The sequence below is a fragment of the Aedes albopictus genome, chromosome 3, assembly GCF_035046485.1.
Source record: "Aedes albopictus strain Foshan chromosome 3, AalbF5, whole genome shotgun sequence".
Lineage (NCBI taxonomy): Eukaryota > Metazoa > Arthropoda > Insecta > Diptera > Culicidae > Aedes > Aedes albopictus.
This window is the reverse complement of record NC_085138.1, coordinates 172721097-172778749: the sequence shown is the minus strand read 5'-3', so window position 1 is coordinate 172778749 and position 57653 is coordinate 172721097. Positions and strand designations below refer to the sequence as shown.

Sequence of the window (57653 nt, the reverse complement as noted above, 5' to 3'; positions counted from 1 at the left end):
CTCGATTTGAATAGGTCGTATGTGCTTTTGTCGATATAAAACTCGATCAGTTTATTTTAGTTATTGTAGCAATATGGGAGATATTTTGAAGACTTTTGATGTTGGAACGGAATGTTTGTTTTGTGAGGATTCTGCTGTATGTATCAACTTTGATCAACTTTAATGATTCGCGCTGTTATAAGCGAATCCAACTGATCGAATTTTTAATCGACAAAAGCACATACGACCTATTCAAATCGAGCTCCAGAATTTGATGCTGATTGAGCAAAAGCTTGGGTAACTGTATTGTTGTATTATTTATTGTCGGGCCGCCACCAAACCGGACGTCGCACAATCAAGTCGCGACCTGACCCAACTCGCAACGTTGTTGAATCATGTAAAAAGTAGTGCGCATCCTTCCCGTTGTTATCAACAACACAGCGCACTAGATGCGAAACAGTTGCGAAACTTGTGGACCAATAAAATCTAGATTGAGTTTAAATAAGGGCGAAAGTAACATGAGAGAATTCTCTTCGTCGACTCTCTCTTCTGCAAATTAAAGTGACAAGATGCAAATTCAATTGAACTTTTTTACACTTAGACGCTAGATTGCATCGCAATCTAGCGATTTATGACCAAAAAGTGCAACCATACTTGCATCTTGTCACTTTAATTTGAAGAAGAGAGAGTCGATGAAGAGAACTCTCTCATGTTACTTTCGCCCTTATTTAAACTCAATCTAGAAATGACAATTTTTGATTGAATGGCTGTCTTGATTCCAACCGGATAGACAATATTTCATGCAACGTCAACAACACAGTTACCCAAGCTTTTGCTCAATAAGCATCAAATTAGTCAATAAATCATATCGACAATGATTTTCCTTAAGGGCCTAACTGACTTGATCGATTTCTCTTCGTCGACTCTCTCTTTCGCTAATAACTTAATTAAACCAAACAAAATTATTATTCTTTTTGTTGCTAGTGCAAGATGTAGTCGTCGTCTTCGCATTTCAATCAAAAAATATTTGGAAAACTTAATATACTTTCCGTAATAACACAAAGAGAGGATCGATGAAGAGAAATTGAAAATGTCAGTTAGGGCCTTATGAGGAATCAGTGTCGATATAACCCACGCTGTTTGCACCATTTCATTGCAGAAATGGTGAATCGATCATCTCACCATACAAAAATCCAGCTCACTACTTTCAATCTAGTACTTCACTGATTTCTTCCTATAGAAAGAAATCGATGAATTACTAGAAAACATGGTTCATGCTCGTGTAGGGTAGGGATCGTTTGAACATTTCAAGCGTTTTCTTTGATAGGAAGTAATAGGTGAAGTACTAGATCGAAAGTAGTGAGCTGGATTTTTGTATGGTGAGATGATCAATTCTCCATTTGTGCAATAAGATGGTGCAAACAGCATGTGAATTATGATTATTATGACTAATTTGATGCTGTTTGAGAAAAAAGTTTGGGTAACTGTGTTGTTGAAGTTGCTAGAAATAAATAAATAATACAACAACATAGTTACCCTAACTTTTCCTGTAGTAGTAGATTTATAGAAATGAGTTGATTTTTTGTATGGTGAGAAGGTCAGTTCTCCGTTTCTGCAATGAAATGGTGCAAAAAGCGTGGGTTTTATGATTACTTGCCTAATAGGGTCCTAAAATTAAAGACGAAATCTTGCTTATATTAAATAATACGATCAAGCATGGTATTCTAATCGGAATTGTACTTTACTCGAACTTGAAAAACAAAGGAATAATGAGAAAATTCGAAATAAGTAAAATGGTAAATAATTCTACTTTGACATTTGAGGTCAACCTTGTGTGACTGAGCTCGACATTTTTCGCACTGGGATTTCAAAAATGTTCCTATCTGACATACACGGTGAATAAAAAAATCACTCAAAGTATGTGTTATAGCTATAGGGACGAGACAAAAGGCTAAAAAAATAAAAATTATATATTTTCAACTACGGTTAATAAAAACGTCAAAAATTGAGTAAATATGTACTCTTGAACCATATATTGTGGTTTAAAACAAGAATCCCGATAGGACTTTAGGAGCCTATTTGATGCTGTTTGAGAAAAACTTTGGGTAACTGTGTTGTTTGTCGCAAGAAATTTAAAAAAAAAACAACAACACTGTTGCCCAAAGTTTTGCTCAAACAGCATCAAATTAGGCAAAAAACCCACGCTTTTGGCACCATTTTATTGCAGAAACGGAAAATTGACCTTCTCACCATACAAAAATTCAGCTCATTATTTCAATTCTAGTACTTCACCGATCTGTCCTATATAGGACAGTGTATTATGATTCCTTGCCTAATTTGATGCTGTTTGAGCAAAACTTTGGGTAACGGTCTTGTTGTTTTTCTCCATTTCTTCCAAGTTATACGACACAGTTACCCAAAATTTTTCTCAAACAGCATTAAATTAGACAAGGAATCACAATACCCACGCTTTTGAACCATTTCGTTGCAAACACGGAGAACTGACCTTCTCATCATGCAAAAATTCAGAGCATTACTTCAATTCTAGTACTTCACCGATTGTGTCCTATGGGGCACGTTCGGTGTAGTACTAGATTTGTAGTAATGAGCTGAATTTTAGTATGGTGAGAAGGTCAATTCTCCGTTTCTGCAATAAAATGGTGCGAAAAACGTGGGTATTATTTATGATTCCTTGCCTAATTTGATGCTGTTTGAGCGAAACTTTGGATAACTTTGTAGTTTATGCTGCAAGAAATGTAGAAAATAAAAACACTGTTGCCCAAAGTTTTGCTCAAACAGCATCAAATTAGGAATGGTGCAGGAAAAGTGCTACACTGGTGTAGCATGAAAATCAAAAACGAACATTTTCGGTTCAAAAGTGCTGAACCGGTAGTAGCACCGCCTCAAAAACGAAAACGACATAAGATAGCCTCAGAAGACCACATTATCAAGAAGACTTGCAGCAATGCTGAAAATCGGGAGTCTCTGCTAGCAGCGCCACCCCGGATGGAGGTGGCACTATTCATGATAGTGTGTATAAATTTTCATACTCACACCAATACACTCTTTCACTTTTACACTGAGGTACCACCTTAGCTCACCAGGCGGTGGTGCCGTCGGTGACGCTTGTCGTTAGTGTGGGAAAATAACAGAGTCAGTGGCGTAGCCAGAAATTGTGTCTGGGAGGGGTTTTCAACGGTTAAATGATACCTTTTTTGATTTGACACTTACATTTTGTAAACAGTAATGAGCAATTGTATCCGTAGTTTGAAAATAGCGGCGCAGCCGAAAATTTTTTTCGTCGCTAAGCGCTCTATACTGGAAATTTGTTCCAAAAATTTTGTCTCTGGGGGGGTTTAACACTAACCCCCCCGTGGCTACGCCAGTGAACAGAGTTGTATGTCTTCTTGATAAAGTAGTCTTCGCTTATTCGGTACATAACAAGCTGAAACCCCCTTAAAGGTGCCCATCGTAATAGTTATGCAAAATACAAATATTATTTTATGTATAGGTCATCACAGTGAACGTAACACATTTCAGTTTCGCGCTAACTTGACAAAATTATCCAATTTATTGTTTTCTTTCGAATGTTACCCACCCAACTAGTCGGAAAACGATTACTCACTTCGCTCTACAATGTCCGAAAGTTGATGCATCGGTGAACATCCCACATCACACATTTACTTGGCGCGGGCGGCAATGGCTCCCAGGTCGGCAATGCATCGGCTCAAAGTTTCCTTCTCCTGTTCCGGAGTGATCGACTTCACCACGTTCTTCACGATCCAATCGACCATATGCTTTTGCGAGATGCGGCGGTCGACATTCTGGCGCTCGACCTGGTAGTCCAGGCGCTTCTTGACTTCGCGGTAAACGGTCATTGCACGTTCACGGTAAGCAGCCTCCAACTGGAGGGCAACATTCTCTTTCTTGGCCTGCATCAGCAGAGTCTGGCCCTCGGCACGCCACTGTTCCTTCTTTTCGTCTTCCATGGCCTGGGCCAGCTGTTGGATATTGTTTTCGCGGTCGGCCTTCCATTCGCCTTCGATTCTCTGAAAACATATACAAATGAGACGGGTGAGAAATCCGATAAAATGTGAAACATCTGGAGCTTTTTATGGATGTTGCAATTTTAACGTACCCAGACAATTTTAAAATTTTGGTCGAAATTTAAAAAAATACCTGGGCAGTTTATATCCTTTAATTTTGTCAAATATCTTCAAGTTTGTGAGACTTTTAGACGGTTTTAGCCGTTTTAGCAGCATGGAAACATCATCCTGTGGTAAAATTTACATGAATCCGTACAACAATCCGTAGAGCTTCTTTAGCTCTGGTGAAACGCCGTCCAGTTCGTAAAAAATCATATCTTTATCCCCATCCGCTTGATTGAAGTATTCATATCTCAAGATCTCAGGTACTCAACTTTTCATGAAACGTAAAATATTGATTAGAAAGCAGCTTTCCCACAAACTCAACTGGTAGGTATTCAACTTCTGTACGTTTTCCTGCACTTGTGGTTTTTATATTCGTCAAAAGAAGAATACCGTGGGATGCCCTAATTTCACGCGGGTCCAAATTTCGCTCACTGATCATATTTAGACATCATAATCATAATCATAAAAACAATTGTGCAATTGTCCCAATTTCACATTAACTATACTATCTTAAGGACAGACTTGTTAGAATCCCAACATGGCCGCCACAATGGCCGACTTTGCCACCTACTCACGATTTCGAGGGCACAAATCTCTTCGTAAACAAAACCAGCGCACCTGATCTTCTTATTTTAGACTTATTACAAGTGAGCAAGAACAGAATAATAGAATACTTTATTGTGTGAAGCTTGCTTCTTGAGATTTGTGCGTTTGAAGTTTTGATGCACTGTTAAAGCGGGATGTTAAGAAGTTTGTCCTTAAGTGAAATTTGGACAATGCAACCATCATAAGTTCTATGATTATGTTCTCTAAATATTATCAGTGAGCGAAATTTGGACCCGCGTGAAATTAGGGCACCCACGGTAATAAAGATGTTGACAAGTCCAAGGCCAAACGATATGGTGGATGAATTTTGAGTTTTATAAATGCCCTGATAAGACATATGAATGCTAGTGGCTGGTATTCGCTAAAAAAGAGAACACAATCCACCGCAGGAAAGGTAGCACGAAGAGAGTGAGGTTGCTGAAATGAAGTGTGGAGACGTTTTATGTAACTGTCATCTCAAGTAACATGTTGATGATCAATTAGTCTCGTAGAGGTTGTTAGAACCGGCAGAAAACCTTCTACCCTCTTTTTTGGTTTTATGATGGTTTTAAGAACATCTACTCTATTCGACTAAAAATATTACTTGGTAAGTGCGAAGACTGCGCCAGTTCCTGAGATCCCTTACGGAGTCATTCGTCGGCGACTACCATGATCTTGGAGAATTTCGGGAGAATAATTAGCGGACTCACTATCTGATTATTGATTTTAAAGCAGCGTACGATTCAGTGAAAAGAAATTACCTCTAGCAGATAATGTCAGAAACTGATTTTCCAACGAAACTAATGAGACTGATACGCGAAACGCTGGATGGATCATGATTAAATGTGCGGATCGCAAACGAAATGTCTATCTTGTTTGGACCTTGGCTGGATTTAAACAGGGTGATGGTCTTTCAAATACACTGAAGAAGTGATTGGGATGTCTGGCGTGCGGAGGAATGACACGATCATCACACGGTCGCACATGATCCTCGGCTTTGCGGGCGTTATTGATCTAATCGTGCATAAAGATTTTGCACTTCTGAAGAGGGAGACAGCGAGGATAGGCTTGACAATTAACTCTACCATAACAAAGTACATCATTGCGGGTAGAAATTGTCGGTTTCCTGCAATAGGACCGACGATATAGAGTCAGACCTAATTAGTACTGAGGTAGTGATTGATGCGAATGTGTTTGAATTTGTGTTTGAATGTGGCGAATTTATTAATCTTAAAACACTTGTGCCATGCGAGTATACAAAAGAGCAAATATTGTGAAAAGAATCAAATACGGTAGGCTTTAGTAGGCTGGAATGTCGAATGTCGAAAGAATGCATAGTCAGCAGGGACCCAGGCAGAAGTCGAATACTTTGCATGCTGCTGAAGAAGACCTGGAACCCTACATATTCGAGGAAACTGGATGAACATCGTCCAAGACCGATGAACATGATGCTCTACTATACGATTAGCCTTATGTTGAAACTAACAAGGTAAGAAATATGAGCGATTATGTTCCAGGTCTATGACTAGCATTATAGTGAAAAGCAATGAGCTTTGAAAAATAACTTCAGAACATGGTTTTCCGGTGAAACTACACAGCAAAAAAATAAATGCTTCCCGCCCGATGTAATTCATTCCGATGTACTAAATAATCGATGTAATCACGATTCCTATATACGATTATATCGTTTTGATTTAAAATCTTTTGTTCTTATGTGTACATCGTCCTGTGTAATATTCATGCAACCGACGTATTGATCGGGTTGCAGCAGTTCAGATGTAATATAACACAACAGTTTTTTTTCTGTGTAATCAGGCTGGTATGTGAGAACGCTGTATACCGTCAAGGCGCCATTCACCGTGGGGGCTCCATTCACCGTGTACCTTCGAATATTTTTTCATTATTTCCATATTATGATTGAATGATATGACAATTTCCCTTCAATTTCACCAATACAACACTAATGTATTGTTAACATGTCAAAACGCTCATTAGAAACATTTAAAAGTATCATTTTGACACTAAAGTGTGTTTACATGAAGCGGGTTTCTGCTCGTTCACTGCATTCATAGTGAAAAAACGAAAACTGCGCTAAGGTGATTTAAGCGATGAACTAAATGTAGTAACGTTTTTATTCCACCAAGAAGCAATTAAATTCACATATCAGGTACCGTGAGGTCGCCATTCACCGCTCATTTAACGGCATTTTCGTAAAGTACATGACATTAAAAATCGACGATTGCGAATATTGCACTTTAATTTACGTTAACAACTCAACAATTATGTTGTTTTTATAGAAAAAATATAAAACGATTGTAAAATATGTTTACAACCGAAAAAATAAAAATTCAACTGTGTTATCTCTTGGCTCCTATTACCGCTCATGCATCCATTCGCCGCTCATGATGGATCCATTCACCGCTCACTGGATTATTTTTTCATGGAATCACAGAAACTATTCATTTATAAAAACCAAATAACTTTTATTTACCAAAGTATTGATGATTCATGACGTTCAGTTCAACCTGTTTTGCCAAAATGGAATCTTTAACGAGTTTTACCTATTGGATATTTCTTCCGCTGTTTGCCCTGAACAGTTCCCATGTTGTCCTGCAGCGCAGTGTGAGAAATATTTTTTGAGAACGTGATTTCAGGTATACCCATATAAAAACTTGATGAAATGAAAGTTTTTTAATGTGGCAGCATGTTACATTCACTTTTGTTACGATACTTTACTATCATTTGACTATTTTTGTATGATTGACCCAAAATGAGCGGTGAATGGGGCATGAGCGGTGAATGGCGACCTCACGGTATGTATTTTGCATTACCGAAGTAAGTTTAACAAGAAAGTATGATTACTCGTACTTTTTAATTGAATCAAAAAGGCACGGTGAATGGGTACCCTAAAAATCAATGGTCTCCATTCTCCGTGCCCCATATTGTCCCATATATCTAGAAAAAATCGAAAACTTGAGCATTCGTTTTTCTAATAAAATCCTGCAAATTATTACTTGAAATGAAATTAAACGAAGAAAATTCCCTTGGCTGGGTTGTTTTGATCATTTTTAAACAAAGTAGAATAAAATTTCTCATACACGGTGAATGGGTCCCTACTACCACGGTGAATGGTGACCTACCACGGAATTAGGCGACCCTACTACCCTTTACTAATTGTACTATATCACCAAATTTTGTGAAAAATTTTCTACTTCTGTGGATATTGCTTTAATTTTAACCTATAATGAAGGCAATTAAAAGCGGCACCAACAATGTTTATAAGACTGGTGTCAAATGACAGCCCTTATTTGCCCCCAATCCTCTTAGATCCACGGTGAATGGTGCCTTGACGGTAGATCGAAATGTGTTCGTATCGCGGACGATGATGACACGACCCCCAAGGTTACTTCCTCGTACGCCACAACCCCGAAAGCCATCATCCCGAATAACCACAACCTCGATAGACCTACTTAACCGAAGGGAATGTACCTATAATAGGACACTATTACGATAATATATTGAAGAAATCAGTATTCGGGGCTATTTGGGTTCGCAAAAATGACATTCGGGGTAATGTTATAGAATCAGCTACACTGTAACCGGCGTGATACCTCGATAGTAAGGAAGGTGAGCTTGGATTAATTTAAGAAGCCGTCCGTAAATCATTATTACAATTACTACAGCTTTTCCTACTTTTCTCCTGTAGTTTCGAGAATATACTGTCCTTGACCTGATTTATGGCTTTGTTGGCAGGTTGCCGTATTATTTGAACAATAAATGTAAATGTATATACCCCCGATTTTCCAAAACATTCCCAACTGGAAGGCTACCCTAAACAATCAAGTATTACGAAACAAAATAACAATAGTCAACTCACATCGATTTCCTTGTCGCAATAAGCAGCCACAGCTGGTCCGAACTTCTTGACGGCGTAGATGACCATGATGGCCAACGACAGACCGTTGTAGTATTCGTGCTCCATGACGTAGATTTCCTTGGAGCACAGGTAGGTCAACAAACCAGCTCCGAACACGTACGGACCGGTAACGCCGGTTTTATTGTAGAAGAAGGTAAACCATTCCTCTGGCAGGAAGCCCATGCGAACTTTTCCGGGGTGTTCCGCGCGGACGGGTCGGTTGCTGTCGGTGGCAGATGCGGATCCGCGGGCCATGACCAGACCGACTGGCTTCTTGGCGGCTGGAAAAGAAACCCATTAGTAGAGGTTATGTGACTAACAATCAAATTAGAATATTTTGCTGGAAAACTATGGTTCTCAAGGTCAGAATTATTGAAATATTGCACAGCTCAGCTATTCCTGAACAGGAAACTAGACATTCCAACGAATTGAAAAAGATTTTGTGCAAATTACACCTGACATTTGCAAAATGATTACATAAACCTTTCCGTCAGCTCCAGTGATATCAACATTTTTGTTCTTCAAAAATTCCACTAGATCCTAAGTTCAACAGCATAATAATTCACTTTTTCAACTTACCGGCCAAAAGTGCTGCTCTCGAAAGCATTTTGAAGCAATTTAATCGTTAAAATCGAACTTTTTCGTGCCCAAAATCTACCTTCACCACACGCACTTAATTCCGTACCGAAGGAGAAAGATGGTCGTTCTGTTAGCAGTTGTCAAAATTTGACGCAGAGTCGCACTCAGGACAGAAGTTGCACGCAAAAAGAGTATGGTTTGCGCAACACCCACTGTGTCAAACTCAAGTATCAAAACAGAACATCATCGGTGCTGGAGTAAAAAAGTGTACCCATAAAAGTGTTCGTCTAAAAGTTTAATTATTCGTTAGTTCCTTGTAAAAATATCTGTTTCTGTGCAAAATGGGACTGTGCTCGTCCTGTTTCAAAGGATCAAGTGAAGAGCTTATCACCCCAGATGCGGTACGCTTAAATTTAAGGAATCTTTCGTTTTGTTTTGTGTGTTCATAGCACTTGTTGCGCCGTAGGAAAGTGAAGCAACTTCTAGCGTAACATACGAAAACAGGACATTTTCTGAATTGCTGTTATAGTTAAATATTTTTGTTCTTATTTTCAACTTTTACTGTTTAAAACGACATTACAAATTATTGAATCAACCAAGAAAACTCAAGACACCGGTTGTCGTTTTAATAAACTTGTAAAACGGTCACCTTTCCCTTTTTGCAGACGGTAAGACGACAGCAGCAACTGGAGGCCGCCGAACGACGACGTGTCGAAAACGAAACCAGAGGCATCAAGGATCCCGAAAAAGTGCGCCGAATGCAGCAAAAAGCCGAAGAAACTGCCAGACGGGAAGAGGAAGCCGCCAGGATGGGCGGAGGACAGTCGGCATTGAGGGTATCTAGCAAACTATCGATGTTATGTTACGTTGATGCTAATGGTTGTTCATTTCTTTGCAGTGGACGCAAGACTAACGGGTTCTTAAGCGATTGAGATCAACTATATTTGTATTTTCGCGTGGTTTGCTTCAACACAACTGGAGAGCGATAACATTGCATATATTTGTATTTATGTCTATCTATGCATAGTTGAATAATCATTCTGAAAAATGTGGATATCTTTGCAACTAATCTGGATTCGTTCGATCCCATTAGCCCTCCTCTATACTTAGGGCAGCTTAGATCACTTTTACTAGAAATGAATGTTACAACGATTATGCAATTATTAGTTATTCTATTTATAATATTTTCAAAGATTCGTTTATTTTGCGAAGTTATTCAACTTCTCCATTATGACGAGTCATTATTTAATTATATGGTGTTGAAACGATATGCTCGAGTTCCATAAGTATGGCGCTTAATTTTCAGCCGATTTGTTCATCCGTTATTGCGAACTGAAGCATATCTTTATAAGCACATTACACTTTGATTTTATTGTATGAATATAAATAATGCGTCATTTGTAACGGGTTTTTGCTTACGTTGTATCTATTATATGTTTATGCTTGGAAATACAGCAACAATCGAGGCAACAATATATAAGTAATAACAATTTTTCAACTTGCCCACAAGCCGTGTTCAATAAGTGAAGGTCATTTGATAGCGAGTTTAATTTCAACGCGTTTTAACTGGAGATCAATGAAAATTTAAAAAACTTCATTGAATATTGTTCACTCCAACGATAACAATATGTTATTGTCAAGTCTGACTTCCAGTTATATGAAATCAGCTCAATTTTCATGGTTTTACTATGGCGCCAGCACCAAACCGAATAAATAGCGACGTTTTGATTATCGACACTTTGTACAGTGCCGGGAGTGGCGCGCTGTTTCCGTTTAGTGAACACAGACAAACAGACGTAACACTTCAAACACAAGTAAACAGACGTAACACTTTGATAATTCCTATCGTACACCGATTTAACGGTCTTCTTAAAAAAAAAACAGGCGTTCAATTTGAATAGGTCGTAAGTTTGCTGTGATTCCTATGTAGATTCGACCTATTCAAATCGAACGCCAGAAATGATAGTTGGCCAAACGACCATCCGTGGCGCTCGTACTGGTATTGTTCGTGTTCAACGTTTGCCCACTACCGTTAATCGATATCTAGGAGATAGTTGGCCAAACTCAGTCTTTTTAGCATTGACTGTTAAATCAATGTATTTACGATGGGAACTATCAGAGTGTTATACGCCTGTCTGAGCTAACACACTCGCAAAAGATAAGCGGATCCCCTGATAGAGTCAAACAACTTGTAAAAATTTATCGATTTATCTGTCAAAAGTGGTCAACTATTTGACGTCTGGACAAAAATTGTACGAGCACCTTTTAAGTTAATATTATTGAGCATTGCAAGGTGTGGTATTTTAATAACAAAAATAATGTAACACATTCTATAGAGGTAATCACGTTCAAATGTATGCGTGCCTTTTTTGTAGATGTAGTTGTGAAACTGCGAGGAAAATATTTACACTCTTGCCCCGGACGTTAATTTTATCATTATTTACCCGTTTTACCCAATTCGATTGGGTAATATTTGCATATGCAATCTGAATAGCCTTTCAATCGGCGTGCACTTTTGTGTGAGGAAAAATTTGCGCTAGTTTTCGTGTGTTGAAATGTCACTTATCTCTATTGAGTTGTCCAAAAAATGTCTCACGAAACCTAAAGCCTATCCATATACGTGAGAACAAAAGATGTTTACAAAGTTCTTACAGATAGATTAACACGGGAAATCTGAACACAAACCACTACCACACAGGAATTTGGATTGGTCAATACATTTTATTATTATTGTTTATTATGAGCATAATCAATATGACATTTTCATAGACAAGTAAACAACCAATGCGTCACAGACAACAGACATACAATTGACAAATATAATACAAATATCATTACCACACAAGGATTTCGCGGTGATCGTGCAAATGTTCAATCTTTGAAATCACAATGTTCACACAACCAACCAGCATAGGCGCCAACTAAGGGGGGGCAAGCATGGTTTTGCCCCCCCCCAATATTTGACGATTTTTCCATACAAAAAATCAGAAAAACCAGGCTTTGCCCCCCCCCCCCCCCCATTAATTTGACCAAGTTGGCGCGTCTTCCAACCAGGGTTGCATTTGAACTGAACGCGAGCCAAAAACTAACTGAACGCGTTCAATTTTTGAACGTGAATGCAGTAAACATTGAACTTGGGTGTCAGAGCTTTTCACTGCTCAAGAACGCCCGTTCAGATCCCAATTCGGCTCAATGTTCTAATGCACTATTCCATCAATATGTAAAGCTAATGAATCGGTCCAGTCGTCCAGAGTTCCGTAGAAATAAGACTTCATGGAACATGGCCCTTTACTGTACCACATAATACAGTACAGTCCGGATTCGCTGGTTGGGTCACGACTGCGCCCCGATTAGCGATTCGTGTTCGTTCGTTGGGGCAACTGACAACTGATCAAAATGCTCTAGACACATGCAAGTGACGAGAAATACGTCACGGAACACTCACATACTTGCGCAAAAGTTCTGTATACAGGAGCTGTGATGCGACGGCGGTCAGACGTCAAACTCGTTTTGACATCTATTTTGACATTGACAGTGCTTTTTAGTTGGGTTTTGCCCCAACCAGTGAACATTCAACCATCGAGACAGCCCATCTAACGAGCTCTCAACGAACGAATTGTCACTGTATTAGTAATACGTACATACATTGCATTGTGGGGTTGGGAAGGGAGCGGATCGAATCGTCCGGGGTGACAATGCCTCGGTCCTTATGACGCGTTTTTATGCGAAATAACGTCCAAATCCAAAAGCTTGGCTGCGTCATCATATCCTATATGCCTTAAGGGCTTTGTGACGCATTTGTATACACTCGTTGTTGCACGGAAAATGCGCCATACGACCTAGGACATTGTTGCATCGGGCATTAAGATTCTGCACCGAAATACGGATTATCCGCAATCCACGGTGACCGGACCGGTTCCCCCTCACAATAGAAGGTCAGATTCTAAATCCAATGAGCCTGATTGCTAGAATTGGCAAAAAAATGGCATAACTTTGACCATTTCAGTTTAGCGGGTACCAGGGTATCATGTTAGCATGTTGGCATTATACTAGTGCAGTTCTTGCTCATTGTCAAAAGTGCGTTCAATTTCGAGCTCGCTCGCGTTCTAAATTTTGAACTGAACAATGTTCAAATCGTTTTGATCGCAGCGTGCCGAATTTGAACATGAACGCAAATTGATCGCGTTCAAATGCAACACTGCAACCAACAACAAATGAAACTGTGTGTAAACAAACAGAATAGTCGAAAAACCACCCAAAAAACGCACCCGCTGCCTTAAAACTGTAGTGGTGACTTTAACAAACTTTCTAAAGTGACTGCCATTTGAATTGTCATTTCTTCGCAACTGCGTATTTCTTGATGAACAATTTAGGCAAGGAATTTCCCAAGCATCAAGATAGGTCGAGAAATTCTTCCTGATCTGCAAACAGCCCTTTAGCCAGGCGGTACGACCATGTACGACGTTTGCAGGGCCAACAACCATGAAGTCACCATTCACCGCTCATGCTGCATACATTGCTCGTTTCATAATATTTGAATATATATAAATTAAATGAAACGAGCGGTGAATGGAGAATAAGCGGTGAATGGCGACCTCACAGCAAAATAGTTTTAAAATTTTCATCGTGTTGCATATTTATATTTAGATCTCCTGATAGGGGAAATTACCTATTCTCGGCCGTTTTGTTCTCTTCGTCTTGGGGGGTTTTTGAACCCTATTGAACTCAAAGTTGGCCTCAAATCCTTCCCAACTAAGCTGAAGGATATGGCCAAGTTTCAGGCAATTTGGTTGACAAAAACTCCCCATGACGAAGAGAACAAACCTGCCGATAATACCCAATGTCACCCTATTTAAAATTTCCAAAACATTTTACTGCATACGGACCTTTACCTGCGCTGGCGCACTGACAACAGAAAGTTGCATGCGCTCTTGTTTTGATACATTCAACGCATATCGTAGTCATGCGACAAAAATCCAAAAATAAAAAAACGTCAGATCGATAAACAAAAGTAAACATCGGTGCGGTGCGATGAAACAAGAGCCACACATTTTTTTACCCATAAATAAGTGGTGCTATTGTTCTATTGCTTTATTGTTGGAATTCATTGTTAAGTGTTCTCGTGATTGAACTCTTGTGCACAAACTTAATAGTGATAAATTGCCGATTCAATAGTGATAAATTTTAAAAACTGTCGAGTTTCATTATTTTTTGTTACCATCTTGCGGTGCCTGCATTTTTTGTTTGTTTCGGTATACAAAATTAGTGTTGTCATTTATGCAAACAGTATTCGGCTAGTATCGGTCGCGGCAGGAAGTTTACACCACCAAGTGCAAAGGAAAAATGTTGGGAGTTGCCAATGAACAGAAGGTAAGTCTCGTTACGCGGTGATAACTCAGCTGATAACAGCAAATACGTGTTTCTGTACTGGTTTATATAGCTGTAAAATCGTGCTATTAAGCGTTTGTTTTAGAAGCACAGTCTAAAGGCATGGTGGCCACTTCGAGTGTCGTCCATAGGACGTGACCTTTATTGCCCTTGAAAATGGTTCAATATACAGATCGCTTTGCATCTTTCTTGTCATGCTTTGCGAAAAGAATCAGCGGAAGAAAGAGGTTCGGTGTGAAGGTCATTATCACTTATCATTACAAACTGGTCAACAGTACAAATTATTTCTAAACTTTCATATTTACGACTGAGAAAGGTCAAAACTCTATTCATTCAGTCATGCCTTGTGCCTAAAAATAGTCCTGAATCCAAAGTAAACGGGAAAAATCTATCCCGAAACAGTCTAATCAAAATATATGCACCGTAGCGTGTTGTGTTTTTATTCACTTTTGCTCATAACATTCATACCTTCATGGCCTCAGTTTCGTCACCTCGCTGAGTGTGTTCCATCAAAGACGAGCTCTGAAAGGCGCCTGAGGTCCAATAGACCCTAGGTATCCCTTTTAGGGTTAAAATAACAAGTTAGTTGGGTGCAATTCTTGACCCGTATCTTTCTTTATTTGTTTCTGACACATTCTACCGTGACGTTACAACGTTTTGACCCCTTTTCGGTCACATTCTAAAAAGCGGACGCATAAGCGTAACGTTTCATTGCACATTCTATGGAACATTAAAATCGCTCTAAAACAAAAATTAGTGCTCAAATTCAAAATTGGTCGATGTTATAACACGATTCAACACTTATGCTTCATGGTTGAGGCATTTTACTTTTTTGAACTTTGGACGCGATTTTCTCGATTGTCTGTTTTTGCACATGGGACAAATATGCGTCCACCGGCAGTATAATACTCTATAAATATAACATACGCATTAAGCATTTCGTGACAAATTTAAGTGTAGTGCAATTATTGCCTCCAGTCGTAGAAGTCATCACAATACCTCACCATGTGATAAACTTTTTTCAGGAAATATCTAAAGAATTCGTAAAATACTTAACCCTCTACTTCCCATGGTTGCTCTAGAGCACCATCGTTTTTCGACGAACTCCGGACAAACGGAATAAGATGAATATGATGCAATAATTTTTAGAATATGGTTAACCCAACTACTACCTACTTGTTTCAATAGTTGAACTATTGATAAACAATGAAAAACCTATTGATTTACAATAAAAAAATTTCATTGATTTCGAAAAATTTAGCCAATTTGCAATAACTTTTGTTGTACCACTTTTTTCGGAAACGCTTTTTTGGCATAGATATAGTCGTTCAAAGTCGTGGCCGTGGGAAGGAAAGAGTTAAAGATTTTTTTTTTCGGAAATAGGTAAATTTTTCCGGTGATTCCTTCGGAAAATCTTTTGAAAATTCCATCGATATTTGTGACTTTCTTTGATAAAAAATGGAAATACTTTTTGTATCATTGTACTCGGCATTCGACTTGGCCATTCCTTCCATAATTTATTTGTATTTTATTCGAAAATTGCTTTGGAAACTACTTTGGCTATTTCATATGGGCTTAATAGCGTCGGCAATCCCTTTTGTAAAATCATTCGGTAATTCCTTTAAAATTTAATTAGAAAATTTCCTACGAAACTTTTTTGACAACACCACTTGAAATTCTTTGAGCCATTCATTTGGAAATTTCTCAGGAATTTATTTTTTGAATTTCTTCCTCAATTTCTTTAGCACGTTTATTGTGAATTTTTTCAGTAACATCTTTAAAACTTCTGTCGGGAATTCTTTTGGAAATTTCTCAGACATATTCTTAGGAAAATTAAGAATTCCCATTCGCAGGGCTGTTACAGGTTTTGCGCGTTTTTGCTAAATTTGGCGTGGATTTTGTGGAAACGGTTTTTAAATGCACTTACATTAAACACTTAGAAATGGAGCTTAACATAATCCCTGACCAAGTTCGCAGGGGTTGACGGTATTAAAGTGAAGGAGTTTCATTTTGATTATTGTAATGTAGTGTTCTTTAGTGAAACATATCACCTTTTTAACACTTTAATGCGCCTCCAACGGTTCATCACGAACCGGCTGCTGCAGATGGAGTATGGCTGATCATATGTATCAGACATGCTCGATAAACACGGAGGATCCGCCAGGGCTCAGTAGAGTCTATTCCCAAGCAATAGTTCCAAGTCGGTTGGATTTGAGAAGGTTTTGATGATGGTTACAAATCCTAATAAAAGTAATATAGGATTTGTGACAGGTTTTGGAACCTTTAACAGCCAGCTGACTTCAAAATGTTGTTTGGGCTCTATTTCCCACGTTTCTCGGTTGATTTTGATTAGTAATTTATTAATGTAATAGTCGCTTTGTCGATTTTTTACCATGTTAGTTGGTTATATTTTCTTTAAATAATGCAATTAAAATCAACCGACGAATTAATAGTGGGAAGGAGTTTTGCAGCACTTAATTGTGCTGATAGATTCGAAGCTAACGTGCGAACATTCAAACGCATTGTTGACATCAATGCGTTCGACGTGACATTTCGGACAAAAGCTGACTGCTTTTTATTAACTGAACAACGTTACTTTTGTATGACTAGGTTGACATTTCTAGGCCACGCATGAGAAAATGACATGGTTTATCGAGGTAGGACCGAAAGGACAGAACGAATTTGAATATTTTTCATAGTATTTGTAGGGGGATGAATACATAATAGTTGACAAGCAATTTTTGTTTTATTACAATCAACTGACCAACTTGGCGAGGCTTGCTTACATAACAACTGACAATAAAGAAACCGATTTTCCTTGACTTTCTACGCAATGAACATCCGACCAAACACACGTCTCCTAGGCATTATTAAGACATGACGTATGTGCATGACGAAACAACTAGCAGGACACAGTTCCAGACGTCTCTTTTTAATAACGACATTCAGCATATTTCCAATAAAACTACACTTCAATAAAGCAAAGACTAAAGCTGCTATGATAGAACAGATCAGAATGACTTAATTGACCTATTGACTACATATTGGAGATCTACTTCGAATAACTGACAAACTGACAAGAACCTAACTAAATACATGGACCATACTACAAAAAAAACAATTGACAAAAAGAAAAAGGGGAAACTTTTATTAAAACTATGTTTGTTCAACGCAGGCCAAAACAGTGTCGACTTGGGCCACGATATGCCTACGTACTTCTGTGTGTTGAAACAAAAATAGGGGCTCATAGAAGCAAACGTAGGGAAAGGGTGCGGTGTTAGAACATAAGCACAGTGTGCTACCGCCGTAATCACTATGAAAAAAAAAAAAAAATGGAGCTTAACATAATCAGAAAAAAATGAACATTTTCAAATTAAAGCTATGGAATTTCACTTAAAAACAATATCAATAGTCCCTAGCTTGGAGTGCTAGATAAGTTGCACTGCACTAAACGCTCAAATGGTTGAAACTGAGAATCAAACTCTTGAAGTCATTCCTGCATTGACCCCGAGATCAATTTTTGGTTAACATTTTGGATAGATTTTAAATTTTGAATGTAGCTTATTGGGTAATACCTGAAGTTCAATAAACACTGAATCATGGCAAGATTTCTGAAATTTCTTGGTTATTCTTTTTTTGTGAAATTTTCAAAAAGACGTCTACCGGATTGTTTTGAGAAACATTTGATTGAATTTTGTGGTCAAATTCAACAGAATCTTATATTTTAATGATTTTATGATTGAATTCTTAGAGAATTCCATGAAAAAAACTTTTGAAAAACATTGGATAGAATATTATTTATAAGAAATTTCTAGTGTTTTTTTCAACATACATGGATGAATTTAAACATGACGGAATTGACGAAATCCCTGATACAGGCCATTAGTGGAGCTTTTGTCGAATCGATTTTTCTTCTTCTTCACACAACAAGGTCCACCCAGACGAAACAAACTCTTTTAAAATTATTATAATAATACGTAAACTTTTGTTGTTTCTCTTTGATTTCCAATCAGACCAATAGCAAAGAAAGGATTGCGGGTACAGGAATTAAAGGGATTCGTGGTAGAATGTATGGCGATTTTTTTTGCAGAACTCTCGAAGAAATCTTTGAAGCTTTTGTTATCCTAAGACTGAAGACATTCTTGCTGAGATCTTCACAATTTCTAAGGGTATTGCGTGGCCATAAACTCATAAATTTTTAATGAATTTTTCTACATATCTTTTGCTTAATGTTCAGAGCCTTTGCCAGACATATTTATGAAATGCTTCCTTTTTCATAGATATCTCCCTTAGGAATAAAATGTATTGGCAATTTAACAAAAAAATGGCACAAGTATTACTTCACTTCAATCTTCACAAAATAAGTTTCTGCAGAAAGTAATTTAGGAATTTCTTAAAAAAGTTTTTGAAAATTCTCTTACAATTCTCTCAAACGACCCCTAGGGACTTATTCCAGATTTTTGTACAAGATTTCTACCATAATGTTAGTTACACATTATTTCAAATGTTTCGCCAAGAAATGCTCCTTTTTCAGGACTTTCAGAAAACAGGAAATTCCATTCTTGTAAAAAAGTTGAAATCCTGATTGATAAGCAATCAAAGAACTGTTGATCCAAAACTTTTCATTCCAATTGAAAAATCTAGCCTGTTTACCGTATTTTTAAATTATTGTTTAATCTAGAATTATCTAAAATCATGGATTAGTAATGATTAAAAATCAATTTGTGAATAGAAATGTTCTTTATCTGGAGAGCAACAACAGTCATGAATAGTGTTTTTTTTTCTGAAAAAACGGGCTGTTTTTATGAATTTGAGTCATCAAAATCATATGTTTTATACTGGCGCGGACTTCATTACCTCGGCGCGGATTTCAAATGGCTTGGCGCGGATTTTGCGGTTTACAAATCGACACTTTTGTAACAGCCCTGCATTCGAAATTGCTGAAAAATGTTAATGAACTGCAAGAAGGAATTGGATTCTTTAGAGGTATCTAGATTATTTTGTAATCAGAATCACTGTCTAAAAACTAGGTAAAATCCGAAATTTCATCATTTTTGATGCCTGGGTACTATTTTTAAAATGCATTTAAAGTTTATGTGAATTTCATTCTATCCACGGAAATTAAAAATATTTTGTTTTGTTTAACCATCAAAGCAAAGAAATTGGAACGCAATAAATTCGCGTTATACTCAGAAAAATAGGCTCTTTCAATTAGGCCATCGAAAATAGCAATATTTTATTCACTAAACAAACACTAAACATTAAAAAATGTTGGCTAAATTTCAAAAAAATAATTGCCTACTCAAGTTACAAATAAATTGCCGTGGCAATTTTCGAAAAATAAAAACTGCTTTAGAAATTCTAACAGAAATTGCCGAATTAAACAAATTCTCGAAAGAATCCCTAAAAAAATTGCAAAAGCATTTCAAAAATTCTGATCAAATCCATTAAAAATAAACAAAACAATTTTTCAAATAAGTTTGTGAATAAACAATCTTTAGAATTATCGAAAGAGTTGAAAAAAATGCCGGTGGAGCTATCGAAGGATTTTCCAAGGAATATGGAAAATTACTTCAATTCCCAAGGGAAATGTCGAAAAAGATTCCAAAGGATGTTGCTGAAGAAATTTCTACAGAAGTTGTAGTATAATTCACGAAGAAATTCCAGTGAAAGCTATAAAAATTGCCGAAAAAGTTCTCGAATAATTTATTGGAGTAATTGTAATGCCGAAAGAATTTAAAGGGAATTACCAACGAAATTTAAATTGCGAAAAGAAATCCACGCTCTCTAGTGGCAATTGAAATCTCTTGCAGAGCATCCCCCGGGATCACTGCCCACCGAGTGTAAATAAAAGGAGGCAGAACAATCCCGCGACGTAAACGAAAAGTACCGTGAAATTTCGATCCGTATTAATAAATGTTTTATAGTTGAAGTCTCGGTAAAATTCTTTATTTTTCGCATCCGATCCTCACATAGAAGTTTAATGTCAAAGAACGAATTGTAGAGTGAAACAGGGGCCACAACTTTGCCTAAAAATACCCAGGTAACCACTAAGCACTGTCGTAAGCGGTCTAAAGGTCATTCAGCAGCTTCTCCGTGTCATTAGGCTCTGTATGTGATTTTCAAATGCTCACAGGCATTATAAATTGTAAGCACTAAAATAAGCCGTATATTAGTATATTACGCTACACTGTAGTGCTTGCAAACCCAGAGCCTGCGAGCCGAATTAGAAGCCTGACAGTGCTGTTAAAAGGCTTGGCGTACATGACGTTTATATCAATCAGAGCTGATTTGAAGCAAAACAAAACTGAACCGTCGGAGAACAATGAAATATCATCGGAACTTTTGTACGATAGACTGGGTGTTGGATGATTATCGTCATCTCGCCACTATAAACATCAAATTAATGTACAGCTGCTTCCTCGATCATCTATTACGAATGCATCAGATATTTACCTGTGCAGCTGTAATCGGTTTACCGAAGCTTTTACCTACAGATGAATACCAAAAGTAGTCGACGAGCCGCATTTTGATTCCTCCTGTTATGAAACCTCGCAACCTTCCAAACTTAACAAGCTGCATCTCCCACAGAGCCGCCATCTATAAAACCATTTCCCCGACCATTTCATACATTTCGTATGCGGCCACTTTGTGCCCGATTCCACATCCGACCATCGGATAATTCTAAACATTTCGGTTTGGAACATCAATGCTGTCCCAACTTGTTGCCTCCTTTTCCTCAAATACGGTACTGAGCTAACCGATCTCACGCTGCATCAATGGATCAGATTGAAAACGTGACGAAATAAACTTGAAAATAGCAAACCCGAAGATTATCAGTTCGAGTCCAGATCAGCAGGCCGTAGAAATCGAAGAAAAAATAGACTTCGATGGAAAGGCATCCTGAGCAAAACATAAAGAAGATAAATATTTTTTTTTTCTTTTTCCTTAACCCACTTTTGACAGCTCTTTCACCAGAGACTCGGTACGCAGATTGAAGCTGGCCGTATCAGCCGAATATTTCGCCAAAAGTGGCTTTTTAGCAGATCTATTATAGGATGTAGTTCTGAAAAGCTCTGTTGGCATTGTTCTTCATATGAATATAGAACCAACTTGGTGCCAATTTTTACGGCTTAGTGGCTTAGTTCAATTGAATCATTGTTATAACATTGATCAAAGCCCACACCGAAAGGGGTATTAAGCACGTTGGTTAATATATTTATATGCGGGCTCGATTTCTGCTCCAGGCGATGAAACTTTTCGCAAACAGTGCTGCTTCCTCGTATCCACTGGCGCATGCCCTTATGTATTCGTTGTCTATTGCAAAGTTTCATTCGTCTGCACTAGCCTCTGACTGAAGACAGTTTTCGCATTGTTTTCTTTGACGCAGGTGTTGGTGGCGTTTCTTCTACTTTTTGGCGTAACGTCCCAACTGGGACAAAACCTGTTCCTTAGCTTAGTGTTCTATGGACACTTTCACAGTTGTTAACAAGGAGTTCCCTTGGTCAATGACAAATTTGCATGGGTATATCGTGTGTGACAAATTTGCATGGGTATGGGTATATCATTTACGAAAAGTCCTTGGCCCGACTTGGAATCGAACCCGTCACCCTTAGCATGATCTTGCTGAATACCTGTGTGCTTATCGCAGTGGTGCTTAAACCACCGGCAAACTGTGGTGCTCAAACTGCGGCACGAGGGCCACTTACGGCTCTCAAGGCTCATAAATGCGGCTCACAGAGTAATTTAGAAAAATGTTGCTGATCGTATCGATGAAATATTATTTCACTACTAACTTTTAGTAGAAAAGTGACTTACAAATAGCCAGGATAATAAGCTCAAACTTATAACTCAATCGACTTTCTTGTTTGTTATACGATATTGATACCAGTCGGTTTCAAACATGTTTTTTTTGTTATCAATCAAATTTAAAAAAAATCTTAGAAGACGGTGAAAATCTTTGAGCCTCAAAAAATTAAGAAATGCTTGCCTGAAATGTTAAAAAAAAAACATTTTTTTTCGTGATCTAAAATTGTTTTATTGACAAGAATGTTTCAAACACAGAGAAACAGACGTCATAGATTGCCTTGTTTGCTCCTAGCATTGGGCGGTTACGTTTTCTTAACGATGATTTAATGTAGCTTGTTCTTATGTACGTTTCTCTATGTTTTAATTATGGGTGACGGGTTCGATTACCGGTCGGTTCAGGAACTTTTCGTAAAGTAAATTTCCATTTACTTCCTTGGGCATAGATTATCTTTATTCCTGCTACACCATATACACATGCAAAAAGGTCATTGGCAGAGTAAGCTCTCAGTCTCAGTTAATAACTGTGGAAGTGCTCATAGAACACTAAGCTGAAAGGCAGGCTTTGTCCCAGTGAGGACGACATGGCAAGAAGAAGAAGAATTTCACCGTAGAGTGCAGCGAGCTTGTGGTACAGCAGTTAAACATTCCATGTTCAAATTCTTGTCAGTTGTTTCTCGCTAATGTTCGTTGTCGTAAATTTTGTTCACAGTGCTTCATTTTCGGTTTCGCATAGAGAGCAGTTTAGTAATAGATACTTATACTAATAAGAAGAAAAATCAAACTACCTCAATTTCACTACGACATATCGGAAGAGTAAATTAACTCAGCTTAAAACATGTTGTGAAATACAAACTAAAACTAGGATTTACAGTAACAATTACCATGACACGATGGCATCAAGCTCCTACAATTACTTAAATAATTTAATGCTTATAAGCTTCAAGTACCCTTGCTGTTGAAAGAATCACGTAATGTAATCACTGACCATAGAATCTTTAATTTTTTAACAATTTTTTTCAATACACTCACTTTATTGTTTCGTTTCGCTGCCATGAAATGTTTTCTATTATAACGTTTTTACCTCGAGTTTATTCTTGACGTTTTCTAGCAGGGAAACAAAACATAGTGATAAGACTCCTCTGGGCCTGTACGTACATTCTCCGGTACTTTATCAACGGTTCAGGTTCCAGATTCTTAAATGAATATATACAAAAGCCTGCAATGAGATGAGATGTATGGCATATTGTTAGTAAAACTTACTGAGACAAATAGTAATACTAGTGGCGCTTGATATTCACTATCACATCTATCAGTTCGACAAATTCAGTCGCCTAAATCAACCCATACGTGCACTATTAGAATAAAGCAGTGTCATTAAGTATGGTTTTTAGTCATTCTGTCGTAGCCAGTGTTATCAATATTGTGAGCATCACGCAATCATTCTAGTTTTGTCCGTTGACGGAAACGCAACGCAGTTCGGACCGAGACGCGTTGCTTTCGGTCTAAGTAGTATACTTTACGCACGGTTATCATATAGAGATTTATTAACTGCAACGTGCTTCGCGCCTTCCTATCGAACTTGTGAATGTTTACATTTTCGACCGTTTGCGCTGAGAGGAGTTTTAGCATCTTGGCCGTGTTTGAACATACTCAACTAATTGTGTGATACAGTGCAGAATCTGTAGGATAAAATGACTGGTGCAATCGATATTCTTCTGAAAGTAAGTTTAGCCCTCGGTTTTGTTTTGAAATTTGTGAAATTTACCTATTAGATCAATCAGAGGTCATGAAATATAGTTCAATGTCAATGAAGGTTGATATTCCTTATACACATTAATCCCAATCCATGCACTCAAGATAAAGTTTGTAGTGTTGTTAGATAAGAGATCATTGTAAATTACCAAGCATTAGGAGCTGTTTAAATTTATGATAGGACAACTTTTACGATCACCTGAATGATGATACAATTTTATCATTGATGGTGAATTGCATTTTCATATTTAAAATATGTGTAAGTAATACATATACACATTCGCAACTTTAGCGCATTTAAAAAAAATAATGAAAAAAAAATACCGATTAATTTTATGAAGACATAAATCAGAAATAATTAGCAATGGTGACTTCTTGGTGACTACAACAAAGATAGTGGATGAGATAGGAGAGAAAAAATATATCAGAAGTGAGTTTAAAAATTTTCAAATTTAGGTACTTGAGTTTCTCTGTGTAAATTAAGCAATATAAATGTGTAATTAAAACATATAATGCTTATTTGAACCTTAACCGACTAAATTCAATCATTAAAATTGTGATAAAAGTCATAAAGATTGTAAAATTGGAGGGTCGGCTCTACCCGAGCATAAAAGTATAACAACTGAATAACATATGAAGGTTTAAATTCTAAACACCATTATATTTCGATATGCTCTTCGTTAGCTGGACATACAGGGGATAGACAAAATGATCGGGACAGGCAAAATTTTCACATTTTAAAAAATGTTCAACTAGCTGTAATTTTTCGAAAAGTACATCAAATATTCTAAAATTTTCACTGTAATTTGATAAACTAGTTGTGTATCAGTGGACAAAATTTGGAAAAGATCGGGCGATTCTGCACGAAGTTATAAAGAGTCTAGAAAAAGGTGTGATTATTCGATAGCCGACTTTGAGCTGTTATATCTCTGGATTCAATGAACAGAAATCAAAGAAATTTTGACCATTTATGACTTATACAGGGTGTTAGGTTCGTAAATGCAAACTTTTTAAAGGGTGATAGAGGATCATAAATGGTGAAAAAAATTGTTCTACGCATATGGTCAAATCTCAACCGTTACGTGATTACTGAACTTCCCATGTTTTTGACTCTTATTGTCTTAACTGACTACAACTTGAAAATGGTCAAACTTATCGCAGTTTTTTGGCCCTTATTCGAAAGATTATTGAATTTTCTATCAAATGGCATCTTTGAATCGATTGGTTTAGCTAAATAACTAAGTTTTCTAAAGAAAATAGCTCAAAAGTAGTGTGTTTTAATTTGTTTTTGTCAATTATGTTTGAAAAATGCGTAATAAATTGAAATTTCTTATTAGGCAAAGTAGTGACCCTTGTTTCACTCTACAATTCGTTGTTTGACATCAAACTTCTATCTCTTATCGTTTTCTTGCAATTTTGATTTGAACATCGCATTTTAGATCAAAAATTTGCAACTGTCAAGGAAAGCACTTTTTTGCGCACTGTGCCGCACATTCAAACCCTGTAAAAGAAGACGCATAGGGTATGTGTGCCATCAGTAATCTCACGCTCCGATGTTCATCCTATTCGAAAACAAGCGATTACGGCACCGATTGATTCCGTTCTTTTTGTTTTCATGCTTCCTCACTTCTAACAAAAAATACAGAAAAATATGAAACAAAACAAACAGCGCTTCAATCCTTTGTTTTTCGTAGGATCAAAATGGGAGCCACATGCCTAATAAAGGAATCAATACCCTAGTTCAAATTTACCTACCTTTGCTTTGTTGTTTAGTGCATCATATTTCATTATGTGAATCATACTTGAATCGAGTATAAATAGTTTAAACAAACAGGCGTAACACTCTGATAATTCTCATCGTACACAGAAATAACAACGGTTTATTATTTTTTATAGTTGGTAAACTGTCTACCCGGAGCGCTTGCATCGATTTTGTTCGAGTTTGACCACCACCTAGTTGATTGATCATATTTGAATGATCCCTTGCGCTGTGTTACGCTTTATTCAAATTTCATAAATTTCCCATACAACAATTGTTGCGTGGGTGAGTCAGGGAGTCTAAAATCGTAAAATTTTGCGTTATGAACCCAAAGGTATTTAAATCATGGTATTTTAGCTGAAGTTGCTAAAAAACACTTCAACAACGTATACTTACTCTACAGAAATTACATCAGGCATTGTTGACATTTTGCAACTATTGTCCGTGAGGAAGAACGTTTGAAAATTATTTTCTCAGAAAATGTATTTTTCTCAAAATCTATGCGAGATACCCAACTTCGGAAGTCGGGCGCTCTAAAGCGCATCCAGATCCGAATCGAATGAACCATTTCCGAAGTTGAGTATCTCGCACAGATTTAGAGAAAAATGCATTTTCGGCGAGGTGCATTTTCTATGTTGCAGTGGCAACTATATTGCCACCAGTGTTTTTGAGCGTTTTTTTTTTGTTTTAACACAAATGGGTTTGTACATGCAATCAGGCACATAATCATTCCCATAATAGTATACGTTGAAACCTCGTATAGTTTTCTCGGTCTTATAAAAGGTTTAAAATGTGTCTTCATACTTAGCGTTAGCGTTAGCGTAGTTACGGTATACTTCGTAGATTGGATACTAACAACATTCATGTACCTTTTGCTAATCTTGCTCGGATTGCTTTTTCCAAATAACGCTGTTGTTAACATATTTTAATTATTTCAGCTTAGTATACACAACAGTAACATGGGGAGACTTGATCCCTCGAGGATTACACACATTATACATGTGAAAAATAAAATTCTATTCGGAAGCCTCTATAGGACAGATCGCTGAAGTACTAGATTTGTAGTTATGAGCTGAATTTTAGTATGGTGAGAAGGTCAATTCTCCGTTTCTGCAATTAAATGGTGCAAAAAGCGTCATAATCCTTGCCTAATTTGAAATTGTTTGAGCAAAACTTTGGGCAACAGTGCACAGTGGTCCACGAATCAGATTTACGAGGAAAGATGCATGCAGCGCCTTCAAATGATATTTTAGACAAATATGGTCTTCTACAAAATTGTTCCTAAAAATAAGGCCATTTTTTCAATATACATGAAAATTAGGGTGGCCCATATTTTCAAAGAAATTGGGAACCAAACTTTTTTATTTGCAAGAATAACTGTATACATTCTTCGGAAAAATTGTAGATCTATCAATTTTGAGCAAATTTGTTGAAGACACTTTTTATGTAGCTTTAAAATTGACCGATCTAGAGGTATTTTTCTGAATAAGCTTAGGGTGGTTCAAGAAAAACCTGTTTTCTGGCGTTAACTTTTTCAGTTTCGATTTTTCATCAAAGTCGCCCAAGAAACAATTGTAGAGCATTTGAAGACGCGTCGTTTCGTGCGCTGAGATGATCGTTATCTCTTTTGGTTCAAAAGTTATAGGCATTTTTCGTAAAAAAACATAGTTTTTTTAAAAAGGTGTTAAGACTGGTTGGGGCAAACATAAAAAATATCTTTTGCCCGCATTCAAAAGAAGAAATGTTGTTATGAAACATATCAAAAAAATAGAGGGGTGTTATTTTTGTAACTCAAGTGAAAAATACTTGAGAAGTGCCTATTTTTTCTAGAAAATCATCAATATCTTTTGAACGAAATGACGTAGCAACATTTTCAGCGCACGGAAATGCGCGTTTTTGGAAGCTCTAAAAGTGGTTCTTTGGCGACTTTAACGAGAAATTTGAAACAAAAAAGATAAAGCATTAAAACGATTTGTTCTAGCGTCACCCTATGAAAACTATGGGAAAATGCACCAAATTTGGTCAAAACAGTTTAAACCCTTTATCTTCTTTATTTCAAATTTCTCATCAAAGTTGTCTAAGAACCAGTTTTAGAGGTTTAAAAAACGCGCATTTTCGTGCGCTGAAAATGTTGCTACGTCATTCCGTTCAAAATATATTGATGATTTTCTAGAAAAAAACGGCACTTTTCAAGTATTTTTCACTTGAGTTACAAAAATAACACCCCTCTAATTTTTTGATATGTTTTATAACAACATTTCTTCTTTTGAATGCGCGCAAAAGATATTTTTTATGTTTGCCCCAACCAGTCTTAACACCTTTTTAAAAAACTATGATTTTTTACGAAAAATGCCTATAACATTTGAACTAAAAGAGATAACGATCATCTCAGCGCACGAAACGACGCGTCTTCAAATGCTCTACAAGTGTTTCTTGGGCGACTTTGATGAAAAATCGAAACTGAAAAAGTTAACGCCAGAAAACCGGTTTTTCTTGAACCACCCTAAGCTTATTCAGAAAAATACCTCTAGATCGGTCAATTTTAAAGCTACATAAAAAGTGTCTTCGACAAACTTGCTCAAAATTGATAGATCTACAACTTTCCCGAAGAATGTATACAGTTATTCTTGCAAATAAAAAAGTTTGATTACCAATTTCTTTGAAAATATGGACCACCCTAATTTTCATGTATATTGCAAAAAGGGCCTTATTTTTAGGAACAACTTTGTAGAAGACCATATTTGTCTAAAAAATCATTTGAAGGCGCTGCATGCATCTTTCCTCATAAATCTGGTTCGTGGACCATTGTGCAGTGTTGTTGTTTTCTCCATTTCTTGCAACATAAACAACATAGTTATCCAAAGTTTTGCTCAAACAGCATCAAATTAGGCAAGGAATCATAATACCCACGCTTTTTGCACCATTTCATTGCAGAAACGGAGAATTGATCTTCTCACCATACAAAAATTCAGCTCATTACTACAAATCTAGTACTACACCGAACGTGCCCCATTTACTTGTAATTCTAGTCTATTCAACGATAAAATGTGTCAGATAATTATAACTTTAGTACAAACCAAGAAAAGAAGGATCAAGTCTCCCCATTTTGAAAATACGGCATATCCTTAAAAATTTAAGGAAATCTTACAATTTCAAACACTCCAAATTCATCGAAAATACAAGAAAACTAGAAAAGAAATTGAATAGGAAGACTCTGGAATTATTTCCCCTTTAAATAAACCATGTGCTCAAAGGATGATCAAATGTCACCCATTTTTGAAAAATACATCATAAGACATGCCTCCATAAAAACATAGTTTTGAAAACTTTAACAATAATTTAAAGGCCTTCTGTTGTGTATTAATTTGCAATAGATGTTTTCCTGCCATTTTGTACGGAAATCGGATTTTTTTTCCTCCCCTGTTGGGGAAATTAAGCCCCTGCGTCCAATAGGCTGAACTTTTGTGGCATGTCCCGTTTTGATATTCGCATCTAGCCAGCCAATTACAGGGTGGCCAGCGAACCGGGAAAACCGGGAGAACCGGGAAAAAGTCGGGAATTCGGAATCATCGGGAAAAAACCGGGAAATATTCGGGAATTCAGATTACCACCGGGAAAATTTTGCATTTCCAGGAATAATTCCATACTGCTCTATTATTTCTAATTATTAATCACTTTTTTATCATCCATGAAAATAATCTGTAATGCCAAGCTTGTTGCTGGTTTAAAAGAAGTTGCAATATTTCGATATATTTTATTGAAAATACGACTTGCGTTATATTTAGATGTTGAGAATTTTAAAATCATAATATCGGTTGCTGAAGTCGATCTGTTAAGTCATTTTAAAAGTTATAACTGCTTTTATTCTTAGTTTTCTGCAAATCAAGAAGAAACAATAATTTATAATTCCTGCGTAATAATGTAAAGAGTTTCAGTAAACTTTAATAAAGGGCAATCTTCCTCTGAATTAGTCTTGTATCGATGTCACCAAAATACAATAATGCTACAAAAACTAACAAGGGCACTCACATGTTTCTTTTCACTTGTCTACATCAAATTGAAATCGTGGGAAATGTATTTTAACAACAGCAACAAGGAATTGATAAACGACAGACTAAATGGAGCAAATAGGACGTTGTCGTTGGCTAAATTTTAACAACAGTTATGTACAACTAAACTGAAACCTAGAATCACCGTAATTCTAAGCAGTTTTTTGGCAAGTGTTACTAAAACAAATAATGGTATTATATGGAACATGAGAGACGAACACAAAACAATAAAGCCTATAGGCTTTCTGAAAAAAATGTAAAATTGTTAAAAGGAATTAACGATTGCTCAAAGGAATTCAGCAATAAGGCCAGTTTCGTGTTCAAAAGGAATCGCTCAAGAAAGTTTTAGACCAATTCCTGGAATAAAAATTCCACAGTGACAGCCATTTGATTTGTCATTCCTTCGCAACTGCGTACTGCGAAGACAAACGGTTTCTTGGGCGATTCATGCAAGAATTTCTGTAATATAATTGCTTTCCATCAAAAGTTTAAATATTTTTCAAAGAAGCCTGTGTGCCAAAAATGGCTGAATCTGAACATGTTGTTTAAATTAAGTTGATATGAAACATCTTCAAAGTTTTAACACAAGTATCAGGCATACTGTATCAATTCTAGTGGAAATGATGTTTTGACGTTCAAACTAAAAATGAGAAGAAATGTGAAAGTACTTTACAGTTGCAAAAATGTACATGTACAGTTTTTACAGAAACCTATGTTTCATTGGCATTGCAAAAAATGTCATCAGGAATTAAAATTCTTAAGAGATTATTTCTGAATTTTACCCAAAAGAATCTCTTGAAGTTCACCCAGGAGTTAAATTGAAAATTCAAACATATGTTAGTTCTGAAATTTATCCTGGAACAGCTCCTGAACCGATAGGGATTATTTTATTCAACACAAGTAAACAAACAAGTAAAACCGGGAAAAAAATGAAAATTTCGGGAAAAAACCGGGAGAAAACCGGGAAATCAAAATCTGAAATTCACTGGCCACCCTGCAATTACCATGTGTCAAGTAATCAGCTACTGCCACGACGTGTCGTCTCCCAGTCAGGTGCAATGGAATTGATAAACTCTCAGACCTTCCCAGGTTTTGCAGACCAGATCTCACTGGGTTGCAAGCAACCACTATTTAGAAATCTTTGCCTGCGCGTGTATAAAGCACCACAACTGCAAAGCAGATGTTCCGAGGTTTCACGTTCCGTATTACAGAAACGACATATATCACTCTGAATATGGCCAATATTTTTCAAGTGATACCTGCTCGGGCAGTGTCCAGTTACTAGGCCAGTGTATGTACATAGAGCTCTCTTGTTGAGCTCTAAGAGCTTTTTAGTTTTATAAGCATTTGGTGTTATAAATCGTTTTGACTGATTGCAATTTTTGACATCCATCCAATTGGATATCACCCTCTGCTCAGCCCAGCGTTTCAGGTCCAATTTAATTGTACAGTTTGATATACCACAGAATGGTTCTGGGCCAGCAAACTGTAAATTGGAACCACTTTTAGCAAGCTCGTGTGCCATTTCATTCCCTTCAATGCCACAGTGACCTGGAACCCAGTTTAAGTTTACTGAATTCCCTTGGCACAGCCTGCGCAGTGAAAGAATGCATTCCCAGACAAGCTTTGAAGTACATTTGTAAGCGCACAATGCTTTTAGTGCAGCTTGACTATCTGAGAAAATACAAATATTTGCATATCTGTATTTTCTCTCAAGGCAGATATTTGCGCATTTCAAAATAGCAAGAATCTCTGCTTGAAACACCGTAGGATAGTGTCCCATCGCCACTGAAATTTGTATTGTCGTCGCGGTTGAAACCCGAAGTTTCCCCACACCCGACAATCGAATTTTCTCAAAATCCATACGTGAAACCTAACGTCGGACGTAGTGCGCTGGACAGCGGACCTGGCCCTCTATCCAGCGCACTGTGCCCGACGTACGTCCGACACACGGTTTAGGAGAAAAATCGATTTTCGCGTGTCAAAAATTCCGATTTTCAACTGCACGAACAATATTCCAGGGCCGTAGATTCCTGCTCCCGTTTTTATTCCAACTTTTGAGCCATCTGTATAGAATTTGATTGACACTTGACGAACAGTGGGACCTCCGACTTCCCAATCTGCACGAGTTGTTTCGTGCAACTTGTAAGGAACATCATGATTCTCCACAGGTTTCATCCAGTCTTTAATCATTTTCATTACTGGCCTATTTTGGAAGTATTGTGAAATGCTCAGGTGACCTACAAGATTTCCTGGCATAAACTTTTCAACTCGTTCAAGTCTCAGCAATTCCTTTTCTACTTCTAATTGCACGTACTCGTGCAAAGGTAGCAGATTGAGAATCGCATCTAAAGCTTTTGATGGAGTGATTCGCATCGCTCCTGTAACAGCAATGGACGCAAGACGTTGAATTTTCGCAAGCTTTGATTTCGTGGTAGCCTCTCTTGTTTTTGGCCACCAGACAAACGAAGCATACGTCACTTTTGGGCGGATTATGGCAGTATAAATCCACATTATCATTTTTGGTTTCAAGCCCCACTTCCTGCCAATAGTTTTGGAACATAACCAGAACGCTTGTTGCCTTACCGATCACGGACTCAATTTGAGCATTCCAGTTCAGTTTAGCATCCAGTATCAAACTTAAGTATTTGACTCGATCACTAGGATGAATTTGTATCCCTCCAAGCCGAAAAGCTTTTAGGTTGATCTTCCTTCTCCTAGTGAAAGGAACAATTACGACTTTTGACGGGTTGATGCAAAGGCCCTCCTTAATACACCATGAATGTGTATAGTTTAGAGCCCTTTGCATTCTTTCCGAAACAGTTTCGTCATACTTTCCTCTCACTATTATGACTATATCGTCTGCAAAGCCCACAACTTCGAAACCTTTTTCTTTCAAGCTTCTTAGAAAATCGTCTACAACCAAGGACCACATTAGTGGTGAGAGGATTCCTCCTTGAGGGCAACCTTTCGTTGCCCTTACTGTCATAAAAGAACTTCCCAGCTCAGAGTTGATTTCTCTTTTTGCAAGCACAGTATAAATCCAATGTATGATACATTAGTCGAAGTTTTTGTTCTCCATGGCACGCTTCATAGATGAATAGGAGGCATTATCAAATACTCCTTCTATGCCTAAACAGGCGCATAGAGCTATTTCTTTTGCTGAAAACGTTTTTTCCACCTTTGTTACTAGCGAATGAAGTGCCGTAACCGTTGACTTACCAGATTGATAAGCAAACTGGAAGTCAGATAGGGGATGGTATTTTATGTAAGATGAATTGATAAAATCCTTCAAAACCTTTTCCATAGTCTTCAACAAAACTGAAGAAAGACTAATTGGCCTGTATGCTTTGGGATGCGTCTTGTCTCGCTTCCCTTTTTTTGTATAAAGATAACTTTTACAAGTCTCCATTTTGATGGAACGTAATTCAATCTTAAACTAGCCTTGAACATCTCAATTAGTGGTGGAACCAACTCCGCTTCTCCATTTTGAATCAGTGCTGGAACTGTTCCATCAACTACTGGAGATTTAACAGGCTGGAAAGATCTAATTGCATTTTCCTCTCTGGCCTTCGTGAAGATTTCATCAGCTAAATCTGAGACGGTGTTTATTGTACAAGTTGACTCCGATGAGTTTATACTAGGACATCCTTCACCTTCCACAGATATAGTATCATTAGAATCCACACTTAAAACCGAACCTGGAAAATGGGTTTCCATCATTAAATCCAAAATTTCACGAGTTTTGGTAAAAGCTCCATCGTTGCGCTTCAGGTTTCCCAATTCATTTGAATGATCTTTTGCAAGCGTTTTCTGTAGTCTTGCAATTTTATCAAAATTCATTGTGAAAATGATATGGAATGAGTAGGTTTTGTTTCTTACCTAGTGCGAGCTATATCCCTGGTGATGTTAAGCACGAAAAAACTTATAAAAAGTATTTTTATAGAAAACTATTTTAGTGAAATGGTCGTCAACATTGACCATGAATTTACTCAGATCAGTGAAAAAGTTAGATACGTCGATTTGAAAAATTATGCTTGAAATGATGCGATCTCAGGAGGAGGTGCCTCAGGAACATCACCAGGAAAGTAAGCTGAAGCCAGAGCGATCTCAGTTTTACCCCTAGTGGTTTGTACCTCTACCATGATCGCAACAATGTCCTTTCTGATAAACTCTGTAATAGGATAGCATTTTAACGTTTTGCGTACTAAGACAGCGGTTCTGGGTGAATCTTGTTGCTCATCATAAAGTAGTTTACTATTTTGTGTCAGAACTCCAAGAATTTTTCGTTTCTTGGACCATGACTCTTGAATAAGCGCCACTTCCAGTCCTTCTTTTTTAAACCTTCGACTCAACACAGCAGAAGCACCTTTTGCGTGATGAAGGTTTATCTGTACGAACTTAATTCCTGTCATAAAAAAAAATCATTTACCCACTTTTATTAAGCCTCGGAATTGAGACGTAAGAAAAGTGGCCAATTATCCCGGAGACAAATAAGGTCCACTGCGTCATTGCTCCGTTTAACACAGTAAGGGCATCATACTGTGGAGGGTGCCCTGGTACTCCACAGGCTCCGTTCACGGCTAAGTTTTTATAAGACCCCCCTAACCATTCATTCCTAGGCACGGTACGCTTAACACCATGAATTAGGGGTCGCTTGGATTTTTACCACCGGATTAGGCAATCCGTAGTGATATTCTTAGCCAGTTGAGGGAACTGCTACCGCCACTACCCGGCTATCTAGGCTGATCGGGAATAGAAATTAATCTTGATGTTCTTTAGAGCTCGAACAGCCGTCGGATCTAGCTTTGTGTTTTTTCTTAAAGTTTCAGGTAAATTAAGAAAAAGCGATCAAGTCTCCCCAGTCTCCCCTATACTGAACCTATTGGCAAGTGATTCAAAATAAATTATTACCCTGTGATCAAATTGCATCATTTGCGGAATAATGTGAGCACTTAAAATTTGAAATAGGGCAATATATTAACAGGATTCTCTTTTTGCATAGACATATTACATGGTCGTGTATGAACATTTTCTGCAAAAATCTTATTTCTTTTCCATGATTTGCCGGGACATTATATGCATTAATTATCTTTTACACGAGTTTTAGAATTCAAATCCATTTTTAGTCGGTGTGCTCCACATATGCAAATTTGGGACAAATATTAAATTAGATGATTAAGAACCCTGAAAACTTCACAGACACTTTTTTTTTATTTGATTATGATAGTCATGTTTTGTTCAATTCTTGAGTTGTGATATTTACAATTTAATATCGATTACACCATAACTGATAAAGACGATTTAGCTTTATCATTCATTGTGTTATTGGTTTAAGTCATAGCTGATTATCTTTTCGATGACGTTCCAAATTTTTAGCGTTTCACGAATTTCTGTCTTCCTATCTTGTACGACAGTGAGCAATGACACTGAAAATTGCTTTGTCATCATTGCAATCGTTATCTTACGCTATTAATATTATAATAGATATGAATATAGGCAGATATACCTAGTATGACAGATAGAACGAAGCGTAAATATGTTTTTGCATATGGTCCGAAGTTTGAAGTCCAAACTTAAGGGCAAATTTCAAGTTTTGATCAAAATAATACTGTTTGATAGTTGAGTCAATGGAGCCCCAAATGGGAAAACCATGTTATCTCAACTCTGTGAACTATTGTTGCATTTGAACGCTGTACTCTATTCGTGATTGATGAAAGCTTTAACCTAGCCACGTGCAGCGCTAGAAGTTAAAGGTACTTACAGCAACGCAAATAAGCGTCTATAAAATACCCGGTCGGTTTCACCTGTGCCATCAGTGGAGTTTATGATACCGCCGCGCAAAAAATATAAGTATTGTCATGTACACATTGGAAAAGAATAAGCGCCAGTAACTTTATCACGCGCGTGAATATTTTTGCTTTCTACGAGGTCACTTCGTCGGGTGAGCACTTTGGCAGTTAGATTGCCTTACTAGAGTATACGATTTTTTCACCGTTTGTATGCTGATATCGCCATTGATACTTCGCGAGAGTTGGAAGTACAATTTAAATGATTAACTAATAAAGCCAGCTGCAAAAATAATTCGTACGTTTGGTGCGTGCCTCAGTTGCTCGAACGCTTGTGGATGAGTAGGGTGCTATTGTGGAGTACGAAGTGAAACAAAACTGGGCATACAAGTGGGCTGATTTGCTTCATCTCGAAACATGCTTGCGATGGAAAACTCCTGCATCGTGCTGGACCCAAATGCAACATGTGTGCTCACAAATAACGAAAGACAGTTCAAGATGTTGAATCATGCTGTCGACGATAGCCAAGTAAGTACTGGTGGATTGAAGAACGCCTAAGGAATTGGTTATAGAAAATATATGCACTATATGGTTGCAGTTAGACAAAAAGTAATAACTCATTCTTCACCGAGTGTGTGTACTTTGTAGTGATAACCAGCAGTGAACGCCACGTGATTAAAGTTCATTATGATATTCTGTCTCTACACCTTCAGTTGCACCGAGAGATGATTAGAACATTCTCGTTGGAATTTCTAAATCGTTAAAAAGTCGTCATATCAATTTGTTCTCTTGTTCTCGTTAGAATTCCGAATACCGTAAATCGGGGCGTAGTTGATCATTTTTCAACTATTTTGTTTGATAACACATCAGCAAGCGATTATTTTTAAAACATACTGAATTAAACTACGCTAACGAAATTCTTAGAAGAAACTGAAACATTTTGTGAGAAATATAAAAAAAAAAATAATAAATTTGAAAATCATGCAGGGGAGTGGAATCATCTCGGCAGGGCTTCTATTTTGGGCACTTTTCTGCTTATAGCTCACCCAATTTTGAACACAATTTTTGGAATGCGGTGAGAAGCGTTATAGGGGGAAATCACCTAAAATCTAGTATTTTTTTTTTTGCAAATTTACCTTACAGCTCTAATACTGATCTGATACTGGAGCGATTGAAACATTAGAACGAAGTAAATTATTCCCATAGTCAATTAAAAAAAATAAAATTTTAAATTGTTGGCCAAATTACCCCAACGAGGGCTGAACAAAAACACCACATAAGACTTCTCTTGTTTAAATACCTTAGATGACTTTCCAATTAGTTTGTTTTCCATATACCGTAAACCGGGGTCAAATTGATCAGCGGGGTAAAATTGATCAATTGGGTACTACATTGTAAATGCATACCAGGAACTTCTAAGCGTCGCAATGACCTCAAACTTCTTACCTCATCTAGTTCATAGATGTCCAGAGATGAGTTTAGACTTTTATTTGTTTAGAAAAAAGTTAGTTTTGCCTTATTTTTTTAGGAATTTGCAATATTTCTCACTGAGCTGAAATTATTGCTTCTAAACAATCGATTGCCACAAGGACTTCCCGTACATTTTTTGTTATAACATTTTTGTGGAGCCTTGGTTGGAAAGTTAGGAAGCTATTCTGAATTTGAATAAGGTAAAAAAAAGTTCTTTTTTTGACGAAAAAGACATTTATTGTAACATAAAACACTTAATTCAAAGGAAATTGCCTACCTTTAGGCGTTAAGGGTGAAATTTCAAAATTTAATTTTGCATTTTAGGTGTCAAATTCACTAGTTGTAAGAGTTTTGACGCGTTATTCGGGTTTAGAAGAGCAAATTTAAGTGGATAAGGATTTTTATCTTTTTAACCGATAGGGTAAGTGTACCAATTATGGCTATAGTACCAATTATTCGCCATAGTTGATTTTTACCCTTTAACGGAGTAAATCAACAACAACAAAATTGTGATCAACAGATGACGTTCACAAAAGATGGTTGCCCTCATTTAAACTCCACATTTTGCTCAAATTATGGTAGAAATAAATCATTTTCCTTAAAATTTCGGCTTCCTTGCACCTAATATTGCCATAGTGTACCAGTTATGGCTAATCCCATAAGGAATGCATGCAAATAGTGCGAAAAGGAACCGAAGTTAAAAAATGTAGCCATAACTGGTACAGGGTTCCTATCATTGGCACACACTACAATAAGTCCTAAAAAAAGTTTTGGCTCCGTTTCTATATTTTTCCTGTAAAGTATGGAAACTAAGCTATCTTTCAACATATTGTTGACATTCGGTGGTCTTCTCGTTATTTTTGTACAAATAGTTTTCCTTAGGTAGTGCCATAATTGGTACAGGCACCCTGCTTAATTATATACTGATCAATTTCGCCCCAAAGTGGCACCCTCAATTTTTTGATTTTTGAATTTATTTAACTAAAAGTTTAAACTTGTTGAACAAAATCCTGTCACATGGTTTCATAGTTTCATCCACTGGGTACTGATTTAACAGAAATTCTTTTGACAATATTTGAATTGTCACTCATGTTATCCGCAAAAGTTGTTTTAAAGTGATCAATTTGACCCCGGATTACGGTACTTCTTGTTGATATTATATGATTTAATATCAACCGAAGCAAATTAAGTTTGTATTGCGTTAGGCAATATAAATTCTTCATTGAAAATATGGTGCTCATACTACCCCGACGGTTCAAAATCGACGCAAAAAAAAACATTTTTTTTTCAAAAATATGTTTCTGGCATATTAATACGATTGCACTATGATATTTCAATGCAAGTAGTGTAGTATAATCAGAATCATCTATATGCGTTGTGCGAGAGATTCAACGTTGTTTTCTGCATTTTAATTCGACTTTTGTTAGAGGTGGCCAAATTACACCAATTTACCCTAGTATCTAGCCGTGTACAAAATTTCAAGTCAATTGGTTGTAACTGACTTAGTTATAGCGGAAAGGGCCCAAAATACCGGCCACTGCCCAAGTGGCTCGCTACCCTATCCTACCCCATGAAAAACTATTCTAAAATAGAACAAAAAAATAATCTCCCTAATACAGTTTGCTTCTAGCATATTGATAATACGTGAGAAAGTTGGAACTTCGGAAGTCAAAACTTCGGCGTCGGCATTCTAATTTGGGGTTCGCCGACGCATAAGAATTGCCTGTGTCGGCGACGCTTCAATTAGAATACCGATGTTTTTACTTCGTCGAACTTTTGTTGGGGATATTTGATTTTACATATCTACTTCGGCCTAAAATAAATCAATATGTATAATATTTTACCAAATCTACATCAGGACAAAAGGTTACACTCAGTTCTGTTTTACGCGATTGATGCGTCCGCACAAAAAAAGTTCGCGTAACTCGAAAGATCGCCCAAAAAAATATTCACAAGAATTTTATTTACGCAATTCGCGTAAAAAAGTCGATTAACGTCGAGAAATCGCGTAAAAAGTCGTGCAAAATAAAATCGTGTAAAAACAGAATTGAGTGATTTCGATTGTGCATTTTTTAGTAATATGTATACAACAGTGATATGGGGAGACTTGATCCCTCGATTACACACACTATTCGGACGAAAACCTCTATTTTCCTGGATTTCTAGTATTCAATTATAAAATGCGTAAGATATTTATGTTAGTACTCCCCATGAAAAGTGGGATAAAGTCTCTTCATGTTCAAAATACAAATTTTGCGTTTTCCTTAAAGTTATAGACAAATTAAGAAAAAGGGATCATCTACCCTATCTATAAAAACACCTATTTCTTCAATAAAGAAAATTTCATTTAATGCTTTCCCACTTGAGATATTGTACGTGCAGTTGAAACCCGGAATTTTCGACTAGCGAAGTTGGATTTTTCTCCAAATCCGTGCGTCGGACCTAACTTCGGAAGTGGTGCGCTGTATAGCGGACCAGGTTTGCTATACAGCGCACCACTTCCGAAGTTAGGTCCGACTCACGGATTTGGAGAAAAATCCAACTTCGCTAGTCGAAAACTCCGATTTTCAACTAAATTGAGAATATGTGATTACTTTGGAAGACGCAGTTTTATTACACAGCTGGGTTACTCTTGCTGAAACCAGGCCGTCGTTTACATAACGTCTGGGATTTGTAGTTTTCGTGTTTATTCGCTACAATATAATAAAATACGGATTGAAACTGCTTTATTTGTCTTCTCCTTTGTCCAATTTAGGATAACCTTAAACAGAACTTTGGGAGCAATAAACAGTAACATGCCACGCCAGTTGTCGCGCATAGTCAGATCCCCCTCTTTGAAAACTTTCACTAAGACTGTTGCGCCGATCAGCTAGCCCCTCGGCCGAATCGATCAGTGTGGTTACCACAGAGCATGACAGTAGGTAGAGAAGACAAGATAACAAATACTAGCAAAAACGACGATCTGTCACCGATGATGACTATTCAGATTTCAGATTCAGTGATAATTAGCCGGTGTGATAAACACAGTTAGAAAGCCTTTTCTTGTAAGAATTACAGTTTTCCATCGCTTATTTCCTCTAAACAGTTACATACGGTAAGAAAGTTACATCGTTACATGTCTTTGAATTGGATCAGTTTAATAATTGTTATATTGCACCTATTACTAGAATTTGCTATTTTGAGTGGCACTACGGCACTGCGATAATTTGGATTCATCAGAGTGTATTATTCACCTTAAACCTCTATAGAATAAGTAAGTTGATTGATTAATATTGCCTCATCAAACATTATGTTACATTGCCTTACCATTATATAGTCCAAAATACTTGGTATAGAGCCGTGTATCCCGGAAGCACGAAAGTAACATCGTCGTACGGCAGGACACCAAAATTGTAAGATTGCATTCCGTTTACTGAACTTATACAAAACTAATAAAGATCTTTTTAGCTTAAAGCGATTTCCCACAACTACCTGTGTTTCGCTACAAAGGTTTGGTGACTCCCCGAACAAAACCTTTAAGAATTTTGCTTCCAAGGATGTTGACGGGAAACAATTCCGGCTACAATTGCCATTCGTGCCATGAGCATGATGCTGCTGATGCGATGGTCGCCTGTGATGTGTGCGGTAACTGGCACCACTTCAAGTGTGTAGGAGTAGACGACACCGTTAAAACCCGCCGGTGGTTGTGCCAAGAATGTGATTCTGCTACGGTTTCTGGTCTGCTCAGTCTCCCGCAGGCGAAGGATAAAGTGAACAAGTGCGGCGGTAGTAAGACGTCAAGGTCGCGAAGTAAGAAACCAGTCAAATCGGTAGGATCGAAAGTGAGCATGACCTCCAGTGCCCGCGCTGCTGCGTTGGAAGCTCAGATGCGCCTACTTGAAGAAGAAGAGCGACTAAAAGAGATCGAATTGAAGGAGCAAGAAGAGCTGCAACGTAGGGAATTCGCCGAGGAACAACGCAAACTGGAGGCAAAGAAGAAGATTATGGAAGAAGAAACGAAGCTGCACGAGACAGAGTTGTTGAAGCAAAAGGCCTTGCAGGAAAAAATGATGTTAATAAGACGAGAATCCATGGAGAAAAAGAAGGAATTGATGCGACAGCAGGCGGAATCAAGTAGATCATCATCAGCGTCACATGTTTCCAAATCCGACAGAGTAGTGGCTTGGGTTGCTTCACAGCATCAGACTGAGGGAGACGATCCGAATAATTTGGAACCACCGATCACCACGTCCAACGCCCGTGTAGCGAACTTCGACTCACCACAACAGCACAACACCACAACAGCTCCTAGCCCACCCATTAATCAACTCTCAAGCCTTTCGTTAAATGATGATCGACACGACAAGCACCCGGTGTTACCTACTACATACATGCAAATTGCCGCCCGGCAGGTTACGGGCAAGGATCTTCCGGCATTCAGTGGCAACCCGGAAGACTGGCCGATGTTCATTCGGACCTACGAAGAAACCACAGTGGCATGTGGGTTCTCCGACGTGGAGAACTTAGTGCGGCTTCAAAAATGCTTACGTGGAAACGCTCTGGAAACGGTTCGTAGTCGCCTCATGATGCCCGCCGGAGTACCTCATGTAATCAAAACTCTGCAAATGCGCTTCGGACGTCCGGAGCTCATCATTCGTTCACTTTTGGAACGAATACGTCGCGTGCCAGCTCCGAAGCCAGAACGACTAGATACCCTTATTGATTTCGGTTTGGCTGTTGAAAATCTGGTCGTGCACTTGCAAGCTGCGAAGCAAGAAAACCATTTGACCAATCCGGTTTTGCTGCAAGAACTGGTTATGAAGCTTCCAGCTCAGTTGAGATTGGATTGGGCTAGATTCAAACTCCGACACCAAGATGACACCCTGGCAGCTTTCGGCAACTTCATGAACGAACTCATTGAAGCAGCTAGTGAGGTATCGTTTGATCTCCCATTCAACCTAACAACGAAGGTGGAGAAACCAAGAGATCGAGAAAAAACCTTTGTCCATGCTCATGACGCCGTCGACGCCGAATCGAGAAACACGGGTGCAATAAGGAAAGCTCCTAAACCGTGCATTTGTTGCAACTCCATTGGTCATCGTATAGCAGATTGCGAGGAGTTCAAGTCAAAAGACGTTGAGGAACGGATGAGGATAGTTCGGCAAAACAATCTGTGCCGAATGTGCTTGAATTTCCACCACAGGTGGCCCTGTCGGACATGGCAAGGCTGTAATATCGAAGGATGTCGAGAGAAACACCATCCTTTATTGCACCAGTCCACGTCATCTAGTCCTATGCACCTGTCATCCAGTCATAGTACTAGTGTAGACAAGAGTTGTGATCGTTATCCGTATTTCCGCATACTCCCAGTGGTAGTGTCTATGGGTAATAAGCGACAAACGATATTCGCCTTCATCGACGAAGGGTCTTCTTCGACCCTCTTGGATAGGACAGTCGCCGAACAGCTTGGTTTGGACGGTCCGACAGAACCGTTGACGCTACAGTGGACCGGTAACGTCGCACGCCGGGAATCCAAATCGAAAAGAGTGCATTTTCAAATCGCCGGTGCTGAGAGAACAGATGCATTCCAGATACAAGACGCCCACACTGTCGAACGCCTTCTTCTGCCGAAACAGACGCTGATTTATGGTGAGTTAGCTGGTCGCTATCCCCATTTACGTGGACTTCCAATCGCCGACTACGAGTTAGCACAACCTAAACTTTTGATTGGGCTCGACAATTTGAGATTAGGAATTCCATTGAAAATTCGGGAAGGTCGTCTCAATGAACCCATCGCTGCAAAATGCCGATTGGGCTGGGCGATCTACGGCTATAGTGCCGGAGTCTCAAAGCCAACTGTGTCAGTCAACTTTCACGTGCCTGCTGCCAAGGATGCGGACCACGAGTTAAATGAGCAGCTTACCGAGTTCTTTTCGTTAGATCAAACCGGTATAAAATCGTCGTTTGAGATTCCTGAGTCAGAAGCAGACAAGAGAGCCAAGCGAATATTGGAGGAAACTACACGCCGAGTATCTAACCGATTTGAGACTGGACTGTTATGGAAGTCTGACAAAATTGACTTTCCCGATAGTTTCCCGATGGCTATCAGAAGGCTCCAGTCGTTGGAAAAGAAGCTGTATAAGGATCCATCTCTCCACCTTCGTGTTCGTCAAAAGATTGAGGAATACGTAAACAAGGGATACTGCCATCGAGCGACGGCAAAGGAGTTGCATTCTTTCGATACCAAGCGGGTCTGGTATCTTCCGCTGTGCGTAGTCATCAACCCGAAAAAGCCCCAAAAAATTAGAGTCGTCTGGGATGCGGCTGCCAAAGTGAATGGTGTATCGTTCAATTCAGCTTTACTCAAAGGCCCAGATCTACTGACTAGCATCGTGTTTGTGTTATATCACTTCCGAGAACATAGGATCGCTGTTACTGGAGACCTAGAAGAAATGTTTCTTCGACTCCTCATTCGACCCCAGGACAGCCTATCGCAGCGGTTCTTGTGGAGAGAAAAGCCTAGTGATACACCAGTGGAATATATAATCAATGTCGCCACCTTCGGGTCTACTTGCTCTCCGAGTTCGGCCCAATATGTGAAAAATGTCAACGCGAGGGAATACATGGAAGCGTTTCCGAGAGCATCTTCAGCGATCATCAAACACCATTATGTAGATGACTATCTGGATAGCTTTGAGACGGAAGAAGAGGCTATCGAGGTGGTCAACCAGGTAAAATTCATCCACAGAAATGGGGGTTTCCACCTTCGCAACTTTCTGTCCAATTCCGAAAGAGTTTTGGCAGCCATCGAAAGTGTTTCTCATGATGATTCAAAGGAATTGAGTCTTTTGCGCGCTGAAAAAGTGGAATCGGTGCTTGGTATGAAATGGAGTCCGTCCAAAGACAGTTTCATCTATACGCTAGCGCTTCGTGAAGAGCTGGCGAATATCGTAGAGCCCGAACATATCCCTACCAAACGAGAAATGCTCAAACTGGTCATGAGCCTTTTTGATCCGCTTGGATTTTTGACATTCTACCTAATCCATGGAAGAATCCTGATACAAGACGCCTGGGCAACTGGAGTTGGTTGGGACGTCCCAGTCAACGAAGATTTGTCTCGAAGGTGGTGGCAGTGGATCAGCTTCTTACCAGCATTGGGGAACCTCAGGATTCCTCGATGCTATTTTCTCGGCCGAATGGATGAAGAAAAACAGCTGCATATATTCGTGGACGCCAGCGATGCAGCGTACGCATGTGTGGCATATCTTCGTGCTGCGGGAACCCAAGGCGTAGAAGTGGCGTTTGTAGGTGCTAGAAGCAAAGTTGCGCCACTTAAGGTATTATCTGTCCCTCGATTGGAGTTAATGGCTGCGGTTATAGGTGCTCGTATGGCGGATTCGGTAATTGCTTCTCATTCGTTCGAGATCACAGAAACGTTTTTGTGGACAGATTCCTCTACTGTCCTAGCCTGGATCAGCTCGGATCACCGGAGATACCATAAATTTGTGGGAGTAAGAATCGGAGAAATACTGGCTCTAACCAAAATAAATCAATGGAGATGGGTGCCTTCAAAGTATAACCCGGCAGACGACGCGACCAAGTGGGGAATAGGTCCAAAATTTGATTCTGGCAGTCGCTGGTTCTGTGGTCCTCCCTTCCTTGTTCATTGCGAAACAGAGTGGCCCAGAAAACAAAATTCATCACTCACCAGCGAGGAACTTGTCAGAAACCACAACGTACATCAAATTTCCTCCACACCATTAGTAGATTTTTCACGCTTCCACAAATGGGAGCGAGTACTGCGAACACAAGCGTATGTCTTCAGGTTCATCGACAATTTGAGGTGTTGTAGGAATGGCCGACCTATAGATACTGGAATCCTGAGCCGAGAAGAGTTGCGGAGAGCAGAAAGGGAGTTATGGAAGCAAGCCCAATCTGAAGCCTACAGTCAAGAACTAGCAATTCTGCTGGAGACTAAAGGGGGCCCAACTGTTCGTCACAATTTGCTTCCCAAGACTAGTCCTATATATAAGTTGTGGCCGTACATGGATCACGATGGTGTGATCAGAATGAGAGGAAGAATAGGTGCTGCGTGGTATGCTACATCCGATGCTAAATACCCGGTTATATTACCAAAATCCCATATGATAACATCGCTTCTGGTCGACTCGTATCATCGTCGCTATCACCATGCCAACCAGGAGACGGTAGTAAATGAGATGAGACAGCGTTATGAAATACCACACTTGCGTACTGTCGTGAAGCAAACGGCTAAAAAATGTATGAAATGTAGAACAGAAAAAGCAGTTCCTCGACACCCACCGATGGCCCCACTTCCGGAACAACGCGTCACGCCTTTCGTGAAACCTTTCACATTCGTAGGCCTGGATTACTTTGGGCCGATAACGGTGAAAGTCGGCCGTGCTAACGTCAAGCGCTGGGTTGCACTCTTCACGTGCCTAACGGTGCGTGCTATACATCTGGAAGTAGTGCACAGCTTATCTAGTGAATCGTGTGTGTTGGCCATACGACGATTCATTGCCCGCCGTGGTGCACCAGCAGAATTTTTCAGCGACAACGGGACCAGTTTCGTTGGAGCGAACAAGCAGCTACAGGAAGAAGTTAACGCTAGAAATCAAGTGTTAGCCACCACCTTCACTAACACCAACACACGGTGGAATTTCAATCCACCAGGTGCCCCCCATATGGGCGGTGTATGGGAGCGCCTCGTGCGGTCGGTAAAGAACTCTATTGGAACGCTCATCGACGCTCCTCGCCGACCAACTGATGAGGTGTTTGAAACGATCCTGTTAGATGCGGAGGCAATGATAAATTCGCGTCCTTTAACGTATATGCCTCTAGAAACCGCCGACGAGGAATCGCTAACTCCGAATCATTTTTTGCTGGGAAATTCTTCTGGCGTTAAGCAACCCCCTTCGGAGATCAACGAACGTCGTATGAATTTGCGGAGCTCTTGGACCCTTGTTCAACATCTAACCGATGTTATATGGCAAAGGTGGATTAAAGAGTACCTGCCTGTAATTACCAGGCGCTGCGGGTGGTTTGAAGAAGTCCGCGAGATCCAGGAAGGTGACTTAGTGCTGGTGATTGGTAATACGGTCAGGAATCAGTACGTGAGGGGGCGAGTCGAAAAGGTGTTCCCGGGACGAGATGGACGCGTGCGTCAAGCTCTGGTGCGCACAGCTTCGGGGATGTACAAGAGACCAGCCGTGAAACTGGCATTGCTGGACGTCGGATTACGTGAAAACTCTGGTCAGGACTAATCGTCACCAGCTTTTACGGGTGGGGGGATGTTGCGCCGATCAGCTAGCCCCTCGGCCGAATCGATCAGTGTGGTTACCACAGAGCATGACAGTAGGTAGAGAAGACAAGATAACAAATACTAGCAAAAACGACGATCTGTCACCGATGATGACTATTCAGATTTCAGATTCAGTGATAATTAGCCGGTGTGATAAACACAGTTAGAAAGCCTTTTCTTGTAAGAATTACAGTTTTCCATCGCTTATTTCCTCTAAACAGTTACATACGGTAAGAAAGTTACATCGTTACATGTCTTTGAATTGGATCAGTTTAATAATTGTTATATTGCACCTATTACTAGAATTTGCTATTTTGAGTGGCACTACGGCACTGCGATAATTTGGATTCATCAGAGTGTATTATTCACCTTAAACCTCTATAGAATAAGTAAGTTGATTGATTAATATTGCCTCATCAAACATTATGTTACATTGCCTTACCATTATATAGTCCAAAATACTTGGTATAGAGCCGTGTATCCCGGAAGCACGAAAGTAACATCGTCGTACGGCAGGACACCAAAATTGTAAGATTGCATTCCGTTTACTGAACTTATACAAAACTAATAAAGATCTTTTTAGCTTAAAGCGATTTCCCACAACTACCTGTGTTTCGCTACAAAGGTTTGGTGACTCCCCGAACAAAGACGCCCTTCATTCAGTCGACCGGAAAAGTCGCGGTGCCCCAGTTAAGTTATTACAAAATAGTTGATGCACCATTTCCGTGGATAACATGAGGTCAACTTTGAGCAGCAATTCTTGAAGAAGTCCTTTATAATGCCTCTGCATTGTTTAACTATTATGAATTCAATAATTCCGAAAGAAAAGCATTCCTGTAGAATTTTTGGTTGAACTCATGAAGCACTTTGGAAGAACTTGATTGAACTCGTCAAAATATCTAGCAGAACCGCAACAACGAACCTAAAAAAGATCTTGTGTGTAGGATGATTGTGCATTATTTGCGTTATGCTATGCTAATATTCCGGTACTAGCTGTCCTGGCAAACGTCGTACTACCTGCCTACTGTCTTTTCAACATCCAGCTCCATAGAAAAGTGCCGCTCAACACGGAATTCCAGATTTTTCCGTTGTTCTTGCCTTCCCGGACACTTTTCTCAAATATTTGTTTGCACGAACACGTCGGAGCCCTGCACGAAAGCAACAGTGAAAGAATTAGGTATATCCGTTGACCCGTTCCCGAGCCTATTCGTGACATACAAACACCATTCCATTTTTATCTAGATAGATAGATTTATATAGATTAGTTTTTTTGTGTAAGATATTGAACTCAGCTTACAAGATTGTGCACTCGTACAAGAAAAGTACCTGAAATAATGAAAATATTTCATTCTGTGATTTCAGGTCCGCGGACACCAGCGTGTCCCATCGGACACCAAGGAGTTCCACGAAGCTACCAAGCGCGATGCCTTGCTTCGGCTACGTAAGGATTTGGACAATCTACTGCAAACAGCGGACGATGCCAAGAAACCAATTCTGCAGAAGGAAATGTGCGGCTTCGAGGCGCTATTTCATCGATTCCTTCAGGAAGACGGTCCCTCCGTAGAATGGGATCGTATCCAAAAATTGCCGCAGGATGCCGTCAAGGACTATTCCAGTCTGAAGACTCCCCAGGAGTCGGAAATCCGTCAAATGCTGGACAAGCTGGTTGTGATCAAGCTGAATGGTGGTTTAGGTACTTCCATGGGATGTCACGGACCCAAGAGTGTCATTCCCGTTCGCAACGATCTAACATTCCTCGATTTGACCGTGCAGCAAATCGAACATTTGAACAAGACATATGGCGCCAACGTACCACTGGTGTTGATGAATTCATTCAATACCGATGATGACACGGAGAAAGTTATTCGCAAATACAAAGGATTCCAGGTTCAGATTTACACGTTCAATCAGAGCTGTTATCCGAGAATTAGTCGTGATTCTTTGCTGCCGGTGGCCAAGGATTTCAACATCGAGAACGACATCGAAGCGTGAGTATTATTTTGCAATTATTTGGAACTTGCCCATATCGAATGAGTGTAGTCAGTCTGTACCCTTAAATTCCGCCCTGTTTTGCTTATCCTTAACATCAGTTTATTTTATGTTGGATCATGTTATTACATTATCCATTTGTTATTATTACACAAGTTTACAAAATAAAACGAAAGTCGTGAACTTCTTTCAATGATCAAAATTTTTGAAGCACAATTTAGTGCTGATTTCGAAACCGACCTTCAAAAAATTTTAAGTAGAACAGTTTTTGAGTTTTAGCTCAATATCGAGTTTTGCAACTTTTCAAAATATGTAATTTACTAAAATTCGAATATATTGCGTTTTGTTCAACCAATTTAAAATCTTTTTCCATAAATTAAAAGCTGAATACAATACCATTCGATCATCTAAATACAGGTTTTGCGTCAGATTGATGAAATTCAAGATACTGGCAAGTTTTAGGGACGATCTTCTTAAATTTTAGCCAAATTCCCAAAATTTTTTGAAGAAATGTATTTTTTTCAATAAGATAAAAACAATCTAAAAATTCTTTCTCAACGTTTATTTAACATACCATATGTAGGCGAGTTACAGTAAAAAATTCAGCTCAATCGGAGCATTGCTTACGGAGAATGAGATGTGTGAAGTGAGCGACGTTGCTTAAAAATAGAACAAAAATCGATTTCAAATCATCAACCTTGTATGAAAAGTCGAAAAAATTTCCGCTCTACTGTAATTTTTTTCCTTCACGTTTTCGATCTCAGGGCATGATTCTACACCAAAAATGATCATCAGCTTACCGAGTTCAAAAATGCTGTAAACTAGTGTTATTATTCTACTGTTGTAACTCATATGGTCTCCTATCAAATAAATCAACACTGACACGATTACTGTTAATTTCCGACTATTCCAGATGGTACCCACCCGGTCACGGAGATTTCTATCAATCGTTCCAAAATTCGGGACTGCTGAAAAAGTTCCTCGATGAAGGTCGCGAGTACTGTTTCCTGTCAAATATAGACAATCTGGGCGCTACGGTTGACATCAACATTCTGAATCGCTTGCTCGGTGATGACCGACAGGGTGATAAACCGATAGAATTCGTTATGGAGGTTACCGATAAAACCCGGGCCGATGTGAAGGGTGGTACTTTGATTCACTACGAAAATAAGCTGCGGTTGCTGGAAATTGCCCAGGTTCCCAAAGAGCACGTGGATGACTTCAAGTCGGTGAAAACGTTCAAATTTTTCAACACAAACAACATTTGGGCACGATTGGAGTCCATTGATCGGGTCTTGAATGCACGCACCATGAACATGGAAATCATTGTCAACAATAAAACGCTGGACAATGGCATGCGAGTGATTCAGCTGGAGACTGCCGTTGGTGCAGCCATGAAATGTTTCGACGGCGGAATCGGAATCAATGTGCCACGGTCGCGTTTCTTGCCCGTGAAGAAAACTTCCGATCTGCTTCTGGTTATGTCTAACCTGTATAGCCTCAAGTATGGATCACTAGTCATGTCCCCGCAACGCATGTTCCCAACCACACCGTTGGTTAAACTAGGAGATAATCATTTTAGCAAGGTCAAGGAATTCCTCGGACGTTTCGCCAATATCCCTGATTTGATAGAATTGGATCATTTGACGGTGTCCGGTGATGTGACCTTCGGGCGAGGCGTATCGCTCCGAGGTACTGTAATTATCATTGCCAACCACGGTGATCGTATAGATATTCCCGCGGGAGCGATTCTAGAGAACAAAATTGTGTCCGGTAATATGCGCATTCTTGATCATTAATTCAAAGTATGCGTGTCGCTTCTCATTACGGTTTTACGCCGCAAAGCTACCTACTCAGGAGATAATGGCATAATAGAGCGCACCACAAACAAATACATATAATTAGATAAAGAGCTTCTCCATAGAAAAATTGTCACCCAGTGAAGCAATAACAATGTGCAAAAGTTTTAAACTTTTTTCGTTCTAGTATCGAATATAATGTTCGCCTAACGAAGTGTCATCTTAAAAAAAAATCAAAGATTTAGCGGTTTAAACGTAGGTTTTAAGTGAGGAAAAACAAAGTTTTATTGATATTTGTTTTACATGTAGGTTCGTTCATCGCGGTTGTTTTTATGTTTGTTGAATAAAGCGTTTGTAGTAGTCCATAAGAAATTTGGCGACTTTAGTGAATCCGAAATGCTATCCTATTCAGTTGATTCCGTACTCAGTTGATATTTTATAGAACGAGCTTTGTTAGGTAGTACTACTCTGTAGTACTGTTTAAACCTTTTGTCGACTCAAAGTTAGCATTAGCGAAGTCGCACAAACTCGTAAGTGGGTTGCCGCCTTCCCGTCCGTTACCAAAGCACCGAAAGACAACTCAAATACCTTGTGTCGTAGTAAACCAATTTCTGATCTTTTAGCATGAAGTGAAAACTGATTATAATAGTGCTGTTCAATTAAGGGGCAGTTAAGGGGCCCATATAGCCGAGGCGGTAAACGCACGGGTATTCAGCGTGACCATGCTGAGGGTGACGGGTTCGATTCCCGGTCGGTCCAGGATCTTTTCGTAAAGGAAATTTCCTTGACTTCCTTGGGCATAGAGTATCTTCGTGCCTGCCACACGATATACGTATGCAAAATGGTCATTGGCAGAGGAAGCTCTCAGTTAATAACTGTGGAAGTGCTCATAGAACACTAAGCTGAGAAGCAGGCTTTGTCCCAGTGAGGACGTTACGCCAAGAAGAAGAAGAAAAAGAAGAAGAAGAAGAAGTGCTGTTCAATGAATTAGGTTGAACATTGTTGAAGTTTCTGCATCCTGCTCTTAACCATTTGTTGACGAATGGTTTTTAAAGTACTGAATGTTTCCTGAATCCTGTGTCCGTTAGCAAAGCTGCCAAGAAGTTGCCTCATCAACTAAAACATTTTGCAACATATAAAATGACCATTATGTCTGATATTTAACGCGCATCCTGTGCTGCTGTCTTCTAGGAATCAGAATTGGCAGAAATCATTGGAGTTTTCATCTTCTTTTATTCATTTTCTTGTGTCGCACTGAACTGGGCAGAATTAGCAACTGGTTATCAATGGTAGTCCTAATTCTAATTCTGCGCAGATATATATCTGCAATATCGCAATACTAAGTTTTCAATATATAGTCAATGGACGAACATCATATAAATGCTGTCAAAGTTACCATTAGGATATTTTATGTGATTAGCAATCCGGTGAATGTTACTATAATATATTATATTATGTTTGTTATCGTTTCCAAAAAGTTCATTATTTCCAAAAAGTTGGAGTAAAAAAACTTTAAATCATTTATTAATGCAAGCATTACTCAAATGCGACAGATGATGTGAGTTTACATCCCTCCCCCTGGATATTCGATCTTGACGCGATGGGAGGGCTTAACCCATTAGCACTTTAGCGCCAGTTCATTCACCACCGCTTGGACTTTGAGCTAGATATATCTAGTTTACGAGTTGAGCGCAAGTGAAGGAATCGCCGTAAGTGCTAATGGGAACCAAAGGAGTATCGGTTGTGCATTTATCACAATTCAAAAACAAATTATAATTCAGCTTTCATAGACCTAATCTTTGCATTCTTTGAATTTTCTCAAATTTAACAATAATTGTTAAATTTAACGTAACGCAAGAGTGGGTAGAGGAGGTCTCTGCGTTACACTCATCATTCGTTACCTACTTGAATTCGTTAGTACACAGGACAGGGGACGCTAGGATAAGTTAACTTATAGCCTTACAGATTAGATTCATTACAATTAGAAAATTATGGACTGATTAGGTAAAGATATAACTGTTGATTATAGGAGTTTATATTTGTATTTCTTATTTTTATGGGTTTTGTGAATTTATAAAAGTTGACAAATAATCATTATCATTTTTATTTTTGACAAAAATCAGTTGACTGAACTTTTTTGTTTTTATATCTTAGACGGTATTATTTCACTGATCAAAAAAAGCAGGAATTTAGTTAGGACTTAGGACGGTTGACATTGTAAAGGGTTAAGATGGATATAATATTACTTTGGACTGAGATGATCACAGATATGCAGAAGACGACTAGCGAAATTAGAAACACAATTTGATACATTTTTGACTATATTTTGACAAATAGGGTTTGACAAATTTCTTTACAATATCGAATGGAAGCTCAAAAAGTGTTATCTAACACTAATATGAGAGTTATTTGGGGATGATACTGGTGCTGTCAATGACTAACATCGGTTATTGACACTATTGGTAATCAGTTTGAAATAATTTTCAGAATGTATTATAAGATAACTGAGGATATTATCTGATTATTGTTTGGGGAAGCTGTCAGAAAAACTAGTTGCCCATATCGGCTAAAAACGCTAGCTCTGGTAGCTGTCTTCGAATAATTTTCAGAAATATCAAATCTTTAAAAATTAGCTACGACACATTTTTTTTCTTTTAGCTCTTTGTATTTTTCTTAAGAATAGTACTCTGAAAGCGTTAACATAGACATAGACACCCTTTTTTATCTCTGAATGTTGTCCAGTGACCTCAGAGATTTTCGATTATTGAAATATTGTTCAATTATCAAATCATCTTTGGAGCTTCCATTCGATCAAAACACTAGTGCGATGGGAAAACTTGAAAACAGTATTTTTAAAAACTACTACGACTGTGGATAATTACTGAGTGTGAGTATTGGCCCTAGTAGGGGGAAAGTTGGGAAAGGGTCCAGGCTTTGCTATCGGCTGTCCTGCAGCTCCACCTGGTCACTCTTAAAAAAAAAAAAAGATGATGTGAGTTTACATGTAATTTGCATGAATAGAGGAAACTCTGATCACAGAGATACAGACGTAAAGCTTATAACAAATTTTATTAAAAAGTACCGTCACGAAAACGTAATCGCCCAATGCTAAACGCACTGTGTTTGGCCGGGCTACCAGTGGTAGCCTACCACTAGATGGCGGTAATGAGCAAACGTCGAACAAGAGCAAACCGAGCAAACACGACGTCGCGCCTAAAAAGTGTGATAAAAGTGCACATTTGCCTCGGATCGCCTCGACGTCTTCGGTGCACTTATTCCTCCATTTACAAGGAATAAGTGCACCGAAGACCTCAACTCGATCCGACGTGGCCCGGCGCTGCAATCACCCATTGAAGGTGTGCGCACACTATTGTGTCAGTCCAATTTGGAGTGCAGTCAGCAGTATTATAACGTTAATTTGAAAAGATAAAGAGGTGTTGCGCCCTTTTGAGGCAGATTTCAGATGAAAATCATTCAAGGGGGCTTTTTCCTCTTTCAAATTTCACAGTTAAAATAAATAAATAAATAAATAAACAATAGTATTTTGATTGTTTATCAATAGTTGCACAATTGAAACAAGTAGTTGGTTTGGGTTTACCTAATGAGATTGCAATCATAGTCTAAAACCTATTGCATCAAATTCATCTAATTGGGGTTTTAAATTCACAAAAATGTATTGATTTTTTCGAAAGAGCACCTTTTTCTGAGCCGCTATGATTTTTTTTCAGATTTTTAGAACTGACCTAAAATCAATTTCAATGAGATTTTTAGAAATCACCTTTTGACAGCTGGGCAACTCAGCTCACTGCTCAGTACAAACTGCGACGAGGGATGATTCGACAGATCGCTCCCATATAAACTTCAAATTGATTTTTAAATAGGTTCCCGGGTTTCGGCTCAGTTTGACATGTAGATTCAAAATATGGAATTATCTCAACATCGTTAAAGAAGCCAATTCCGTTTATCTCGAGTTCGTCGAAAATCGATGGTGCTCTAGAGCAACCATGGGAAGCAGAGGGTTAAGATCCCAGTACACAGAATCAAATATTAAATATTGTTAAATTTTGATTTTAAATTGCGTTGCGTGGTTGCGTGGTAACGGAGTAATTCGTAGATTGCATCCTGAAAGTTGTCATGTTAAAACTTTAATACTCCTATTCTAATTGCTTATGGAATGCTATTTGGGAAGGAATAGCTATCCAATTAGAGGTTGAAGTAAAAAGACATGAGAACTTCCATTGCCGGCCACGCCCATCTTCTCCGTTACGAGGATAGACAAGGATGTGATGATATGGCACCAATGAGAGTATATTACAGGTGAGGAAGAAGAAGAGATGGCTATGTATTAGTAAGCAAAGAAAAATGTAAACACAAATAGTGACGTCACTATTTGACACGCGTTCTTATGGGAGCTCGCTTTGCTTGTAGTAGTGACATGTTTTGCACCAAACACGGATCTCACGCACACAAAGCATCTCTTCCACACCTCCATTATACTCTCATTGATATGGCACCTACTTTATGAAAGGCCAGCGACTCACCGGCGCCCCCATTACACACTAAGATTCTGATTTTCCAGCTCAGTAAAATTTTCGCTGAGTTCTGTAATTTTTTCATCTTTTTACTGAGTTTTCAACAGCAGATTTAACTCGGTACACTCGGTAATCAATATTTACCGTTCATCAGTAACGATATTTACCGTTCATCTGTAATTTTTGACAGTTCATTTGCAGAACTCGTTAACTTATTTGGGAACGTCCATAAATTACGTCACGCTTTGAGGGGGGAGGGGGGGTTCAGCAAAGTGTGACGACCCATACAAAAATTTCAGAGGTCTCATACAAAAAGTGTGACATAGGGGGGAGGGGGGGTTGAAAATGGACAATTTTTGCGTGACGTAATTTATGGACGCTCCCTTTACAGAGTATTCAGCAAAAGGGATAACCGAGCGCAAAGTATCTAAATATTTACCAAGGTAAGAGATTCCCGCAAATGTCAGAATCGAGACTCACCAACACATCTGCGTTAGTTATGAAAAGTTGGTGTTTTTACACTAAAATGTCATTATTTCAGCAAAGTTTGTGAAGTTTTATTAGTGTGGATGTTTCTAAAGGCTGAAAAAATATGTTTAGAACCAATAAAAAATATTTTTTTACCGATTTTCAAATGGCGATATTTCCTGTTTTATTGCATGGAGGTTACTTTTAATCCAGTGAGATGCAATTAAATAATTGCTTCTATGATGGGAGTGCTTAATTTCTTAAGAAAGTTTGCTAAATAGTGATGTGCCCATACAAATCAGCGCAAACTTCATAACTATTTTTTGCTTTTTTCCTTTTCTCACAAATCCATGAATATTAGAGGGAATCTCTTACCTTGGTATTTAGATACTTTGAACCGAGCGTACCGAGTTAAATCTGCTGTTGAGGACTCAGTAAAAAGATGGGGAAAATAACGAGCTGATCTTAGTGTGTAGGTGTCAAGGAGTTGGATATTTGGATTAAGTTGAGAATATTAAATATTGTTAAGGTGAATCGGGACGCTGTGTTATTTTTCCTATCTTCCCTCTCTTTCTAACAATTTGCCTCGCGATTTTGAAGATGGTAATCTCGATTTCTATCGCACAGATGAGGCTGAAAAACAATCAGCATATGCACTGCAAGTGAGCATACACAATGATAGACTTTTGTTCCATTATATGAAGTAGAATCTGAGATTACCATCTTAGAAGAAACAGAGCAATGGCGGATATTTCCTCGACCGTCCCGTCCGCCCTTAAATTTTGTCCAAAATAAACCAATAGCACATTTTACGAGCAGTTTGTATGACGTCCTAACCCGTAAAAATCAATATCATCATCAACATTGTTAAGAGACGAACCAGCCAAGGGCTGAAAGTCTCTCAAATAAAGACAAATCAATCAATCAATCAACATTGTTGTCATTGCGTAAAATGGCTCATGCTCAAACATCTCGTTTGATTCGATTGAATTTTCATTAGTATCAAACAGATATTTGATCTCTTCATTCCTTGTCAAATATTTGACCCTGTGTACTTGAGGCTCAAGCCTAAACACAGACGGCCAAGGAGACATACCTACCGCCCTTCATATCGCATGGACCGTGGCCTACGGTTTCACTTTTCATCCGAAGGAAGGCGTTATCGGATATTGAATTTTTAGCCTGAGAAATACCGACGGCGTCGACTAGGATTGAACCTAGGCTGACTGGGGTGCGCCTATCATCACAATTACCACTACACCCACGACGCCACTAACTATAAAGTCTTTTCAGTTTGAATCAAGGTTTGAATCTGTTTGAATGATAATTTTATTTGAAGGTTATTTTTATGAGGGTCTACGATATTATTTTGCGCTTATTTCGATCATCCCTACACGGAGAAATCAAACTACCTAATTTTTGGGTCGATTTTACTCAAAGCTGAGTATATCGAATAAACTAGTTACCCAAAATTAGGTTGTTTTCCCTCTTTCCCTCACCGATGTTGTCAAAAACAAACAGAGATGCATCTACCCAACGGGGGTCCTTGAGCCCAATAAGCCAATTTTGGGTAAATGCAGGTTTACTCAAATTTGGGTTGAATGAGGGGGGGTCTTGGGTTGAATTTACCTACTCTTAAGTAAATGTTTTTGCTGGAGGTGAAGGCAATTTACCTAGTGTGAGTTTAATCGATTTACTCAAATTTGGCTTATTGGGCCGAACTATGGGATTGCGTCAAAAGAACTCAATTTTGGGTAGTTTGGCGGTTCCGTGATAGCGCATCGATGCGTGCCGCATAAATAAAACAATTTGCTTGTGTCGATCTGCTGGAAACAAACGCTACAAAAATAACTTCTGTGAATCTAACAACCAGCTTTCATCAACCAGTTTTATTTTTCCGTGTTTTTACTGGTTGGTGGGAATCTAACAACCAGTTTTTGTACCGTACTTGAACAAAGGGGTGACTTTGTACCGATAAAAGATTAATCCTGTAAAACATGTGTCCGATCCATCGCAACAACTGAAAATGTTGCGCAACGTGAAAAAGTTGCATTGCTATGAAAAATGTTGCATGGTATGGTTACATAGCAAAAAAAATGTTGCATGCTGCAAAACGTTACCTCCATAAGAATACCTATGTAGTGTCATGCGATATTAAAAATGTTGCACGATATAAAACACGTTGCATGACATTGAGAATGTTGCATCTCATGGAAAATGTTGCATGCCTCCAAAATGTCACCTTCATGAGAGTACTAGTATTGGTTGTATGTCACTTATAACAATAATGTTGCTTGATACAAAAGGTGTATGCCATTAAAGTTGTTGCATGTCATGA

At 38.6% G+C, this 57653-nt stretch overlaps 4 protein-coding genes and 1 long non-coding RNA gene across 11 annotated transcripts; 3 read left to right on the top strand and 2 right to left on the bottom strand.

Annotated features, from left to right (window-relative positions):
- Nucleotides 1-3519: 3519 nt before the first annotated feature.
- On the bottom strand, nucleotides 3520-9377 carry LOC109401773 (ATP synthase subunit b, mitochondrial). Its single transcript, XM_019674384.3, has 3 exons — nucleotides 9211-9377; nucleotides 8593-8912; nucleotides 3520-4028 (listed from the first exon to the last, which is right to left on the bottom strand). The coding sequence occupies exons 1-3, from the start codon at nucleotides 9236-9238 to the stop codon at nucleotides 3660-3662; spliced, it is 717 nt and encodes a 238-aa protein (XP_019529929.2). The 5' UTR covers nucleotides 9239-9377; the 3' UTR covers nucleotides 3520-3659.
- Nucleotides 9378-9438: 61 nt separating this feature from the next.
- On the top strand, nucleotides 9439-10275 carry LOC109401774 (small VCP/p97-interacting protein). The gene is made up of 3 exons (XM_019674385.3): nucleotides 9439-9611; nucleotides 9876-10046; nucleotides 10109-10275. Exons 1-3 carry the CDS (start codon nucleotides 9552-9554, stop codon nucleotides 10121-10123), a joined length of 246 nt encoding a protein of 81 aa, XP_019529930.1. The 5' UTR covers nucleotides 9439-9551; the 3' UTR covers nucleotides 10124-10275.
- A 3971-nt stretch (nucleotides 10276-14246) lies between these two features.
- LOC109406142 (UTP--glucose-1-phosphate uridylyltransferase) lies at nucleotides 14247-50687 on the top strand. Of its 3 annotated transcripts, none has more exons than XM_019679202.3 (3): nucleotides 14247-14580; nucleotides 47890-48515; nucleotides 49430-50687. In XM_019679202.3, exons 1-3 carry the CDS (start codon nucleotides 14554-14556, stop codon nucleotides 50313-50315), a joined length of 1539 nt encoding a protein of 512 aa, XP_019534747.2. In that variant the 5' UTR covers nucleotides 14247-14553; the 3' UTR covers nucleotides 50316-50687. The 3 variants fall into 3 exon arrangements, with proteins under 3 accessions (XP_019534747.2, XP_029718429.1, XP_019534745.2); XM_029862569.2 differs by lacking the exon at nucleotides 14247-14580 and adding an exon at nucleotides 23825-24128; XM_019679200.3 differs by lacking the exon at nucleotides 14247-14580 and adding an exon at nucleotides 35925-36284.
- Nucleotides 19851-23798, bottom strand: LOC134284081 (uncharacterized). Its single transcript, XR_009995616.1, has 2 exons — nucleotides 23706-23798; nucleotides 19851-23623 (listed from the first exon to the last, which is right to left on the bottom strand). It is a non-coding gene; the product is annotated as an uncharacterized LOC134284081 (long non-coding RNA).
- Nucleotides 39824-47881, top strand: LOC134284080 (uncharacterized). Of its 5 annotated transcripts, XM_062842335.1 has the most exons (4): nucleotides 39824-40320; nucleotides 40394-40479; nucleotides 40543-40618; nucleotides 40674-47881. In XM_062842335.1, exon 4 carries the CDS (start codon nucleotides 40763-40765, stop codon nucleotides 46487-46489), a length of 5727 nt encoding a protein of 1908 aa, XP_062698319.1. In that variant the 5' UTR covers nucleotides 39824-40320; nucleotides 40394-40479; nucleotides 40543-40618; nucleotides 40674-40762; the 3' UTR covers nucleotides 46490-47881. The 5 variants fall into 5 exon arrangements, 3 of the variants coding, with proteins under 3 accessions (XP_062698319.1, XP_062698316.1, XP_062698317.1); XR_009995615.1 differs by having other exon boundaries at nucleotides 39824-46757; nucleotides 46831-46916; nucleotides 46980-47881; XR_009995614.1 differs by having other exon boundaries at nucleotides 39824-46757; nucleotides 46831-47881.
- Nucleotides 50688-57653: the final 6966 nt, after the last annotated feature.

Coding starts and splice junctions, on each gene's coding strand:
- LOC109401773 (XM_019674384.3), bottom strand. CDS start 9,238: ATGCTTTCGAGAGCAGCACTTTTGGCCG. Junction 8,913..9,210: donor GAGAGCAGCACTTTTGGCCG/GTAAGTTGAAAA, acceptor TTTCTTTTCCAG/CCGCCAAGAAGCCAGTCGGT. Junction 4,029..8,592: donor ATTGCGACAAGGAAATCGAT/GTGAGTTGACTA, acceptor ATATGTTTTCAG/AGAATCGAAGGCGAATGGAA.
- LOC109401774 (XM_019674385.3), top strand. CDS start 9,552: ATGGGACTGTGCTCGTCCTGTTTCAAAGGATCAAGTGAAGAGCTTATC. Junction 9,612..9,875: donor AGCTTATCACCCCAGATGCG/GTACGCTTAAAT, acceptor CCCTTTTTGCAG/ACGGTAAGACGACAGCAGCA.
- LOC109406142 (XM_019679200.3), top strand. CDS start 36,174: ATGCTTGCGATGGAAAACTCCTGCATCGTGCTGGACCCAAATGCAACA. Junction 36,285..47,889: donor ATGCTGTCGACGATAGCCAA/GTAAGTACTGGT, acceptor CTGTGATTTCAG/GTCCGCGGACACCAGCGTGT. Junction 48,516..49,429: donor ATCGAGAACGACATCGAAGC/GTGAGTATTATT, acceptor CGACTATTCCAG/ATGGTACCCACCCGGTCACG.
- LOC134284080 (XM_062842335.1), top strand. CDS start 40,763: ATGTTGACGGGAAACAATTCCGGCTACAATTGCCATTCGTGCCATGAG.